At 39.7% G+C, this 72,089-nt stretch overlaps 4 protein-coding genes across 4 annotated transcripts; 2 read left to right on the top strand and 2 right to left on the bottom strand.

Moving 5' to 3' along the window:
* Window positions 1-22,163: 22,163 nt before the first annotated feature.
* Window positions 22,164-38,725, bottom strand: LOC137278605 (U3 small nucleolar ribonucleoprotein protein MPP10-like). Its single transcript, XM_067811072.1, has 12 exons — window positions 38,623-38,725; window positions 34,689-34,922; window positions 33,313-33,772; window positions 32,458-32,561; window positions 31,716-31,839; window positions 30,699-30,840; window positions 27,513-27,580; window positions 26,003-26,146; window positions 25,795-25,905; window positions 24,977-25,084; window positions 23,954-24,184; window positions 22,164-22,335 (listed from the first exon to the last, which is right to left on the bottom strand). Exons 1-12 carry the CDS (start codon window positions 38,700-38,702, stop codon window positions 22,192-22,194), a joined length of 1,950 nt encoding a protein of 649 aa, XP_067667173.1. The 5' UTR covers window positions 38,703-38,725; the 3' UTR covers window positions 22,164-22,191.
* Window positions 38,726-39,226: 501 nt separating this feature from the next.
* LOC137278604 (uncharacterized) lies at window positions 39,227-49,559 on the top strand. Its single transcript, XM_067811071.1, has 3 exons — window positions 39,227-39,383; window positions 44,333-44,835; window positions 45,466-49,559. The coding sequence occupies exons 2-3, from the start codon at window positions 44,358-44,360 to the stop codon at window positions 45,975-45,977; spliced, it is 990 nt and encodes a 329-aa protein (XP_067667172.1). The 5' UTR covers window positions 39,227-39,383; window positions 44,333-44,357; the 3' UTR covers window positions 45,978-49,559.
* Window positions 49,560-53,362: 3,803 nt separating this feature from the next.
* On the top strand, window positions 53,363-58,208 carry LOC137277148 (uncharacterized). Its single transcript, XM_067808818.1, has 3 exons — window positions 53,363-53,713; window positions 56,597-56,647; window positions 57,100-58,208. Exons 1-3 carry the CDS (start codon window positions 53,701-53,703, stop codon window positions 57,630-57,632), a joined length of 597 nt encoding a protein of 198 aa, XP_067664919.1. The 5' UTR covers window positions 53,363-53,700; the 3' UTR covers window positions 57,633-58,208.
* Window positions 58,209-60,180: 1,972 nt separating this feature from the next.
* LOC137279090 (neuronal acetylcholine receptor subunit alpha-9-like) lies at window positions 60,181-65,141 on the bottom strand. The gene is made up of 7 exons (XM_067811566.1): window positions 65,102-65,141; window positions 63,698-63,837; window positions 63,262-63,306; window positions 62,661-62,770; window positions 61,759-62,294; window positions 61,112-61,326; window positions 60,181-60,748 (listed from the first exon to the last, which is right to left on the bottom strand). The coding sequence occupies exons 1-7, from the start codon at window positions 65,139-65,141 to the stop codon at window positions 60,467-60,469; spliced, it is 1,368 nt and encodes a 455-aa protein (XP_067667667.1). The 3' UTR covers window positions 60,181-60,466.
* Between the last annotated feature and the right edge of the window lie 6,948 nt (window positions 65,142-72,089).

Genomic DNA, 72,089 nt, shown 5'->3' with positions numbered 1-72,089 from the left:
AAGAAGAACTCGGCAATTACATGTACACTACAACATGACAGTTACAGGTTTTTGTCATTAGTTGACCCATCGTGACTACACGACATTATAGATATACACGAAGTTGCTTTCTGTGCCAGAAATTCCGAAGTCAAAAACGCATATATTATTGTAACAAAATAAGATAATACGTCTACACAGCAGACAAACGGCTTGACCTGGTGCGCCTCTTTCGTGGGAGACAACGGTCTGCCCCAAGTACACAACGTCATATATGTACGAGTACTACGTATGTGTGATACAAAGCCAGCTAACGGGGGAATACTTTGTGGAAGAAGAAAGAGGAGAAAAATACAAACAGTGACAGGTGTGGATGACCTGAGCGTTGTTCGCTGTCATTCCTCCATGCTTTCACACCTGTCTGTAGAATGTCCAGTTTGGAAATACTCGGTTGTATCATTGCTTCAATCGTAAATATACTCTTTAGTACTGAAACATGGCTACATGCAAATGATGTACTTCTAAATGTGTCGAGGTGACACCTAATGGCTATAAACTCCATTACATTCCTGGACCATGGGGTTATGATGGTGTTTTCATGCTATAATTGTTAACGTAATGTCAACCGACAGCCCAGGTTCTGAACCACTGGACAGCTGTCTGAAGGCCTTCTCTTTAACAGAAAGAGACACATGTATTCGTCAGTCAAAGGTAACAACTTGTCAACTGGATCCGCTTCCTTCAGACTTCCTTACTTCCTTGTCAACAAAAGCATCACGTGATTGTCAACACTTGCGGAAATATGGACCCGTCTTAAGTGTACTTTTCATGTCTAAAATACTGGAGGAGGTAGTAATACCACAGAGACAGCCTTGAACTCTGTGATGAACAATCTCTTGTGTGCGGTTGATGAAAGTAAATTTGCAATGTTGGTGCTACTTGATGTTACGGTTAAAAAATTGCCGGGACAAAAGGTATAAGATATCCCATCAGAACCAGCAAAATATAACACTGAGAAGTCAAACATTTTCGGTATTTTGTACTGAGCAAAACAAAGGCGAGATCGTGAATATTCTCGCACAGTACGGCCATCACCATTAACTTAGAACCTTTCTCGTAGTCTCCCGGAAGTAGGCAAAACTAATCAAAACACATACTCAAAGGGAGGCAACTCTGAAGCGCTACCTTAAAGCCTGCTGGCAAAGTACGAAAAGCACTGAACATTTACGATACGAAATGTGACCCATAATAACCATCACTCAAAACTCCAAACATTGTGACCCAATGATAATAATCACTTAATCAATAATACAATTTACAGATAATACACTCGCGTAGCATTGATCTGTCAGTTGCGTTTGACACGTCAGTCCGTGATATTGTAGTGCGTCGTCTCAAATTTGATTATGGATGTGACAGTATGGTACATAAATGGTGTATCACCAATCTTTACGCCAGGTCCCAGTCGGTAGTCATAGGAAGTTTGCAGTCTCTCATAGTGCAGTGCTTTCAAATGTCAAGAAGGCTCCCTATGAAGAGTTAAGTAGAGATCTAAGAGACTTTGGTTATGATAGATCTATTGCACACTGCAAAATAAATATGCATACTCCTAAGAGATCTCAGAGATAATGCAAGACAGCTATGGAAACCAGTGGAAAGCGAAGACATTTGCATCGATATAATGATGAACTGAACAGAAATATTGGCTCTCGTCCCATGACATCACCCCTGAAAGTTGTGTGTCCAGAGACAACAAGTTGTTGACGACAGCTTCTCTGAAAATGAAGTTGAGATCAAACACTAAGCCCAAACAAAGTCAGCTGGTTAAGAGGGGTTACGACGTGAGATATGGAGACTACAAGAAGAGACCCCGAAAATCATGGCTGGAGATAGCTTTGTCGTCTGTGATGGACAGTTTAACACTTGAGATTTACCCTTTATACATACATATAGCGTCGAGCCGTGTAAAGAAAAAAGAATGAAGAGAAGCTCTTGTCTTTAGAACAGCGCAAGCTTGATGTCAAAATGAAAAAATGGAAATGGGGAAAATCAGGTTAGTGTCAGTCGAGCATCTTAAGACAGAGGAGCGTGATCATGTCTCGTGTTGGAACAACCCCCAGTGTGGATCCAGATCCAGGGATATCACAGAGTCGCCAGCGGCAATGCTCCTACAGCCCCCCAGTCAGTGACGTCACCAACCAGAAAGCTGTTGAAACCGTTTATAGCCTGTTACATTCCGAAATGGATGATCTATGTTCCTGTACAAGTTCACACCTGCATGTCATCTGGCGGTTCCAACTGTTTCAGCATGTAGGTGTACTTGCTTTCTGGAGTGACATTTAGTTAATTATTGTTTTCAAGGTATCTTTAATGAGAAATCACTTATCGTTAAACTATTTATGTTCTATAAAATGTTCTTTTTAGATTGCCACAACGTACTCTACAACCAGAGTAAAACTGTCACATTTCGTTTGAAAGTTATTCTGTTTATTCCACAATGTAAGTGTTTGTGAATTCACTTGATTTTCAATTGAAAGATTGTCAAACTACAAAGCTTTATTCATTTCTGCAATCAAATGAATCAAACATAAAATGAATATAAGTCAAAGAAAGAGACTTCAATAACATACAGCACAACATTAAGCCATCAAGGAGATCAATGAGAAACTCAATGGTCTGTAGTTGCAAGGTAGTTACAAATAAAATCTCCTATCGCCTTGGTTCTGTTGTCCGACATGTCACTATTGTCGTGATCTCCAAAAGCCATACTATTATCATCAGCAGGGCACCGCTATTCCCCGGAAACCGTTTCTGTCTTAACTAACAAACATTGTACAAGACAATGCAGACTACAATAACTGCTGGGGCATCACCATCCAATCGTGTTTGTAAACGACACCATCTTCCTTTCAAACGTCCAAATGCACGCTCAGTCATCACCCTGGCTCTGCTCAGACGATAGTTACAGTTCGTTTGGGACTGCGCCGGGTTCCCTCTGTCTGGGTAAGCCTTCATGAGCTAGACTTTCAAAAGATATGCGGTGTCCCCAATACCACCGCAAACGCGGTGTTAGTGTGGAGAGTCTTGCTCCATTGAGGAAACAGGCGTCCTGAAACTCCCTTTTGAAACAAATCAGAATTTGCAAACTTCTGGCGTCGCACACCCGCCCTGGTCATCCAGAGCAATTGTCTGTAAGAATGCAACGATGGCCACATACCACTTGCAGTATGAGGGAATACAATCCTTTCCATGATCATGATGTGGTGCTATTATCGAGATGTCAGAACCATCGACGGCTCCTCCTCAATTTTTGAATCCGCACCTATCCTTGTAACCCTGAATTACATTTTTTTAATTATCTCCATTTGGAAATTTCATGTATACAGGCGACAAGTGTTACTGCATTGCAAACATTGGATTGATTTTCCCAAGACCTGCTCCCGCCTGATTCTTGATCTCAGTAGGTTCACAGACTACATGCTGTTGCCAAGATAAGGAGCCAGCTGCTCATAGATGAATTTGGAAGTTTCATCTTTCATTGCAAAATTGTCAACCCATTGTTTGTTATGAAAGGAATTCAAAACAATGTTCTGACACCAGTACCTGCTTCTGTCACATCTATACAGGGATCTCTCCCGACTTAGCCCAGCTGTTAATGCAGTGGATAAGATGTAGGGGAAATACCTAAACTGGCTTCTACGTTGACAAAGGACTGCTTCCACCCTGCTATATAGTAGTAAATCGAGAGAAACCGCTAAGGAAATAAACTCATATGTATTTGTGCTTGTGTATGCAAATCTTGTGAATATGAACAGGGGCTAAGGTTAGGGAAACCACTCAGATCGGTTGATTTCGGAAAAAACAATTTTCTTCTGAAAGCATACGATTCGGGTGATTTCTTAATTCAAACTATTGCAAAGTACTTACACCTTAAGGACACAACACAAAATTTAGTAACAGGAAAGTGTATACTGAACAGCAGAAAATAACCGGAAGTATAGGAAATGAAATCTCAGAAAAGTAAGCGTTCATGTTTATGTCTTATATATAAATACTTGGCAGAGTTTCGTTTTACTGTTCAGTATATATGGCAGTATCAAGCAGTATCAGTTACACACGCAGTGGTGAAAGCAGTATAGTCAGTGATAATGATATCCTCCTCGCAGTATCACTCGTCAACCTTCCAAAGTAGGCTGGATATTCAGGGTGAACATATTATCTTCACACCGGCTTGATGTAATGTGACATCAAACGCGTGCGTATGCTCACTATCATAGTCTGAATACCTAGGCCAAACTGGATCGCTTTATAGTTGTTCGGGAAGATTCCAGATAAAATTTGGTTCCAAAATGGTTACTGCTTACATTAATCAGGAATATATCCAAGTGCTGGTGTAACTTCTACTAAATCATTAGCCAACTGTAATGCTGCTTAACATTGTTTAACAATGACTACGCTGCATAACACTTGTTCTCATGTTTCCTTTATCGTTTATGCTTTTCACTTATGGAAAGTTCTTGGGTTATACCGTTTTAGCTTTACAAGAGCATGCTTTATATGTTTCAAATAAGACACAGCGACAGGAAACCTCTAACATTCTCGGCGTAGGGTTGGTGACTGCATGATACGACTGCTTGTTGATCTAAACATGACCCAACAAATACGATGTCACATATTCCCATTGATATAACCAGACCTCCGGGTAAGATTGTACCGCCTTTCATTTTTAATACTGAGCAGGAGCTTCAACAGCTAAAAAGCACATTGTGGAAGAACACATCAAACATATACGCTGCATATATAATACCTGCATGACTCAGTGATTTGCAACAGAAGCAGCATCAAGTGGCCTATTTCTGCTTCTGGTTTAGAACCCTTGGTGCCACACATGACGAGAGTGGAACTATACATACTCCGCCAGAGTATGCTACTTCTAACTGTGTAGTGTGGCATATCCATACCGTCACTATCGTCAACAAACAAATTATGCCTAATACGCTCGATCAGGCTGTTCGAGAATTCTATTGTACCAGTGTTCATTGAAGTTTCCAGCATTTCCAGTGTTAAGAGCCCTTGCCTTCCCACCTGAAACGCTGACATTCGATTTGTCATAGCCGTTTGATGTCTTTGTCATATAGACCCAAGCGCATGGAGCTACACAATTACTACCCTCGGATTGTTCTCTTCGGAGCAGATCACTGAATGCTGAAGACAGTTTAGCGAAACAGTTCATTACTCGGAAGTCTTGGGCTAACGCAAGTGTTCAGGAATTATAAACTCTCCACAAAATTACACATTGGCTTTAGCGGTATTGGTTTAAAGAAAATCAAAGCTCGTCATTCATACTGAGTTTTCTTGCCAGGTTTAGGTTGTTTGCTCAGCGAATCTTCACAACGTGTCAATATAGTCTTGTCATGTACTACAAAGTGAAGATTGTGCCCTCTATTAATAGGAACTTTGTTTTTATTACTGACGTGTGTTTATCGATAGCAATGACCATCGTCCCCAACAGGTCCGTGAATGAACACGGACTGTTACAATAGACACTATTAAGATTTGTCACAAAAAGAATACGAGTTACGGATTGTAACATATAATTCAGAATACGTGCTAAGGTATTGTTAAAAACGGAGTACATATTTAGGCATTACCAGATATAGAACACCAAACTAGGGCATTATCAGATATAGAATACCAAACTAAGGCATTATCAGAAATAGAATACGTGTTGAGGCATTATCAGATATAGAATACGTGTTATGGCATTATCAGATATAGAACACAAGGTAACTGATTACCCCTAAACTAATATTGTATTGTTCACGCAGAGTAGGTCAGGGTTCTGTCCTCACCTGACCCACTCTCACCAACAGGCGTTCAGACTTGTACATGCTGTTACCCTGCCTGGTGGGCAGCATTACGGACAAAACAATGAGTAGACTATGTCAGAATGAGGTATCCATGTTAAACTGCAGCATGGCAGATAAGTAGGCTAGATATATAGAATTCGAAAAGAAACGCCAATATTGTAATTCATTCAAATCATATGAAATAAATTTTAAATCAAGGGTAAGTGGCCATTTGTGTCCGATGTGCGTTCTGATGCTACCGAAGTGGCTAATGGGGGCCATTCTCGACACTGACATGCTATTTCCAATGACACCTAAGTATCGTGACCCAAATAAATACAACACCTCTTGTTACGAATAAAAGTTTCAAGGTTGTTTTCGTTGCATGTTTTCATAGGCAATCTTCAAACTCCTTTTTGACCACTGTATCACCATCTGCACATCACCGATGGTCATGCTGTTGATCACAGGATTGTCTGGTCCAGACTCGATTATTTACAGACCGCCACCATATAGCTGGAATATTGCTGAGTGCGGCAAAAAATATAAACTCACTGTACAAATGAGTGTCTCAGAGGTCACAGTGTGGGACACAGAGTGCAGTGACTAATTAAAAATGAACAGGTTAGTTTTTTACGTGTTATATGCCGTATATTGGCTTATTCTGAAGAGTTCGATCATCAACACTTTTAACGACTCCCAGTAAATGCTCTGTGTTGGACCATGGATGGACGGAAAACACATGCATGGTGTCGATGAAAATAAAGGAATCAAGCTATCATGTCGCCTAAGATATTGTTTTTGTGCCAAAGCTCATATACCTGTTTCCAAAATTCACCTTTATACACACATTTCAGTACAAAATCACACGATATTCGATGCAGCGGTCATTCAGATTGCTTTCACATCAAAACCCGTTTAGTTTTCTTGACACTCATTTCTGTATCGTCCAACATAAACATCCCCATAATAATTAGCTCTAACCTCTTTTGAAAGTACGTCTTACACCTAGGATGAAATATTCGACGTCAGTGATACCTCCTTATCCCAGACAGATGTAACACAGTTCCCTAGTCTTATTGGTGAACGGTATACACGAACCGTCTGGCTAAGCAACCCCTGTCAGCCTAATAAACACTCCATAAGGAATTCATTTAATCTAAGTTATGGTGAAACGGATTTGAATAGGTTTCCAGTCTGCCTTTCCCTGTTTATGTCACACAACTGTGGCAATATCATTGACTCAGATCAGGTTCCTATAGAATGATGTATGGAACAATCACAACATCTCCCGTGTAATCAGACATTACAAATACAGCAAGGTAGTGAAAATAAGTCGGAAGTTATTATCTTCGTTCTGTTCAATATCAGTGTTGTAAAACGAGACCAAATGAATTTTTTTAAGCAGCACAATATCTGAGTGCAATTTCTATTGCAATCGATTTCTACTTGAAACTCATGCACCTGTGAGTTATGTTGTGGACGGGCTGTGCTGTGCATGGGCTGTGTTGAGTATGGGTTGTGCTGTGCATGGATTGTGCTATGTATGGGCTGTGTTGTGCATGGGCTGTGATGTGCATGGCCTGTGATGTGCATGGGCTGTGATGTGCATGAGGTGTGCTGTGCATGGGTTGTGATGTGCATGGGTTATGCTGTGCATGGACTGTGTTGTGCTTGGGCTGTGCCGTGCAAGTTCTGGCTTTCAGCAGTTCACGGACACAAGTGCTGTTTCATTTCATAACGAAAACGACAGTTGCGATACCAGAACTGCCATGCATCGTCGCTTTCCGAAGTCTAAATTTAACTTGCAATTTAGACGTTATTTACTAATAGCGACTCAGCCTATAGAACCAATTGCACAAACAGAAATTACCTAAAAGTTGACATTAAAACTTCACAAGCAAGCACCAGAATCGGAGTGCAACAGTTTATTCATTTCTACCTCCAACACTTTCAGAGTCCAGTAGTTATAACTTAATGAATAGTAGCAAAATACAAATACAAAACTGCAAAACATCTGTTTATGCAAACGCCTTTCTTCTTGGTACTTTAAACTAGTGGAATTCCTTGCGTGAAAGCTATGCTAATATGCCAACTCTCTAGTTTTAAAACAACAATAACCAGACCCAAAGCAACTAATGATATTGTTTTTTTATCTCAATTTCGGAGACAGATTTTGTCAAATCATCCAGAGTCGCTTACGCCTTGTGTGTAGTGACCTCAACCTGGATAAACTTAACAGATTTTTAACCACTGATGATTCATGTTCCCGTTTACACCACTCTGGGGATGTTCTTCATCATTTTTTGTATGTGGAAATTGTAATTCCATAAGAACTGATCAATTTTACTACCTCAAAGGCTTCGCTATTAAATCTGTTCTTTCTGGAGATAAAACTCTCGGATGGGGCACATTAACTAGGTTGTTCAAATCTGTTCATTGTTTTATAACAAAAACTAAACGATTCCAATGATACCCTGTGAGAATCTTCTCATCTCAAATCGTTAAGCCTAAGTAACTAACATTAATTACATTGTGCAACGCTGACACACTCCTGTTTCTGTGCACTTTCCTTCACTGTATTGTATTGTATTGTATATGACTTTTTTATACCGGAGAAGCATTCACATAAGCGTATATGCTTGTTTGCCAATCCGGATTTCTCGACGTTGGCGAACTGTTTTGGGGTTAATACGACAAAGTCCTGGAATGGTCCGGGCAGTCATCACTGCAGTCTGAAAATTGTGACGAAGATGGGTCACCCTTATCCATCTGTCCTGTCTTGGCGTTGTTACACGTGAACATCCAGAACGTGGCCGATCGATGACGTCATTTGTGTTCTGGCTAGCTATTCTCGAAACGTTCGTAGCTCTCCGAACTTCTTAAGCCCATTCTTAACACATTGGCTACTATCAAATTTAAGAATTCTTAGGGCTACGAATGTTCCGAGAATAAGAGCCCTCGGAGCGCCTCACCAGTGCAGAAATGGTGTTCCGGTAGCAGTGGAAATGTGCAGCCACTGGTCGTTGAGACATTCCCTCACAGACGATCCCAATGGTCTCATGATGTTGTACAGACGTTAGGTATGGCATGCTGTGCGTCTCAATAGCCGTTTATTTTTTTGAAAGATCGCAAGGGCAGAGGTTGCGCTTTCCAAAGTGACAGTATTGTGTGGCATACATTTGCTCTGTTTCTTTTTCCCGGAATGCACGTCTCAAGGAAGAAATCTCTGACGTCAAGAAACATGGCACAAGCATGCATGTCGGATACATGTCACAAATCTCCTTATGTGTCTACAGAGGTTTGATACATTTAGATTTTAAATGTTCGTATGCAAAGTTTCTTTATGTGCCTAGCATATAATGATACATAAGGTCGGTTATCAAGTCAGTCACGATGGCTGACCAACAAGTGAACATCAAGTTCATTCCCAGTGGTCTTGATTTTCCAGAACTATAGGTTCACAATTACGAGAAGAAGAGGTACATCCATGCCACGGTTAACATCAAAGATAACTTTGTGACGTCCTTCAGAGATCTGCGTAACCATCCAACAGTGGAGAACAAGATTGCAGTAGACGCAATCCTAGTCAGCCTCACAGATCTTGTCCATCAAAACTCCAAATCAATTCCATTGCTTTAACAGGTAGAGTTGGCAGGTAAATTTAGGAAGTAATTTAGTATTCGACTACTCTCCGAAGCATATGTTCTGTAGTGTGATGGAACATTCGACAAATGCCCAGCGTTATACCATCCATGCATTCTTACAAAATAAGTTGTGTCCATTAGTGTATGGGCTGCTGCCAAATAAGAAGCAAACAACACATGAAGGTGTCATTGCTATGAGAAGAGTGTTGCAGCCTCTAAGAGCATTGTTTTAAATCCAACGTCTGTGTTTACTGAGTCAGCTGCTCAAGACGCCATTGTTAGGACTTTCCTAGATGTTATTTTGAAAGGTTGTTATTTCCATTTCAGCCAGAAAGTTTGGAGAAAAGTAAATATAAACTGGGCTTAACAACCGATCATAAGCACAATCTAGACGTCTCTCGTCTTGTAAAACGCACAGTTGCCTTGCTTCTTCTGACAGTTGACAGTGTGAATGATGTGTGGTGATAGTCCCTAGAAGATCATCCCCCTACACATAATGTTGAACGATTCACTGACTATGTAACCTCATACTGGGTGGAAGGTGACCATGAAAGCACCATGTGGAACCACTTTACCACTGAGAGTCCCCGGACCACAGATCATTTAAAAGGGTGGCACAGGAAACTGTCAAACATAGTGGAGAATCACCCCAACATCTTTAAAATTCTTGCTTACTTTCTAAAGAGAGGGCAATCCTGTGTTGAGGCATCGTGTATGTAGCTTAAGGGCGGTGCCAAACCTCCACGCAAGAAGATTAAATTGAATGCACGATTGTGTAATCTTAAACAGCTGGCAACTGTTTGGGGCTGGCAACATGAATGTTTATGCATGTTTTGAAGCTGTTTCCCATTTTGCTCGGTACTGAATTGTGCAATTTTGTCATGTAGTGATGATGACAGTGGCTGTGAAACATATAAGATGTAAATTTGGAATGACAGTAATGTTGTATTATCTTTGTATTATCTGATAGAATATGTATTTTTGTACATATTTGTTGAAACCTGTTATTTGTTAAGCATTGAACAAGCGAAAAAATTGATAATTGTTTGTATTTGTATTTGTCACACCTTGTGGGTATCATAGTTATGGGGGGACCTTATTTGACGGGGTGCAAAAGGAGGGGACCTTATTTCACGGAGAGACATCTATTGTCTAGCGGATTATTCCGCTTCAGTGTTTGCCCACATAGAACAATAGGTGGTGTGTAAACGAGAAGAGCCCGATTTGTCACGTTAACAGGCACGATTCCCGTTTTATGACGGTTTGTATATTTTTGTATCTATGTCACTAGACAAGCATAATCGAGGCTTCTTTTCATCTTAACAAAATATGGTTCTACCTCTAGTGACAGAGCACAGTTGATATTTCGCAAGTATTTTTTTTAGTTTTATTTTCTATTTTATATCAACAGATGTATAATATTACATGATACACCATATTTTTGGAAATGGATGACATGAATAAATATCTAAGCAGACTCCATGTAGTCACCATGTATGTCTTGATATATAGTTTAAGACTAACAAGCTGCCTACCTGTATACAGCAGCAGAAGAAGGAAACAGGTAATCAGCAGCACCATGGCGTGAAATGGTCTGGTAGGTCTTGCCGGCTGGTCTGTGTCAACAAGTAACTGTGAGATGGTCTATCATGTCCTGCCTGCTGGACTGTCTCATGAAGTAACTGTAAGCGTCTGCAACTTCTTCAGTTTGGGCCACACTCAGGTCATGTTTAGTGTTACCTCAGTAAATCTGTTTAGAGACACATACTTCACACAAATATTCACATGCTACAGTTTAAATTACAAGTTCTGTGAAGCTTTGGTTTACCAATTCAAGTGTCCTAAACACTTCAGACTTCTTGACAGGTGTCCTTGTGTGCAGATCTCTTCATATGTCCACCCCAAGTATATATCTTCTCCATGTAATTAATGCGACTTCATTACTCATCAGATACACAACATGTCTGTTTCAAGTCCGTTATGTAGACTTTAGCCGTGTTGCTAGTTTCAATAACGTCGGGCTCTGTTGCAATGTAGTATTGATCGTTGCATCTCGGGTGTTCGCTGTGGCGAGGCTTCACTAGCATCCGGGAACAGGCACGTAGAAAACATTCCCGATCTGATGGGGAAAATTCAAGAAACATTCTCGTTTTCCTATAATTCTTATTCACAATCAATATGTAAGTGAACGTTCTTATAGCAAAGGCGCCCGACTTTGTAGTTGCATTGTAGCTATGATGCACATGATGCAACGTCATCTTTTCTTGCAGAGGAACGTGGCTAGATCGTGTAGTCATGTCTGTTGATTATAATTCCACTAAATAAGAATGAAAAGTTGACACGTCTCCTAATTAAGGAGATAAACATGCAATAAGCATATCAACGAATGGTATCATGAAAACCGGAATCATCGTGTGGTGCACATGACGCGTGCCGGATGTTTCAAACACTTTCTGGATTAAGGAAAGATTACTTCTAATCATATGTTTACATAAATGGTAAAACTGAGACATATTTACATATCATGTTGACTTTGTTGGACAACCTTTTTGAATTTGTGAGTTAATGACCAAATGAATGCTTAATAAAGTTTGATAATGTGTTGCTGGGAAGACATTGCTAATTGGCGACTCTTTTGACACAGCAGTTCGCAGTGTGTTTTAAATGCTACTTTCATTTACACAAGTCAGTTGTGTAGTCTAAGAAATAGGCTATTCATGCTGAACGTTTACAAAACATTCCATTGCTTATAATCCACACAACGGATCTTGCGTTTCGAGAAAATGCCTCATGGTTGTGGATACTTGATTGTCACACACACGCACACACGCACGTACACACGTACGCACGCACACACACAATGGTAGCGCCACAATAGCTTTTTGTGATCTGGGTGCCAGTATAGCAGGTACAACTGTAACGTCACAACAGCTTTGTGAAGTGGGGCCCAGTATAGGAGGTACGACAAATGTAGCGCCACAACAGCTTTGTGAAGTGGGGCCCAGTATAGGAGGTACGACAACTGTAACGCCACAATAGCTTTGTGAAGTGGGACCAAGTATAGGAGGTACGACAAATGTAGCGCCACAACAGCTTTGTGAAGTGGGACCCAGTATAGGAGGTACGACAACTGTAACGCCACAATAGCTTTGTGAAGTGGGGCCCAGTATAGGAGGTACGACAACTGTTGCGCCACAATAGCTTTGTGAAGTGGGACCAAGTATAGGAGGTACGACAACTGTAACGCCACAATAGCTTTGTGAAGTGGGACCAAGTATAGGAGGTACGACAAATGTAGCGCCACAATAGCTTTGTGAAGTGGGGCCCAGTATAGGAGGTACGACAAATGTAGCGCCACAATAGCTTTGTGAAGTGGGACCAAGTATAGGAGGTACGACAAACGTAGCGCCACAACAGCTTTGTGAAGTGGGGCCCAGTATAGGAGGTACGACAACTGTTGCGCCACAATAGCTTTGTGAAGTGGGACCAAGTATAGGAGGTACGACAAATGTAGCGCCACAACAGCTTTGTGAAGTGGGACCAAGTATAGGAGGTACGACAACTGTAACGCCACAATAGCTTTGTGAAGTGGGACCAAGTATAGGAGGTACGACAACTGTAACGCCACAACAGCTTTGTGAAGTGGGACCAAGTATAGGAGGTACGACAACTGTAACGCCACAATAGCTTTGTGAAGTGGGGCCCAGTATAGGAGGTACGACAAACGTAGCGCCACAACAGCTTTGTGAAGTGGGACCCAGTATAGGAGGTACGACAAATGTAGCGCCGCGATAGCTTCGTGAAGTGGGGCCAAGTATAGGAGGTACGACAAATGTAGCGCCGCGATAGCTTCGTGAAGTGGGGCCAAGTATAGGAGGTACGACAACTGTAGCGCCACAATAGCTTTGTGGAGGGTGGCCCAGTATAGGCGGTACGACAACTGTAACGCCACAATAGCTTTGTGAAGTGGGGCCAAGTATAGGAGGTACGACAACTGTAGCGCCACAATAGCTTTGTGGAGGGTGGCCCAGTATAGGAGGTACGACAACTGTAACGCCACAATAGCTTTGTGGAGGGTGGCCCAGTATAGGAGGTACGACAACTGTAACGCCACAATAGCTTTGTGGAGGGTGGCCCAGTATAGGAGGTACGACAACTGTAACGCCACAATAGCTTTGTGGAGGGTGGCCGGGCTTGTAGATATATCTGATATATATACTTCTAGATATTTCTTCTAGTAATGAAGACTTACAGCAAAGAATGGATAATGAATATGGATTATGTACAACAAACACAAACATTCGAAATGGAGTCACGGATAGTGAGAGGGATAATGGCATAGTGCAGAGCAGGTAATCAGATGGATAGACGTTGTACCTGTGTTGGAAATCAACTCGGCTACCCGACGCAACGAGAGAACGATCTAATCCATGTTGCACCTCACAGCCCAGCGAGACAAAGACGGATAAAGAAGGGCAGAGATGACAAGCAGACGTAAATGTAGAGAAAAGGGGACATAGTATCACTTCATAATGTCTTTTCATGAGATTCATCATGCAATCTTCCCATGCACAGTACAGTGGTCGGATATGTCGACACATGGCTGTCACAAAGTTGACGGGTGTTAAAGAGAACTATTCTTTCTCTTCAGGAAATCACAAGTCATTGTTTTCTGTGGCAGCTAGGAGTGTGCACGTAAAGTCCATGTCTGATTTATTGAGCAGATACACACTAACTCCTGGCTTGATATATTGGCTAATTCTGTCCAGAGATTATCACGGAGTGTCATTGTGAATTGACAGACAGTTACTGCATGTACAATCACATTGTTGAAGAACAGTCCACACTTACGGCACAGGACATCTTATGTCGCACTCATCACAGAGGCACACAGTAGAACATGGGCCCGTGCACTGCCTGTAATATGGGGGTACAGTTTACACAGCTTTTCCATTCTTGGGTAAATCTGAGTGAACATGTCGAGGTCTCTTTCGTTTGATACTCGATCAGCCCACATGCTGGATTGCACGGAATGGGAAGTTTTTGCTGTCAGCGCCCGCCATGGCGGGTGAAACGGGAAAATGTTCGTGTCCAAGCATTTCTCAATGTAAGTGGACAGCACTGACAGAGACGGGGATGTCTTAACTGCTGTGCCACTGTTTCAACGCAGTCCCTGCTATCGCAAGAAGGCAGGGATTCGAACTGTCACCGGGTTTTTCATGTCTCTTGATCAGTTAATATTAGTGCATCAGACACGTGCTTAGTTCCTGATTCAGCAGTGCGTGTGGTTCAGTAGTATCCGAGGAGTGGCATGGCACTGTAACCAATCTCGTATCGTTTGGATTCAGATTACACAGTTATAAAGACATGTCAATTTCCTCCCTAACCACCCGTCGACTTTCTGTGTTATTTGTGAACACGCATATTTGACAGCTTAGGGGATGAGGGTTGTTTATGTTCTATATGAGCACACATTTTATAGCTTAGGGAAGCCTGTTCTTTATGCACATACATATGTTATAGGTTAGGTTATGGGAGGGTGGGGGGGGGGGCTGTGTTTCTTACACTTGCATAGCTGAACCATATCTCAAATTCTAATTCTTGACGCTTTGCAGGAAGAGCTTGAAGTTGTCATCGACCTCGCAAAGCATCGTAAATTGAATGATCATAGGTGTGATGCCCAGTGCGTACTCAGATTGTAGTGGACACGGCGGGGCATGATTCCAGTGCAGTTTGTCTACAGGAGACACGAACAATAAACATCACTTACAAGTTACTGAATGTCCAACCACTCTTACAGTCATCTTCGCAATGTACTTAACTCCTATATATTTTCATCTACATCGATGTCTTATTCTTCACTGTAAAATGATTGGCCTTTGTCTACACTCTAATGGAATCTTAATTTTCATTTCCGAGTAATATTATACTAACAGACAATTTGTACGATTAATATCCAAAAAGAATACTGCGCGAACAGCGTATAGGTTATCAGTCGATATTCCCTATGAAATATCCGTCCTTTCACGACCATCGATTTGTCATGGACACGTGATGCTGTGCCGCAGAGTGGGGTTTACTCAAAGATCATATTGTGTTTTGATCATGGTCAAATACGAGCTGTTACTGCTAAAACAGCACGACCACCAGTGACTCTTTATGACGATCATGTCCGACGCTACTACTGCTACGAATAATCATTACGACTGCAACAATCACCACTTCCTACTATTGTACTTCTACTATTAACAGTCCTCAAGTCACTGCATGTAGAAGGAGGTGACAACTGAATCGGGTGGATAAAGAAGATCTGAAGCAGTCACTGCATGTAGAAAGAGGTGAGAAGTGAATCGGGAGCCGAAAGTAGGTCTCATGCAGTCACTGCATGCAGAAGGAGGTGACAACTGAATCGGGTGGCCAGAATCGTGACTATATCATTTGTTTCTGAAACCAGAGTTCGTAACCTCAGAGCGCATATCAGCTGCCACCACTTCTTAGTATAGATTTCATATTTTGTTATTCAAAACCATTCCACCTTAATGTATGTAAGTGTAGCGTCATTCACACAACGCTTTTGGGTTAACAATGAACGACAGTGGTTTGTCTTTACCGCGACCACTGTGGGCTGCATTTTTTCCACTATTACACAACTTGCTCAACGTCAACAGCAAATCGGAGTCGCTATCCGGGTCACTCATGTAAGGAACCGAACTCAAGTAGCAACAGTAAGAGCAGCATTAGTTCATGGGTCAAGGTTGGCAGTGTCCAGCGATACGATTAGGCGTCTTCGGACTGCTGGAATCCACTGCCGACGGTCATATGTAAGACCAATTGACAATTTAACACGTCAACAACGCCAGCGACGTTTGCAGCCCGCACACAGTTGGGCTGTCGATGGATTACCTCGCTCAGAACAACATAAACGTGCTTCCATGGCCGTCTCTTTCCCCGGATATGGCTCCCACTGGACATTCTGGGACGACAATGGACGTATGATTGCTGCATGTAGGCAGCCACTCACACTTGAACAGTTTGAACAGGGACTAGTATTTCGTGGAAACACTTGCCTCGAGCATTCTTTCAGGCTCTAATGAACTCGGTGAGGCGACTTTGCAGGGCCTGTGTGCAAGTTCTTGAAAGGTGGCCATACGCGCTACCACAGAGACTGTCACTTTTCGTGTTAGGGGTATCTCCATTTGACTGTGATCAATTTGAACCTATTGCAATTCAATGTCAACAACTTTCAACTGTTAAATTGATAGTGTTTCCTGTAGAATAAATGATTAGACACAATTCTGGATGTCTTTTTTTAAGAACTTGACAAAACGGCAGAACTGGTTTCTTTACCAAATATTGTGGCATTTTGTGTGTTAGGGATTAAACTAACCTCAAGCTCTCTAATTAGGGGGCTAATCCGTTTTCCGCAAACGGTTGTTGTTTTAATTAATCTCTCATTTGCTGCAGGACTATTGGGAGCAGGACTAATGGGACATGACCAGATTCAAATCTGCACATGTGTTTGTATGTCTAACGAATCTATTAATTCGCAGAGTATTTTCTCAAGCGATCCTTACACACAAAAAAGGTATCGCACCATCCCACACATCTTTTTCTTAGTTTCAATATGCTACCATTAACATTGCAAAGGAACGTATCCAAACACCTATTCAAATTACTATTTGAATAGGTAACCTTCAAGGAATTATAGAAAGGCAAAGCTAAACCAAAACGAACGAAACACTGTAGTATTTTCATTGAGACATACATTGCATATATTTAATAATTGTGTTATGCTAATAACAATGGTCGTATAGCGTATGGCATACAATCCCCAAGAAACACATATGTATCAATAACCGAGCTAAACGTCCATGTCTAGCCAAATCTCCGCCAAGTGCAATAACATCTCTATCCCTCCCTTCGAAAAGTGTGTCCATAAATACTTGTTTAATTATTTCAGAGATAATAATATCATTAGTACAATGCAATCTGGATTTATTCCTGATGATTCTACAGCTTTTCAGTTAATGGATTTGTACAATTTTATTGCAAGTGCTTTGGACAAAGGTAAAGAAGTAAGAGCAGTGTTCTGTGATATAAGTAAAGCATTGGACAAAGTATGACATAGGGGACTTTTAAACAAATTACATACATTTGGAATTAGTGGTAAAGTGATAGAATGGCTAAGTAGTTATCTAAGTAACAGAGTCCAGAAGGTACTTATAAACGGATATAACTCTAAATATATTCCTGTGTTGGCAGGAGTTCCTCAGGGTTCAGTTCTGGGGCTCTGTTATTCTTAACATAATTATATTAATGACCTTGTAGATAATATTGATTGTAACATACGTCTTTTTGCTGATGACACATCTTTGTACGTAATAATAGAAGATGCTGTTTTAGCAGCAAACAGTCTTATTGACGATCTTTCAAACGATCCTTTCTATTCTTGTGGCGCTCCTCGTGAAGATACCCAACACTATCTACTTGTCTGCCCTAATTACACTGTACTAAGAAATGATGCAGAATATTACAAACATGGATACGGCTTGAAGACCATCTTATATGGAAATAGTGAACTATCTTATCTTGATAATCTACCCATCTTAAAATCTGTCTACCTCTTCGTCATTGATTCTCGTAGATTTGATACTAAATGTGGTTGACAATTACTAGCTCTAAGAAATATATTGGGTTTTTTTTTAAAAAAACAACATTAACCATTAACTAGTTCCATGTGCATTTACCTTGTGGTTTGTCATGTGACTATCCTCTATTAGAACTTTGGTTATTTACTTTTGTAAAATGCATTGGAGAGGCATTAACATAAGCTTTTAGCTTGTTTGCCAATCCATTCGTTTTTCACGAATAAATATGTTTAAAACATCCCTCCCTGTGTAAGGAGTTAAACTTGACGTTGAGCTTATTGTATTGCATTCTTGGTTGGGGGCTTGTTCCAATATATGACTAATGTCTACTGGAGTATGTGTCTGTCATAGTATGGGTGATCATCGAAATGTGGAGTAACAACCCTGTCTTTAATCTTTTTTGTGGTGAAAACGTACCGATGACTTCCACCTTAAACAAAAACGTAAATCAAATAAGGCGAAACTAAGATTGCAAATCCTCTTTCTTGCCAACTGTAACTATAAAATCTTGGAATCTTGTTCAACTTAGGATAAAAGTTATTTAAGAAACAACAATAGTTTTAAATCGCTCATATTGGTTTGTATTATATGGGAGTAAGGCAGCAGTAGGAACAGCAAAACAAATGCACCTCCTGTACGTGATGAGCGTTAACTTAGACCAGCCCTCCCTGTGTTCGGTGTTTCATTGGTGTCAGCCCGATCTGTCGACAAATGAAAATTATGATGGTGCTTATCGTCAACAGAGTAAAAACCCGGAGCGTCTACACAGCATGGTCGACAAACCGTGACGGTGTTAACGAGAATATTTGCTTAGTGACTTAGTCAATCATGAGTAATTGAATTTAGTTAACCTTTTTAACAATTCCCATTCTCAATCACCTGATGAAGGAGTAGTAATCATTAACTCCGAAACGTTGTTCGTAAAGAAGTTGATATCCATAAAATCTTCATTCTTATGCATTTCACTTCTAAATGCCCTTCAAAGACTTGATACGACATCAACATGGAGATGATACAGTTACATCTATCAACAGGTACAACCGTTCTATTAGCAAAATTGTGAAAACCAGTAATCATCTAACTTTCCTGTTACGATGCCAAGACAACAACCTCGTTCCCAGAGGATTTCAACTCTCATCTCCTGTCCCTCGCTCACCTGCCATCAACAAGATACTCCACAATGCCAGCACCAGAATAGTCAAGCACCAGATACAGCACCTACGCCGCCACAGGTCCCACCTCCAAAAAGACATTGAAACCAGCAGAAGCCACCTACAAGACACCCTCGAGCCTGACCTCTACCTCAAGACCCAGTCCTTAGCAGAGAAGTCCAAGCAGCACCTCCATGAGAAAGTGAAAACTACCCACATCACCAAGTTCACCCAGTTACAACGCCCTCCAACCTCCATGGTCAGCTACGACGTCGTGGACCTCTTTACCAACATCCCACTAGAAGAAGCTCTGGACATCCTTCGCAGCAAGTTAGCCAACAGGATAGATGACTTGGACACCCACCTCACCATAGACAGCATCATCAACCTCGCCCGCAGCTGTGACACCTCCTACTTCACATATAATGGTAAGATATACAAGCAGATCCACGGTCTCCCCATGGGCTCACCTCTTTCTCCTCTCATTACAGAAATCTTCTTGACCTCCTTCGAGGAAGCAGCCCTCTCCACAGCTCCGTTCCAGTCCCCTCTGTTTGTACCGCAAAGTCGATGACACCTTCACCACCAGCGCCAATGACAACGACCCCAGCAAGCTCCTCAACCACCTCAACGACCAACATCCAAGAATCAAGTTCACCATGGAGACTGAGACCAACCAACACCTGCCCTTCCTTGATGTATCCCTCCACACCACAGACGATGGACTTAGAACCTCAGTATACCGCAAGCCGACGCACACCGACCAGTACATCCACTACAACTCCTAACACCATCCTCAGATCAAGCAAGCTATCATCGCCACCCTTACCAGACGTGCAAAATCCCTCTGCCATCCTGATGCCCTAAACAATGAACTGGACCACCTCAGAAAGACATTCACCACACTAAACGGTTACCCTCCCCAGCTCGTCACAGCCACCATCAACAAGACCCTCAAGGACCGAGAACCCCGCATCAAGCCTTCTCCATCACCCATCAGAGTAACCATATCCTACCTTGGCCCCATCAGTCATCAAATATCACGCCTCATCAAGACCAAAGCCAGCATCGATGTCACCTTCTCCAGTGGCAAGACCATCAAGACCTACCTAAAAGCCAACGGTAAAGGACCCAGCTGTGAACACCCTAACACGAGAGGATGCATCTACCAGATCCCTTGCAACTGTGGCGACCCATACATTGGAGAAACGCTGAGACCAATCAACACCAGAATGAAGGAACACCAGACCTCTGTCAGCAAACTCGACCAGAAATCTGCCATCTCTGAACACATTCTCAAGAACCCTGGACATTCAATCCGATGGGAGGACACTAGGATACTATCTACCAACAACAACAACTGGCACCAAACGAAACTGCAAGAGGCCATCGAGATCCGGAGCTCATATAAAGAAGTTGATATCCATAAAATCTTCATTCTTATGCATTTCACTTCTAAATGCCCTTCAAAGACTTGTCGACAAGTAATTTAGACGGATTGTTCGTTGTTGTCGACAGTCCGGGTATAAACCGTTTCATTCAATAGGGGTCACAATAACCACACAAAGACATGAATATAAATGGCTACAGCGTGGTTATGAATAATGTTGCTGTATTTTGTCTAATGTGTACATTTGCTTTTCCACGTTTATGTTGATTCAATATCCATTTTGACATCAGTTTCACTTTTATGATTTGTCAAACTGTCTTCACAGAAATTAAATTGTTGCACATAAACATCAGAGCAAACTCTGGTAATGATCAACCTAATGTATCAATCTATCATCTGAATTATAATAAATAGCACCACCTATACAGTGTATGAAAGACATGATAAAACAGTTACAGTATTAACACCTTAAAATATAATTATAAACCTACAGCAAATCACAAGCCATCCTATAAAATAAATGCATTATTAGCAATTGGGACAGAAATTAAAGATTTGAAAGTCTATACAAGATTAAAATATTTACTTTGTCTCTGTAATATCTTAACCAGTACTTTTTTTGTACTGACCCCTTCTACGTCAATTACACTAATGACAGACAACCAGTTCAAACTTAAAAAAATATAACAGAAACGCCAAATCAAGCAAACGTTTTATGTTTGTCAATGTATTACCTTGGCCATGACATTTGCTAGTCAAAGAACACAGTGCCCATGTATAACCTGAATCAACTGACCATAACTGCTTGGCCTGGTCAGCAGTGAGATGGTGGACCCATACAACCAATATACACACAAACTTTTACAGTGATCTTCTCTGGCTTGCCTTTTTAGTTAAAAGTCAGACAATTACAAACTGTTTTTGGGTGTAGTTTTCCCATAAAATATCTAAAATCATTAAAAACTGTGAAAGTGATGTTGGTCCAGGAATTTCAGTAAACACAATGTCTCACAACATAAGGTTCTTATAATAAGGATTGAGCAGCATAACACTTGGGGACTATAAACTAACTCACCAAAGGAAGCATTCATGTCAACTTTGTCGGCCTCACTTTGACAGCGCCTTAGTGAAAATCAGGGGCTCCTTTCAGTTTCACGAAACAACCTTTACTAGCGTAAACCTTAACTCCCAGTCTTTAACACTACACTACGGCTTCCTTAGTGACTGAAGATCACCTTAGGGCTTTGTGAAAGGAGGCCCTGTACTGATTCAGATGTCATCTTAACTGGGAACATTGTAGTCCTTGAGATGTTGGCAGGAGAATGCCTGCTTCAATATTGCAGCACAGCATTTATTCTGTGTATTGCATTGTCAGTATTCTGACAGCTTTCATTTGGATTTCAGTTTGTAAGCATTATAAAAATTGTAAATTTCTGGCATGAACCAAATCTCCATTAAAGCAATACCTGTCTTTTCCCTGGAAAAGTGACATCAACACGTTACATTTCTAATGTTTTATTTCCTTATCTACAATTTTAATTTCACTGATGATGTTTTCTTCTTTCCCTTTTTCTTGTCATCCTGTCTGTGTTTGATGTGAGATGTTACCTCATCTTGTAGCTTGTTGAAGAAAGCAGAGGAAGATGTCAGGCTTGTCTTACTTGAATCACTCTGAAAGTTACAAACAACATGCGGTCATTGATCAGCTTCTCATATTAGCTTCATAAAGAGTAGCAACATGTCAGTCAAGAGCAGTTTGCCAAACAATTCAATAAAAGTTATGAAGACTTTGAAGTTATGTATGTTACATTTGATAATCTTAAGAGTGACCCACATGCATGTAATACTCTTGACCTTTGCAACACATAATCTCAAAAATGATGATGAATTATTGGTGCTTTGATTAAGTGATGAAAAACATCACAAACATCACTGCACACAACCCCTTCAACTCACATTTTAGTTTCTAAACTTAGTCGCACAGCGGTCTCTTCCCACGTAATCTTTTAATAAGGGAGTTTAGTTTTATGCCACTTTTTGCAATATTCAAGCAATACCTCATTAGGGGAACACCAGAAATGGGCTTCACACATTTTACCAATGGGGGAAAATGAATCCAGATCTTTGTTGTGACGAGCGACCGCTTTAACCACTAGGCTACACCTCCACCCCTACTTAATCATATAAACCTGAAGTGTGCTTCTCACACTATATTAGGTCATCTCTTGTTTTCCCAGAATAACCACATGTGAGGTTTTTGTTTTGTAGGGACAGGTTTTTCTTTTCGTTAGTAAGACCTCTTCCCAGGTTTTAATTTTCGTTAGTAAAACTTCTTTCCAGGTTTCACTTTCATCTTTTGCTAACTCCATATAAACATCAACATTCAAATGATAGATGTGTGTTTGAAATATCGTTCAAGATTAAGCTTAAAGTGTAAACGTTTCCCCTGGCAAGATTGGAATTGCAACTCTCAGACAGATGCACTACCACATGGCCACAGGGCCGACGAAGAAAGTGGGGTTGAATTATCTATTTACAGTTGCTGTCTTTAAATTGATTTTACGTGCGCTTGAGTTATCGCTATGTGGCTTCATTAACTGATCATCCACATTGTAATTACCCATCACTGATGGTATGTAAGTTAGAGAAAACACTTTTCCTTGGTTTTGGTTAACAATGTAAAACCATCGGGGACAGGAAATCCCTCTGAGGTCCGCCCCTCGGGATTTCCCTCCCCCTTAAGTTTTACATTGCCTACCAAAACCTCAGAGGCGTTTTATCTTATACTTATAAATCTGTATTGAAGAAAACATATTGTTTGTAGCCACCCTACACGACAGAGTCACCTCTCTCAATAGAATGTACTTGCTGCAGCAACATTTTGCATTTGAACATAATACACATAAATAAGGAAACATGAGGAATGATACTTCAGGAGACCATGCAGCATTAACATCTGCAGCTCTGTAAGTTTGCCACAAGATACTGTAAAAACACAAGGCTTTTGAGAATTTCAGACTCCAATAAAATTCATTTCCAATAGAATGTACATGTAGGCCTGCAGCAAGTGATTCATGTCTAATGCCTGATTTCATTGAAAGTAACGTTTCAGATTTTACTATCAATTTATAGTTAGCTAAAACCTTTTTCAGTATCAGAATAGTTGAAATAGTCATTGAATGGACAATTTGAAATTATACCGAAAAATCATGAAGCATGTTCCCTACTGTGTGATACTATGATATGCCACCACATTATAAACAGTCTGTGCATCCTGAACAGCTCTGACCTTCATGACTGTCACGGAGCTGTCAGACTTGCCCATCTTCTCCAGGTCCCGAAGAGCCTTCTCTTTGCTGTATTTGTTCCCTAGCCCTGGGTTCAACTTGGACACCAGCTTCTCCTGCTGTTCTCGCTCCTTCCGACGTGCCCTCTTCCTCTCCTTCTTCGCGCGGTGGTCCCTCTTTTTGTCCTCCGTTGTCCTCTCCGTCTCACCTTTCAGGTCTCGCTTGGCCTTCACCTGTATACAAATTGAAATACTGTAGAACCATGGACCCACCAGTGAGTGAGTGAGTGAGTTTAGTTTTACACGGCACTCAGGAATATTCCAGTCATATGGCGGCTGTAAATAATGGAGTGTGGTCCAGACAACCCAGTGATCAACAGCATAAGCACCGATCTGCCCAAATGGGAACAGATGATGTGTCAACCAAGTCAGCCAGTCTGACCATCCGATCCCGTTAGTCGCCTCTTATGACAAGCATAGTTGCCTTTATGACAAGCATGGGCTGCTGAAGGCCTATTCTACCCCGGATCTGCAGAGGTCCATGGACTTGAACTAATTTGTTTTATTGGTGTGAAAATGAAAAGACAATGTTTTCAAAAAAAAGACTGAAAACAGTGAACCATTCCTGATAAGAATTTATGAAATGACATTCTGATGACATTATGTGCACAGATGCATTTAACACAAGTATCTAGTAACACTGGTATCAAAGTTTAGGTTGATATTTACCTCTAAGCTAGTTTTTGCATTGAATACCCCTAAGTGCACATATATTGTTTAAACGCAGCACTAAGCAATAATCCAGCTATATGGCAGTAATCTGTAAATAATCAAGTCTAGCTGATCAACAACATGAGCATTGATCTACACAAATGGGCAATGATAACATGTGTCAACAAGTCAAGTCTGACAATCCAACCTCTTAAGTTGCCTCTTACAATAAGGATCTGTTTCGGAAGACAAATTGTAACCCAGATCTTTATGGATATGTGAGTATATGTAGTTCTTAAAAAATCACCAATTTACCTTTACTTCCTCTGGCGCCAGCAACTTCTGGTCACTGACACTGACAGGTGCCACCTCCTCCATTGCTATAGTGGGCATGTTGGACACAATCTTCAGTTCTGGCTGTGCCTGCCAAAACAATCACTTTCATCTGATGAGGGAATTCTCTGTCTCATAAAACCAATACATCAGTATGATGACAGTAGGGGTGTGACATGAATGGTGTACAAACCTCAGTATGACAGCAAGGGTGGGACGTGAATAGTGGAAAAACATCAGTGTGATGACAGTAGGGGTAGGACGTTAATAGTGGACAAACATCAGTATTGGAGCAGTAAGGGTGCGATGTGAATAGTAGACAAACATCGGTATGACAGTAAGGGTTGGGTGTGAATAGTGGACAAACATCATGATTGGGGCAGTAGGGGTAGGACGTGAATAGTGGACAAACATCCATATTGGGGCAGTAGGGGTGGGTTGTGAATAGTGGACAAACATCAGTATGATGACAGTGAGGGTGCGATGTACATAGTGGACAAATATCAGTATGAAGACAGTAAGGATAGGACGTTAATAGTGGACAAACATCAGTATTGGGGCAGTAAGGGTGGGATATGAATAGTGGACAAACATAGGTATGACAGCAAGAGTTGGATGTGAATAGTGGACAAACATCAGTTGGATGACAGTAGGGGTGGGACATGAATCGACAACACCTGTTCTAACCTGGAGCATAAACAGGATCTATTTGGCCACCTCTCACAAGAACACCTGTTCTAACCTGGAGCATAAACAGGAAATAATATTACAGTTTTACATGTGAGCAAAAAGATAGTTACCTCTTTTGGTGTGTAATGGAAGTTGGACAGTGCATCCAGCTTGAGGAACAATGATCTCATGGACTTGCGAATTGTTTCATGCTTAGGATCTTCTTCCTCTCTTTCTTCTTTCTGCAACAAAAAAGACATCGCCATCAACAGTACTTAGCCAACCAACACTCCATGGTTACAATATAAAGTATGCTTGTATTCAGTTTAATGAAGTTACCTCCTCCTTTTGCTGCTTGAGGAATTCCTGTTCATACACGTCGCCAAGGCTCTGCTTGCTCTTCTCCTGGTCTAAGACAATCCTCTTCTTGTACTCAAACACATCTCCCTTGGGCTTCACCTTCCTCTCCACATCGTCCCAGGCCTGCAACACAAAAACACCTGCAGCGCACTGAGGAAACAACACTGTCAAAAGCACACAACAATCATCCTCATAGTCACCTATCAAGGCCGCCCATCAACACCTGCACCCATCATGTCCCTCCTTTAAAGGACCCATCAACACCTGCCCCCATCATGTCCCTCCTTTAAAGGACCCATCAACACCTGCACCCATCATGTCCCTCCTTTAAAGAACCCATCATGTCAAACCATCCTAGCACCATCCACAACCGAACCCATCATGTTCCACAATCCTAGCACTATCTATGTCTGACTACCATGTCCCCCTCCCCTCCCTCCTCATCCTAGCACCATCCACACCTGTACCACCATGTCCCCTCCCTCCATCCTAGCACCATCCATACCTGTACCATTATGTTCCCCCATCCTAGCACCATCCATACCTTTAACATTACGTTCCCCCCATCCTAGCATCATCCACACCTGTACCACCATGTCCCCCCCCATCCTAGCACCATCCATACCTGTACCACCATGTCCCCCCCACTATTCTAGCACCATCCACACCTGTACCACCATGCTCCCCCCCATTCTAGCACCATCCATACCTGTACCACCATGTCCCCCCTCCCCCCCGCCCCCATCCTAGCATCATCCATACCTGTACCATTATGTCCCACCATCCTAGCACCATCCATACCTTAAACATTACGTTCCCCCATCCTAGCACCACTTACACCTGTACCATTATGTCCCTCCATCCTAGCACCATCCATACCTGTATCATTATGTCTCCCCCCCCATCCTAGCACCATCCATACCTGTACCACCATGTCCCCCCCCCCCCATCCTAGCACCATCCATACCTGTACCACCATGTCCGCCCCCATCCTAGCACCATCCATACCTGTACCATTATGTCCCACCCCTATCCTAGCACCATCCATACCTGTACCATTATGTCCCTCCATCCTAGCACCATCCATACCTGTACCATTATGTCCCTCCATCCTAGCACCATCCATACCTGTACCATTATGTCCCTCTATCCTAGCACCATCCATACCTGTACCATTATGTCCCTCCATCCTAGCACCATCCATACCTATACCATTATGTCCCCCCCCCCAATCCTAGCACCATCCATACCTGTACCATTATGTACCCCCCATCCTAGCACCATCCACACCTTTACCCATTATGTCCCCCCATCCAAGTACCGTCCACACCTACACCCTCCCACTAATCCATTCCTGTGTATCTGCACAGCTTAACCCATAATGTCCACTCTTAGTATCACATCAAACACTTCCTACAACAATTACTGGCTACCACAAGGTTAGAGTGACCTCGCTGCACTGTCAGTATTTGTTAGAGTTCAGACTGACCTTGTCTTTAATCCTCTGGCGTATGATGTCCTCAATAGATTTGGTTGTCTCCTCTGTCACTACTGGGGCTGTCAGACATAAAATGGTTACATGTACATACACAACAGCCATGCACTGCTAAATCACCTTTATGACAACACTGAATATACAATCTGGAGTGTATTAATAAATCTCGCATTATTATATTGCCTTTTGCACTCGATATCATGATTTGGGTCACAATATTCCAGTGAACAACAACGAATGATTGATTCACAAGAATATCTTTATTGACACAGAGACATCGACAATATATTTATCAACAAGGAAACTACATCCCAGGGCAGAAAGATTAAACACTAATCATTTAACAGAATATGCAGTCTTTGAAGTACTTTCCATTATTTGAATTCACTGGACCGTGTCCAGCAGACCTGCCACCTGGCATCCATGCAAGACTGCATCACGATTCCTGCCCACCTTTTCAATTGCTGTCTGCATCCAGCAAGCATGCACAGGTTTCACGACGCTAATCCACAGATTAACACTTTTGTTGTCTCTTGACTTGAGATTACTTTGTCAGCATACCACTCGGTGAATTGTTCCTTCATTAGCCCTTTCAGTTCTCCATTCTCTGATAGGTACATTGGCTGTAACTCACCAGTGCACCCAGCCCACCACAAAGCGAACTTCAAAATGTTTCTGTTTTATAGTTTGATGGTACGATTCACAATGCAATTTCTGTTTCAATGGCAAGTTCAATTCCCTTTTCACCATCTTTGTATAGGGCAAGAAGAGATTTTCAAGGTACAAAAATGTACTCAAGTATGGTTTCTTCCATACTCGAATGATTGGGTGAATGTGTGATATGCCACGCCTCTGGAAGCTTGAGTGGCTTCACATCTGTCAGTCATTTCCTCGAAGATAACTTGGGGGAGCATCACCATGCTTGACGGTACGTCCTAACGATATTGTAATTTCTCGTTTGTTATCAACTCCAATTACATCTACTTGCTTGTTATGGTCCAGTTTGATACACGGATGATTTTCATGCCAGTTTGATCAAAGTTTATCATGAGGTCAGCTGGGATTGACTTTCACAAACTACTTATTTCTGTAATGAACTCTTCCCATTTTGTTTCATGATCCGAAAGTAGTTTCCTGGAAGCTTTAGTTGCTTTCCTCTTTACAATATTGTATCTGTACAGAAAGGAGTCTGACCAACTTTTGCTTATCTTTATAGGGCCTCCATGTTCTTCCAAAAGCAAAGGATTCTCATTCTTAGCAATGCCCCTGGCAGCAGCTATGGCAATGTTTCTGTTGACAATCCAGCCTTATGAATTTCCAGTAAATGTTTAAAAACAAGCTTATCCAGATCTCCTAAAAGCAGTGGGCAACCTGGACTTTTGTGTGCAATTTCAACAACTTCATCAGATGTATGTTTTGACACTTCAGAAAGGTAAGCTTTCTTCATGACCCAAACTGTATTATCTCCAACGTTAGAATCCAACTCTAAGCTGCTGTGCTTTGAGGTGCATGTTTCCATGTAGAATAGCGTACTTTGCCATTTTTGCTCTGGTTTCTGGAGAATAAGGGTTGTTGTTTCACTTCCTTTTGACGCCACGTCTGGAGATAACATCTTCTGAAGCAGTTGAGGTTATAACAGCATTATTTGCAGCGTCCATATGAGCAGACGTTTCCGGAGTATCCACAGTAGCTGGATCCAGAAGACTGACAGGTCGACACTTAGTGACTTCAGCATAATTGTTTTGTGCAGTATGATGCATGGTACATCTTCCAAATGCTTTTGTATGCTTTTTGAATTTGAAATGTCGCAAACTGAGACCATCCTCTCTACTGTTAATTCGAAGTACTAACAGTCGAAAAGTAAGCTGTCTTTGATCCAAATGCCCACGTGTTAAGTGGACATTAAGATGTTTACACTAGAGATATTAATTATATTTCCGGAATTAGTGAGTATAGTCATTAGTTAGTCAGCAATGACCTGATTTGCCTCCCCACATTAATAAATGCATGCATTTTAGTTTCTAGGTTTGCATTTGCATTCTTTAATACATGGATTATTTTATCGATGTGCAGACTCTGTGTACCCCAAACATCTGACAAATGTTATTTGACACGGCTCCCACAACCTAATGCTATGAGTACACAGTACCACTTACAAAGTTGTCAGATGTAATATATGCTATATTTCTCCATGAAGTACAGATTCTTTTACCTTTTTCATTGTGTCCTGATCAGGTTTCAATAAACATTAATTTCTCATGCATTCTGCACTGTTTCTTGATAACAATTGGAAAGTTCATCTGCCTGTTGAACTAAATCATACAACTACTTACAAATATATAAACATTAGGAGTTTTTTTCCCAATTTCAAGAAAAGAATATCCTCTCTTGTTAGTTGATATTCTAAAAAACAAGGGTCATAACTGATGTGATATTCTAAACGTATGATACTACAACTATAAGAGCACTATCTCAAAATGTTTGGCTGTTATTCTGCTTCCGTTCTTTGAATAGCTGAAATTGAAACATCTAGCCACTCATCCTGCATGTCAACCAGGATTGTTTTCAGATGCCAGCCATGTACAAGCACACATTCAACAGTTACACAGAGTTTGGAAAGGAGTTACAGGACTGTAAGACCTTCATAAACTCTTTTCAAAACAGTGTGTGACATATTTAATACCCTTAAGATCTCTTTATTTAGTCTATCCTTAAAAACCAACATTTCATCTTCAGCAGAACAAGACGACACTGTTTTGCATGACTTTTCTCAGAACAGTCATAAAGGGAGATAACTTGTGATGGCTTATAATGATACAACTGACAAGTGAAATAAAGAAACATTTGATTTTTTTCATATTTATATCGACACATGCAAATAAGAAATCATGGAAACAACCTTATCACTCTGGTCATATTCATATCTGTACAAGCCAACTCTAAGATGTCAAAGCAATCAGCATGGTGGCAGACACATTTCATCTAAGGTCAAGATCATTTGTACAACCAGTGTAATGTGTCATGTGACATACTTGACAAATCTGCCTACATGGTTTTGTGAGCTTTAGCTATTGACCAATCAAAATTTGATAAAATGATCTTAAGGGTTATCTTTGCAATGAAAAGATCTGAAACCTGTCCCAGCAAAAGACTCCCTTAGTGAAGGGAGACAACTCTTACCTGCACGTGTTGTCACATCAAACTGCAAATGCTCTTCAAGCAGACTGTTTTCAGGCCTAGCTGGTCCAGCTACCTCCCCCAACAACTGCCATGTCTTGTCTGCCAGGCTTGCCTTTTCTAGCTGCTCGATTCGTTTCTTCAGCTACCGAACAGGCACAGACTGATGCAGGTAGGCTTTGGTTGAACACATTAAAATTCACAAGTATGGAGATTTGTCAAGGATAACAAAATACATGGATAAACAACTAATGGCTTGCCTGACAAAAGTGTTATTACCTACATCAATATGTTGCTTTCACTGTTCATCCATACATCGTTATTCCTGACGTACAAATTAACTGTTTGACTAATGTTCAAATCCAGCTAATCTATTAATTTACCGAGTGTTAAACATCTATCTGATAAACAGGAACAACCAAAACTACTGGACTAAAAACAGTCAAACATATTTTGCCCTCTTTAATTAACGAGTCCAAATAGTTAGTTCATACTACTACATGTGTTTGCAATACAAAATAACAGGGTGTTCTTTAACCCGTTTTGTCTGAACAAAATCAATCAATACACCCATGCTGGGGATATTAGGCAATGCACACCTTACTTGCTTTCCTTTATACAATGACTAACATCGGTATGTCCATTGTACCTTACTTAATGTTATTCCTAGTACATATCACATGCTCCATTCAGCTTTATAAGAAATGCTGACTTAAAACAAGGCTTGTATTAAACAGATACCTGTCTATAAATGCATCTTCATAAAGAAAAACACTTGTTACCATATCTACACACAGTGGTCTTTTCGCCTCTTATCATTCCATCCACACCACTGAAATGGCCTCTACTGAAATGGCCTGACCGAAATAACTTTGCTCTGAATTTCATTTTCTTAGAAATATATAATGATTCATATATACATGTATGTAAAGAGACGGTTATTACTGGCCATTATTAGGGAGCCCTCGTTACCTAGGGAGCACCATGAGAGCCATGTGATGTAACATTTGGGATATCTACCTTCTCTTGTCTCTTTTCAAAGGTAGACAGAGACTCTGCTTTAATAGAGTCCTTGACTTTGGTACTGGTGGCTTCGTCCTGGTCAGAATCCATTTCCTCAGACATCTTGTCTTCTACCTCTTCACTTTGAAGTCACAAGCAAATGGGTTACAGTCACATACAGAACACAATAGGTACTGAAGAGAATGTTTTTGGACACATCAACATGGTAATAGGTAGACATTTTCGAAACAGGTACTCAAGGTAGAATTATCTCTCCACCAACCAATCACCCCCACCAGGATAGCTGTTACAACAATAGTAAGAGTTAATTACCTCACTTACGTGAATTTTATCATTGTAGTACCTACAAATTTCTACCACAAACAGATGCATGTCCTTAAACACTTTACATGATTTAAGACTTGTGAGGAAAGGTTGTGCTTCAAACATTAACATCATGATCACAGAGTGCCCCATACAGCTTGAAAGTCAAATAGCTGAAGTCTTGTTTGTATGGTTTTAAACTTAATTTTCAACATTAAGCTTGATTAAAACCCCATTCAGCAGTAGTGCAACAATGGTATGGCACTCGGTAAACAACCAAGTCAGCTGTGGGGCTACTAATAAGTCACCCAATCCATTAGAGTACCTTGTACATCACACTATGATTGCTTGGCTACTATACTGGAACTCTCACACAGCAAAATTACAAAAAATGACCTTCAAATGGAATGCAAGAATCTGTAAAACTGTCAGTCACCTTTCTTTCTCTTCATTTACAAATTTCACTTTTTTCTTTGTTGCTTTTTGTTCTGGTTCTTCATCAGGAGGGTCAAAGAAATCTTCGTACTTGAGCTCTCCCCCCTTCAGTGAAGAGAAAACACATAAAATCACCTTCGTATCTACATGTAGTGAGCAACAAAGGATAAACAAATTATCAACAAAATTCATAACACAATTATTTTCATGCTTCTACCATAGACAAAAAAGAAATGATTGAGATAGGTCCTCTGTGGAATGAGGAATCAAACCCACAGCTTTGGCGTGATGTTTTAACAACTAGACTAACACACCGCCTCCCTCCTAACTACCAGTAATAGTTTCCACACATGCTGGTACTTATAGGGAATACCAGCAGAGGAGGTAAACTGGGGTCTCGTGATCCACATAACTGCAACTGCATATGTACATTGCAGCTGATTATTTTGCTGTGGGACTGAAGTTCAACATGGGTACCCCACTCAGACACTCAAAGTGACATAAACCGAGTCCTCCTTCCTCCTACTACCAGGAAGGGGGACAACAAGTAGCATCTTTCAACATATTCTAGTATGATATAACAGAGTATATACACAGCCACAATGTTGGTCATACAAACAGGAGAAAACTGGAATGAAGAACCATGATCCAAAACCCGAAAGAAGCAATGTAGCATAAAACTCACACCATTTGATATCTGCTCTCACAAGTCAAGCCTCAAGTGCAATTTCACATATCTTTAAAAACATTATTGCAACCATACTTCATTGTAAATTATACTTTCCCCCTTGCAGCAAGATTGAACCTGGTTAAGAATGCTTGTGATGGAACGAGCCATTTGTTGTTGAATACTAACCCCTTTCTCCTCGTCTGACGTAGGGATTTCAGCAAACATGTCAATATCATCATCTTCATCTTCTTCATCTTCATCATCATCATCACTCTCATCACCATCATTACCTCCAGATTCCAGTCGACGACGTTTCTCTTCCCTGGCATCCTCCTGAACTAAAAATGCCTCCATTTCAGACAATTTGAAAAATTTGTCATCCACCACACTCTTGTATTTTAATTTCTTTGCCTTCTTCTGTATGTTGTCATCGTCAGTGACCTCCTCCTCCTCATCATCATCCTCATCGTCCATCTCAAGGTCACTTGACCCCACATCAAAGTCATCCTCATCTTCTCCCCCTTCGAGTCGTGACTTGATTCGCAGCAGCTCCTCATCCTCTGCATCGTCACTGCTTGCTTCATGCTCTTCCGTCAACTCAACCGTTAACTCCTTCCCCTTCTTTGCTGAAGGAATGGCCCCACCTCTACAACAAACGAGTCAAAACATCATCGGTATTTTGGTGAGTGGCCAGAAAGTAAGAAAATGGCATTTACATAGTAGCATGCAGTAGTGCCTGTGGCTTCTACCAGTCAGGACTAGTGCTGGTTTTATAGTACTAGCCCAGTGAGGCACTGACACAGTGGTATCATGGATACACCATTTGCATTAAGAATACAAACACCTAGTTGACCCGTCCTTTTTCATGTCCAGCATCAGACAGAGCAAAAATAGGTGTCACTGTATAATATAACTTGATATATCTGAGAGAGAGAGAGAGAGTTTTTACACCGCTTTTAGCATTGTTCCTCCAAGGCAATAAAACACCAGCAAAGGGCTTCACATATAGTACCCATGTGTGGACTTGAACTCGGGTCTTCAGCATGGTGAGCCCACGCTCTAACCACAAGTCTACCCCACTGCCCCTATATTTATGATATATGACAACATGACATCACAAGAATAAATTAAAGTGTGAAAATTATAGATTGTAATGCGAAGCAAACATGAAAGCAATGCTGCAACATCGACTTAACATATAAACATGTAGATGAATGTTGTTCGCCATATCTGCCGTCCTGTCAAACATGTAGCTAGAAACTGAGACTTGGCAAATATAAATAACACACTGCAACACACCTTGCAAAAGACAATAGAACAATATTCAACTAAAAGTATCACTAAGGGATTGTACAGAAGAAATCACTCGTCACATGACATCATCATCAAAAAGCACCATCTAAACGTAATGACATGTACAAATAGTAAACATAATAATACTGCAATGTAATGACAACAATTCCTAATTTAAAGACTAAATACCTTACAAGAGAAAAGGAATGCAGCAAAAGCGAAAGAGCCTTTTCTGCACATCTTCTGTAAAAGAATTCAAAATAACTTACTTAAAACTTATGTTTTTCTTGACAAGAACTTCAGACACTGCAGCAAGCAGCTTCTTCACACTGTGTGTGTTCTGTAATTCTATTTCCTGCCAGATCTGTTCCTCATCAAAGTCTTTCACAATTAGTCGAGGAAGTACTCCCTTGTCAGCAGCAGAGTCAGATTCTTGGGTCTTTGCAAAGTCATACGCAGCTTTGGTGGCAATCTTCAACTTCTGGCATAAAGATGGCTGGGTGCTAGAACGTAAGCAATAATAAAGATGATTTATAATGTGTGCTGCATATACGGTGGCAGCTGTCTAAACCGGCACTTATTGGGACTGAAGAAATAATCCGGTTTAGAAGATGAGCCGGATTGTAGAGCTGATGATAAATGTACAAACCCCTGATGGGACTGAGATTTATGTCTGTGTTGACAACTTGCCGGATTGGACAGATGCTGGATTTGACAGCTTCCACTGTATTACTCTTGACTCAAACAGGAGACTTTCAATAATTATTAGCCATAGAGTCTTTCGAAACATTTCAATAATCATCTTGATTTATCACAGTTGGTACAGACAGACATTATATATTTATTGACTTATTACGCTCACAATATACACGATAGGTATCATGGTTATGTTTGCAGTTCTGTGTTTATGTTATATCTCATGTTAATACTTACTGGTACCTTGATAAGAATAAAATATTGGTACTCTGAATGGTATGAAAGAATCCAACACCTAGCTCAGTAGCAGACTGAACTACTCCAGTGGTCATGCAATGAACCATTAGCTGACATGACATGATACTTCGCATGAGGAAGGTATCATGTAGGGTGTTTAAAATATTTCCAAACAGAAGTAACTATTACTCATCTCCACTGAAAATATATCTTTCTTCTATTATGTAGATCTTTATTCATGAAGAATGTAGGCCTCCAGACCATGTTCATATACTAATATATATATAAAATAATTAATCAACTGGTTATTCTGAAGCAGTTAGCATAACAAATATACATGGCCATTTACCTAATGACATTAACATCCATTGATGCCAGAAGTATGTTACATTTATAATGCATAGGGTCCTGTTCAAATAAACATTTTAATCTTACCACAAGTTCCACAATAAAGGATTCTTTAACACTCTTACATCAGGCATGTAATAACCTAATCAAAGATTTTACAGATGTTGGAACATTTATATGCAAAAATATACAAGGGGCATTTGCCAAGCTCACTCAATACTGGTGTTGATGTCTTTAATCAAGGAAGCACTACACACAAACATATGAACAGATTCAATATTTGATACACTATCCAGCCACCAAACCACAAACCTATACAATAAAATAAGCATAGGCATAATTTTAGCATCAAATATCACAAAAGGAAATTCAAACAGTATTGGATTTATCCATGTAATGTCCTTAACATGTCTACCAGGACATTTCTACCTGAGCAGGTGCACTTTTGGTATACTTATCAAATGATGTTTTGATAACAAGAGTCATCAGATGATGACATATCCGCCCCGGCCCCCACATATTTGAAAGGACAAATCATCTGGCAGTTACTTGATGTTTTCATAGATTAAGTCTGAATCGTTTCCATGGAAGCAATGAAAAATATAAATGCCATATATCTGTAAACAGCCAAAGGCACCACTTCAAGATCTGTCTCATATATCTGCAAAGATCTGTTGAAAGATATGATATGGTTTTCAAGTTGTGCTCTGGAAACGAAGCCTATCCCTCCATTTTGAGACTAAGTCAGAATTGTTTCAATGGAAACCAGGAAAAGATAAAAATGCCAAAACATTGTAAATAGCAAAAGGTATCACTTTGTGGTCTGCTTCAAATATCTGCCAAGTTTTGCAGTAAGATACTGAATAGTTTTTGAGTTCTGTTCCGCAAACAAAGCCCATCCCTCCATTTTGAGACTAAGTTAGAATCATTTCCATGGAAAATGGGAAAATGATAAATCACAAAAATCTGTAAATAGCAAAAGGCACCATGTTAGGGTCTCCCCTACATATCTGCTAAGTTTTGTAAAAAGATATTTAGAAGTTTTTGAGTTGTGCTCCAGAAACAAAGCCCATCCCTCCATTTTGAGACGAAGTCTGAAACGTTTCCATGGAAACCCAGAAAATTATACATCACAAAATCCTGAAAAGAGCAAAAGGCACCACACTGGGGTCTGCCACATATATTTACCAAGTTTTGCTGACAGATATTAGGAACTTTTTGAGACAGTGCTCCAGAAACGAAACACACCTCTCACTTTTGAGACAAAGTCCAAATCGTTTCCATGGTAACCGACACACAAAGAAATCACAAAAACCTGTAAGTAGCAAAAGGCACCACTTTAGCTTACCAACTTTTGCAGAAAAATAAAGAACGGATTTTGAGTTCTGTTCCGGAAACGAAGACCATCCCTCCATTTTGAGACTAAGTCTAAAACATTTCCATTGAAACCGAGAAAATAATATATCACAAAAACCTGTAAGTACCAAAAGGCACCACTTTAGGTTCTGACTCATGTATGTGACAAGTTTTGCAGAAAAATATTGAACGGGTTTGGAGTTCTGTTCCGGAAACGAAGCCCACCCCATCAACAGACTAACACCAAAATGTTCCATGGAAAAATAAAAAAAATAAAAATGCCAAACCTCTGTAAATAGCAAAAGGCACAACTAAAGATTGAGATTATTATATCTATGAAGTTTGGTCTAAACATATTGTACAGTTTCTGAGTTATGCTCCAGAAACAAAATGATCACGGTCGGATGGACGAGGCATCGACTATATCCCCCCCACATTACATGCCGTGGGGAATAAAAATATTATTAAGTAAACATATTTTTCTGGCTACTGACTGTCAAGAGAAAAGCATATTGACTCCAAACCAGGTGTGACCAAAAGTCACACTGACTTGAGAGCACTATGACGTCAAGCCATGATGTCATTCTATTGTTTAGATGTCACCAATGGATCCAATGAGATAGCTCGAGATGATGTGAGTGCGGGATAATGTTCACCCCAGAGGTGTTTTTGTTTGATTTTCGAGTTTGAGGGCATATTAATGTTAATAAAATGGGAGTTATGTCATGGAAATCAGACGGGATGTGTCGGGAGAGGTACGTGTGCATAGTATCGAATGTCACCGAATTCTTAGCATTTATTTCAGCCTGAAATTGGAACGAGTCGATGTCGGAACGACAATCCAATATGGCAGCTGTTCCTCCTTTACTCTATTAATATATATGACGTGCGTGTAGATCTATGGTTAATGTTTAACTTACAGTGCGATATCGGGTTCCTGTGATGTGTAGATAGATAGCAATGAACATTAACATTCTGTGTGCTTTCATAGTAGCATGGTATACAGTAGGAATTGTAGTCAGAACTGTCAAACCCTAAAGGGTAGGGTGCCTCATCAGGACAGTATAGGACATATAGTTATTTATTTTATACATAGTTATACATCGTTATTTCTTCCCAGAAAACGCCCCTGCAAAGAAACTGGAATTGTAAGAGTTTCGCCCGTACGCCATCCTCACCAAAAAACAAAATTACAAAGCGACATCTCACCATAAATATACCTTCAATACACTAAAACTGGTATAAAAAAACAAAACGATCAATGTACCTATTTCAGTGTTTGAATATTACCATATTACACTGGGTTAGGACTCACATTTTCTGTGCAAAAAGAAGGGGTTACGGGTGGAACTCTTTCCGTGGCAATCAGTGAAACGTCGTTCAGTTCACGTGAGATGGAAGTAATAAACACATGTTTGAGAAGCCGACGACACACACGAAATTAGGATACTCTTGTATCTAGCAGACTACAGTCCAAACACGATATGCATTTCAACACAGGTGTATAATTGTAACACTAAAATATAACAACCTCAGTAGGCCTGCTTCTCATTATTGGAAACAAACCTGAGAAATATTTCGGGCTTTTCCAGGAGGGTAGAAAAATCCTTCAAGTTCCGTCGCATGCTACCCATGGTGGCAGCCATATTTGTTTTCAATGGTTATTCGCAAAATTAGGATTCAGTTCAGAACGAAATTGTGTACTTGACTGAGGATACAGCCAGAATTAACAGTTGTAGTCTCTAAAATGATCATATTTCAGTGAAATTAAAATATAAACAATAAAAAGGAAAACAGAGACTTTCTTCCCGAACCTGTCGAAATCTAGACTTACAACAATTACTAGACTTGCGTGGTATTTTTCGATTACATCTCAGTAGTATTCGTTACAGCGTAGGAGTGTATAGTGCGGTGACTAACTTCACCTAACGGTATAATAACGGAAATATAATGCTCCGTCGTCGGACAGTTAATGGAAGACCTAGGGCACTTGCAAATAATAGTGCCCTCAAAGGTAGCATTACCTTTATATTAGACTGGTTCAACTGTAAGAAATTGTATGTAGCGACCAGAACTAAGTGGGATGAGACGTCGTTTAGCTAGCTGAACTAGGATGAGACCAGAAATTTCGTACCGATCACTGATTTTGTAGAGTGCGGGAACAAAAGGCATTGCGCAAAAACGCAACCCCAACGCGGAAGCGGTCGGGAAATCGATTCTGAGTTTTGCCAAGTCGTTCCTGCTTTCGGTTCGAAGCGATGGATATGCCAGCAGTACGACGCTGAAAGTTATCTTACGAAGTTGATGTTGCTGTTGGTACATGGCAGGTAAATAATTTCTACATGTTCAGTACTATTAAAATTCTATCATATATGTCACTTGAAGTTGGATCGTTGGTTTATTGTCTCATACAGCCACTTAGTAAGCCTGTTTGTCACTGTCAGCTGGTCGAGGCCCGCGATCAAATGTTCTCATCAAACCGGGACCAGCAATGAGTTGTGACTATCACTCAGATACCATGTGTCGGCTGTCGGTGAAATTAGTAGTCTCTATGTATTTCCTATGATTTTCAGTTTTGACACTGTTTTACGACGTCTTTCCACATTGAATGACAGTCACTGGACTTGACATTCCGTAGCAGTACAGCCACTTGTAGTCTACAAAATGTCTGTGTATGGATCATCTAGTATACGTTCTAGGAGTATGCACATGACCATGGTCTTATGGTATCTGCATTATCAGCTCATTACTCACTTGCAAAGGCAACTCCATATGTTTATATCATACCAGATGAGTAGTTGGTGCCCTTGACCTACTTGGCTACTGTTATAAAATTCCAGGAATATTGTTTATCATTATGACTTGTGTATATGTATATTACATTTAGGATAACTTTTGATTAAACAGATATAGTTTATCAACCAGCAAAAAGTGTATGTGTATTAGAAATGGGGCTGCTTCTATTGGGCAAGAACCACAAAGGCACTGGGGTGTGAGGTGATGGACTTTTATTACTTTGAATGTAATAAAACAAAACCTTTCAAGCCTGAAACATGGTAAAATGACAATATAAGTCTATCCAATGAATAACTGACACAAAAAACATAATACACAGCACATTACCTTATGAACTTAACCAAATTCTTAATTTAATACACACACACACACACACACACACACACACACACACACACACACACACACACACACACACACACACACACACCTATGTATATATATGTACATTACTAATCATAAATGTTGTTGACTACACATTACCATGACAATGAATAATACCACAGTAATACACATTAATTGATGATACACATGAATTAATTACATTACATGGCATTGGTACTGTAAACATTACACATGTGACAGATATTACATACTATACAGTGATAAGTATAGTTGATACAACAATGATAACATATCAGGTCGGTGTGACCTAAGCTTTTGCATTCACAGTATAGGTGACAGTGCTGGTGTTTACATCAACTGCAGGATTAAAAAACAATGTATGCAGATTTACAACAAACAATTAGAAGAGTAATTGTGAAAAAAAACATCAAACAACCACATCAAACCACACATACATCCATCCACACACACATTCAGTCATGGTAGGGTTGATAATGCTCATAGCAATAATGCTTCGTGTTAACAGGGATATGGAAAGTAAGATTATTGCCAAATATTATGCTCAGATGAAATATCAATTAATAATTATATGTAATACTATGCTCTAGATAATTTATGTAATAAAAACACTCACTGTAGTTTTAGTCAAAACCTAACCTTAAAGGACCACTAAACTCAATTTTTTTGTTCTCTTTTTATCACTGCATATGAAAGACTTCTGGTTAGTCATAAACAGAATGCCATTTTTTTAAATAAAAACTAGTGGTTAATTAAAACCAAGCGCTCAAAAGTTGCTAAAAAAACCTCTGCTTCTCTCTCACCCGCAAATGAAACTGCAGACTGGTTGCGTAACTGTGTTGCCAGAGCCCTACAGTGACGTCATAGAAGGAACGATTTTCAGTGCGTTGTATAGAAAATGTATAGGAAGCTCGTCATTTTGCTGACTTCTCAACATCAGCAAAGACATGCCGAATTGTTGTGTTACCGTCAGTTGCTCCTTGGGGTCGGGTGATGGTGTCACTATGCACAGATTTGCACCGGACCCCGTAGTTTGTGCTTAAGTTGGTTGTTAGTGTGTGCGAAGCGAGCGTTGTGGAAGCCTGTGGTATATACTAAATCGGATGGTTCGGCCCCTACCACGCTTCCAGGATAGAAAATGGAGTTCAAGTTTCATTGAGTTTATAAAATCAAGACTTCTTACTACACATTGCTGACCAAAAGGATTTTGCATGAATATAATGAAACGAGGTTGTGGTCGAAGTGACAATAAAATACATATTTTAGTACCAGTGAAAAGTAATTTCGATTTTGTAAGTCGGTGAAAACAAACTTAAATAGCATTCATCCTCAGATAGGGTGTCGCCATTTTTGAAAATCGTGAAGTCACAGGCCAAAGTCCGTTAGAATTATTGAGATTATGGTTTGTTCTCCTCAAGTTAGAAAATCAAAACTACATTTTCCTAGTAGTTAAATATGCATTTGAATCATGGCCAAAAGGATTTTGCATGACACAACTTTTAACATAAGGACTTCTTCCAAGGAAGCAAGGTGGGGGTCCAAGTGACATTTATATTGCAAGCAATATTACATTGACCTCCACCTCACTTCCAAGAGTGAAATTGTTATGTTATAAGCAATGTCATGCAAGATCCTATTGTCCATCAATAAAATACATGTTTTACTACCAGTAGAAAGTAATTTTGATATTGTAAGTCGGTGAAAACAAGCTTAAATAGCATTCATCCCAAGACAGGGCACCGCCATTTTTGAAAATCGTGAAGTCAAATCCATGTGAATTAATGAGATTATGGTTTGTTTTCATCAAGTTAGAAAATCAAAACTACTGTCTACTGGTACTTAAATATGTATTTGAATCATTACCAAAAGGAGTTTGCATGACACAACCTGTAACATAACCTAAGCAAGGTCGGTGTTGAAGTGAAAATACTGCGCGATAACTTTCTTCACTAGCTAAATTTACTTGGTTTGTATGTAGTTGTCACTCACCAGTATACAGACACTTGTCAATATATGTCTTTATACTTGGTCTCATAATCCTAATTACTTTATAATCATAATTGTATCCATTTTGAAACTTAATAAAAAGAAGCGATCTGCGAATGTATAAATGTATAACAGGAACGTAATTTGTAGACATTTTATAGTTTGCCTATATGAATCATAATTCACACACAGGCCCTAGTGTATGTCGTCTGCATCATCACACTTTACGACGAAAACAATGATTCTGTTGAAAGCTACAACAACTTAATAAAAACAAGAATGCAAATATTAAAATTAAAGTTATAGGAGCAATGTCAGGCTATTACCTTGTTAGAGGAATGTATCCATCAATATCCACAAAAAAACGAGTGAGATTTAATTCATCTGCAGATTTCCCAAGTGATGTGTCTTTTAACAGTCTAATATACGAAAACGTGATGTATCGTTTCAGGTCTTTCACATGGCTGTATAGTTTCATTGGTCACCCAAGATAGCACACATGGCAACTAATTGCATAATGTGCGTCATTCTGTTAAAAAAGTTATTTAGTTAGCCAATAATGAGCAATCAATCAGTGAATTGGCAGTTGATCCTTTGAAAGAAGGGTGTTGTTTTTACATAGACACAGACAAGAGAGTGTGTATTCCGTATAGATTAGTAAATGTACATACATAAACACTGCCTTTTGACAAATCCCCCATTTAAATTCACATAAAACTATTTAGTCAATCAGTGTGTTATCGGTTAATCCTTTGATCGATCCAGGCACAAGAAATGCCAAATGGGGGCCTTTGTCGGGTAATCTATGTGGCGTTACCGCTAATTATACCTGTTGTAAATTCTTTAACTGAGCATCAAGTGAATGATGACAAATAACGTGTAGGTTTATGCAACCTAACACGGATTACAACCTAGCGACACCAAGTGATTTTGACAGAATCGTCTATGAAAACAAGGGTTGTAACTCGAAAACTTGGCAAAGCAGGAGACAGAACTAAATGATAGTAGATTGTGAGAACATATAGCTTTCATTTTTCTCAACAGCTTTCGTGATTACATGTTTGTACAAACCTGTAAACGAAATAGTTTAACCCCTGAAATGTAGGTGAATACTGCACAGACCCTCATTTCTATACCTACAATTACGTCACAGAGACGCGCCGCTCTGATTGGTTGAAATTTTGTTTGCAGCTGAGAATTGTGCACTATTGTGCGAAATGAGTAGTTTTAATGACAGGGTTTCATTGATAATGATGTCAGCAAGTGATTTTGCATTTGAACCCTATTAGAGTATATGTGACCTTTAACCTAACTCACTATACTGGGAGCCATACACAAACTAAAACAACAATATAATAACTCACTGTGATGCGAGCTATAATCTACACTGGTAGCAATAACATAATTCACCGCATAAAACATTTACACATAATAGTTAATGGATACTGAACTTAAACATATTTTAAATATAGCCAATATAATGATGAAGTATCAAATACTCATGACTAGATAGTACACATAAAACAGAGTCCAGATCACCATGATCTTGATCCTCAAGAATATCAAGACCACAACACGTGTGATGACAACCACATGAAATACTGAACAAGGCACAAGATGAAATTAACCTTTAAATACCTGATACCTTGTATGTTTGGCTGAGCAGAGAACAATAGAATCTACACACTAGCCTGAGCAAGGGACATTCTTTAAAAGGGACTGCAGGGAGAAATGCTTGCAGTGCAAATGACGAGTATTGCTGAAGTATGTGAAACAGAACATTATGGACAGTACACAGCAGATTATTACCTGACCGAGCTAGGTAACTGTAGAGAACTGTAGCATGTAGCTGCATGATCCGACTGTTTTGGCAATGCAAGTATTAGCTGTAAATATTTGTATATATTCTAAGTTTAACAGTGTTGTCTCAAGTGTTTCAATTATGAAAGTATTAATAAATATCATAAGAAATCACATATAAGTATGAAAACATGACAAACCAGTTGTAAAGTGAAAAATTTGGAGAGAAAATCATCCAAAGAAACATTTGATAGATACACTGAGAGTCAAAATCATGCTTAAATGTATGAAAAAATTGTACTTTGAAATGATCGCCAGTTTTCACTTACAGATTAAGATGATCTGAGCAACCCAAAATGGATTTCGAAGGATCAAGTGTTGACCCAGAACAAATCGATAGTTGCTTCTATGACGAGAACACCACAAGTCTTACACAGTACAGCATGGAGTACCCCAACCTGCCAACATCAGATCTTGAACCTGATGCCGTCCCATTTTCACCTGAAGTCAGTCTTCCAGCAAATATGTTTGGAGGCGCAGTGCCCCACTTGTCAGGAGAGCCTTTTGAGGGAGCCACAGCACCACCATCAGCAGAACTTCCCACTGAGTCAGTCAGAATGGATCTAAGAGTTACACCAGGATATGGACCTTCCCATCACAGAGATACACATAATCAATCATCTGTAGGTTGGCAGCATGCATCTCAGCAACCTGAAGATCAACATCGGAGAGAAACATATCATCCACTTCCTCAACTAAGTCAGCCGTCCAGAGAGCCGCAGAACTATGCCAATCCAACATCAGTTACATCTGTTCAAGAAGAAACCATGAAAGGTATTTGCTGTTATGAATGACGTGACATAGACTTGTTAAAACAAAAAAAGTTTAGCATCTGCGTTACATTCAGAACATCTCATATTTTTGGAGACTCCACATTTGAATTTGACTTGGAAAAAAATGGATACAGTTTTAAAACCTTAACTGCTTCTCACAAGTGTACTCATAGTATCAATTCTCTCCAAATTTGCCACTACGACTTATTTCATAGCTATGTCAGTAGTATTTTAAAACAAGTTTCACATGTTGGCAAAAAAGGCACAAGAAACAAACATCTCTTGGCTTGCTTGGTTAATGCCAGGAGAAGATTTCCTCTTATGTCTGTTTGCAAACTTGTGAAACTTGTTTTAAAATACCACCGATATAGCTACAAGATTACTCGTAGTAGCAAATTGGAGCAGAATTGATACTTCAAGTATATTTGTGGTGGCAGTCAGTGTGTTAATGATTAAATGCTTCATAGAGCACCACTCACTCTCACAGTAAACTCTCATTTTTCTTTCCAACATTTTCCGTTTTTAGTGAATTTTGTTTAGCATCTCACCCAGGTCGGGAACCTGGACCATGTATTGGTGAAATCCTTTGTTCTGAGGAGATTTGTTATGTACTGTTGTGTTTTATCCACAGTGGACGTGCCTGTGTCCGTGAAGTTTGATGCTGTGATCATCTGCCATGATCAGGATACCCAAGAAGTCAACAAACTCAAAGACCGCTTGAACAGTCTTGTTTTGTTTGACAATAAAATGGCCTGTGTTGCCGTTGAGGATGATGGACCTGACTTGGGGAAAGGAGAAGTCACCTACTTTGAGAGTTGGCTAGAAAACGCACAGATAATGTTTCTGTTTATTACCAAAGTATTTTGTGAAGAAAGCTTCTGTTGCTATAAGCAGAATATTGCTTTATGTGAATCATTCTTATTTTCAGGTAGTAAAAAGGAATTTGTGATACCTATTTTCTTGGACAAAAAGCATAACCTGAAGTACTTAAAACCCTCGATAAGAGCAATAAAGGGGATTGAGTACATTGGTTGCAACTGGACTGAAAGAGTTGCCGAGAGATTCACGAAGAATCTGAACAGTGCTCGACAAAAGAGACAAGAAAATCTAACTGCAAAAATGGCAAATATGACAATTTCTTAGAGACAAGACACAATCATGTACATGATTAAGTACATAATAAGCCATCCTCGATATCTCTAAGCTACACATTCCAATAACTCGGGAGATACTGTGTTGTATTCAGAGCCCAGCTTCAACAGCAATCTGAAGGGAGAATACTTTACAGCACTGTGAAAGGCTCTTTTACTTGTTGCCTTCTAACTATTGTTGAAAAGATTTTGACATTTGAATTTAGTTTGATCTCTGATGCTATTTAACATGGTGTCTGTGGATGAGTAAGTGGCCCCTTTATCAATTTTCTGTGCATCAAGACACTCAATACTGTGTATATGGTAATCATTTGTTGTTCAGAAGTTGGATTGCATAGAGTGCCCTATTACCCTCATTATAAGATGCACTGGAAGACAGTTGAAGCTGATCACAAACTGAAAGCTGAAATTAATCAACATGCTTGTGCCAAGTATACTTAAGCCAAGTTGTGTGTCCATTACCCCCTCCATAGTATACTGTGTCTGGATGGATGTGTTATCACCAGAGAAGAGCCAGAAATCCAGAAATGCATGTATTTGTGTGCGCACACTCATGCATGCACGCACACATGCACACATACACATACATCACTGTTAGTGCAATTGTGTTGGACACATCCTACAACTGATGCCAGACTGCCCCTTAGACTAACAACTAGTCTCTTAAATGAACATATTTTACAGAAAAAAGTTCATAGTAAAGAAAATATAATATGCTGTCACACCAATAGCCATTACTGACGTCCCACACTTCAGTTCATTCTAATTAACAATCAAAGCGGAGGATTGAGTTCAAACTAGACAGTTATGGTTAACACAGTTTTGAGAATTACATTCAGAGTTCACACAAACAAAATCACCAAAAGTGGTACCATTAAGATAGCCCAAAGTAAGTATTGTTTGTGGGCATCTGTGAAAGAGTTGCATTGTCTGTACATGGAATGGATTACCTGGTTGTTAAAGGCCACAGTCACTTGGGTCCAAACTCTACAAAATGCCTGATTGAGTTCAGCCTCAGTTGTTGGTCTTTGTTGGAGGTCATTCAGTCATCTGTAAATCTGGTCCTAAAGGTGTTCTATTGGGCTTATGCCCTGGTTGATGGCAGGCTACTGTAGGCTTTGCATGCCATGATGTCAGGAAGTCCAGTGTTACTCTGGCAATGAGGGCACAAGCACTGTCTTACTGGAAGATGTGATTTCTATTGCATCCAAATGTGGTACAACAAAGGATCTTGTGACTTACAAACAGCCATCATGTCAGTTTTCATCCTGGATCAAGATTCTGGGACACCATGGTGTGAACTAACTATTCCGACTGATTGCACTCCACACTATATGTACCTTGCATATACTTGCTTCATGTCTGTAGGACAGACTGTGTGTCCCTGTTTGGGTGCCATGTTCTGTACTTGTGTTGTCACGAGGTATGCTGTGGGCATGGAACCCAAACTCCTCTTAAATTTGCAGGTGGGCGTCAGTGTTGATGTTCCATTTGCATTGTTTTTGTGAGAAGCTGCCTCCTGAAGTCTAGATTTTGTCAGTTAGGTTGGTCTGCATATTCATTGAACATGTATTAGAATTCACCCTTTTCTACTTAACACTATTTCTTTATGAGAATAACCTTATAAAACTATATTCGTAATGACTTTGTAAAACTATAAAGTAATGACTTCACTTGAAGAGCCCTTTACAGTTTGGATCTCTGTAATGAATATCACATTCTTATTTTGGTCTGTTATTTCATTGATGCTAAGAATGTAAATGCCTTATTCTTTGGGTAAGGTATTTTGTTCAAACTTTATATTCATGTTTTGTATAGTGATAAAACTATGTAAGTTATTGATTGATTGCTTTAGACTTTCTTTGTACGCTTTTTTCAAACCTGTTACCCTATTTGCTACAGGTGGCCAAGCTGAGCACAGCTTCACGATAAAGTGCCAGTTTTCGTATATATACTGTAGGACCCAGTGATGCCATTAGGTTGGCAGAGATCTGTATGCCAGATGTAAACATAACATATTTCTGTAACCATAATATCTGCTAAATACAGAGTCTATTGTATATTTCTCACCACACTGTCAGAGATGCCCAACCAAATGATGTTGTTGTATTTGTTACATAAAAAAACCCACAAAAACACAACTAAGATAGAAGTATAAAGATACAAATTTTGTAAAAAATCTATAGATTAAAATATCAATATGTACCAAACACAATAAATTTGAACCATATTTTGTTTAGTGTCATGTATGTGGATACATAGTACTGATTTAGGTTAGCATACTGATTTAGGTTAGCACAATGTACACTTTGGAAAAGTTAATACTAATTTTGGCCCCCAAATACAAATTTTTATATCATTTTTTTGGCCAAAAATAGTATTTAGGCTTAATTAGGGATTGGCATGTCTGCATGGTAATAATGTGTTATATAAGAATCACTGAAATAGTGATGACACCAGGTGTTATAAAGAATGTAAGCATACCCTGCCTCACCAGCATGACAGTCTACTTGTATTTCTTGTCATGTCACACTTTACAGGCAATCCATACTTTATGTAGGTGTGCTTAGTAATGTGCAGTTAGAGGGTACATAGAATGGGTTTTAGTACCTGGGTACTAGATGAGGTTCAGCTGAGTGTGTGAAATTCACCATCCTTCACCTGACATTTTGTTACCTCATATTTTTTCTCAAATGTTAGCAGGAAATGAAACAAGTGAATGATATTTTTAACTTTACATTTTTCAAATTGCATGTTGTTGATTTCTTTTTATAATCCAGCAAATTTGTGTGTTTCCTTTTAATCTGACACAGAAACTCTGTAACACAGGATGTGGAACTAATATTTCTGTCATGCTCTGTTACTGAGAAATTGTTATCTCCTCCATGTTGATTTTGGCCATACCTGTCATTTTCAGTCATTTGTAAGGTAATGTATAGTACATTGACGTTTGTTTCATTAGATATACATACTGTTTTGTGGATGAATTAAGAGATCTCTTCATGGTTGATACAAGATTTGGATAAATTGAGAGACATCCTGTTGTATAAGAATGAAGATTTTATGGATATCAACTTCTTTATATGAGAACACAACGTTTCGGAGTTAATGCTTACTCCTTCATCCTGTTGTATGTTTCATATCCATTTTATCGTTATGTTAACCCTACTGGCAACCAGTTATTGTAAACATACTTACACTGAGATATATTTAGATTGACACATTACTCAAGGAGTAATATGAAGCTGTTTACTGTATGAATGTAACCTATGTGTTGGGTGGAAAGCCTAAGACTAAGTCAGCTAGGTAAGTGATAAGTGATACTTTGCCTGAAGATCATGAAAACCAAATGCATATTGTCGTTATTGTAAGATCGTAGCAGTTTTTAAATTCATGTTGATATTTTCAATGCTGTAGTATACACTACTAAAATATTGGTGCACAGAGAGACAGAATGTGACTGGAAAGGCAGGGTAGCTTACTGGTGATTGTCACTATGTGTTCTATCATTTTTCTTGGTATAACAAATGTGTTTGTGGAATGTATGGGAAGTTTGAAAGTAAATGTGATGAATGATTTCTTTGTATGTTTCAGTGTATTTTTTTCTGACTTTGATAGTCATTCTTAATCAAGCGGCATAAGCATGGTGTGTGGACCTGTGCAAAGAGCTCAGGTCACAAATGAGTTGAAGTTTAACAAACTGGGGCAAGGTTAGTCCTTTAGTGACTGAATTGCTTGACTCCTGAGGGTTTCTAGGACTTCAGTGCTGTTGCACAAAGGAGCACATGTTTTTTCATGTGGTCTCACCTTGGACCAGTGAATTTCTTCATACTAGTACTGTTTACCCTGCAGAAAATGTGTTTTTGGTGGGCTAGGTGGTGTCTTGCAAACAGCTTGAGTTATCCCTGGTAATGATAATCAACAGCCTGTGTGTTGGCACTGAGCCTGTGTTGTTTATTGTACATGGAAAATGGGCATTATAAAATTACAATTCTTATTATTATCATTAACTAACTGGATTTAAGCAAATTTGTTTTAAATGTTTTTTAATGAACGTGAAAACTTTTAAGGTCCTCTTAGAAACCACAAGTCAAGTAATCTGAAACATTCTTATAAAGTATAGCAACACATATTTTCATTGTTTAAAGACATGCACCTCAAAAGTTACAAAGTCCAGAAAGCTGCTGCTTCATGTATGGAAGGGTGATGTTTGATGTTTTGAAAGTAGGACAGGTTCAGATGTGAAACAGGTGTTAATCTCTAAGACAGCATGACCCAGATGTAGAATGCTACTAAGTTCAGTGCAAAACCAACAAACCAAAGAGACATTATAGACACAAAGAGTTAACTTGATTTTAAAATCGCAGCAAATTACAGCAGAGAAATAGGTGAAATTACACAGTGCCAGTAAGACTATTAACAGTTAATGACATTACAATGCTGCATAACATGTAATAGAGGAAAGCCATCTTTCAACAAAGGTGATCAGGCGTCCTGGATTCGCTCCAGTCCCAGATAATGACATCAGGAGATTCAGTGGTAGGAAACTATGATCTTCCTGGACTCATTGCATGGAATGTTACAATTCTTCCCGAACTACAATTTCTTGCAATGAGGTCTTTTCTCAAGTTATGGCTCTAAAAGCTGGGAAAGCAAAATAACCAGACAGATTAACCAATGAACATCTGTAATACTCAAAAAGGTCATATAACAGGTATTGTTAAATAAGCTGTGTTCTAGATCAATATACTGTTGGTCATATCCTCCCTGAAGAGAAGGTCATGGGGTATGTAAAGCCAGCTCAACTAGCTAAGTGGCTAACACACAAATTATTTGAAAGAGGTAAACTTAAGAGACTAGAGGTCTAATAATATGTCGCATTTCCTCATGCTTTTCAGTTCAGATTCAGAAAAGGTGCTGACACAGCCGTCCTTACTTGAATACAATCTGAGTAAACTTACTCTCAGTATTATTCGTTACACTCCTCTACTGATCTCGATCCATATTTTTCAAGATTCTAGACTTCTTTGGGAGTGGAAATCTGGAGGTCTGTGACAGGTCACAACACTGGTCTTTCAAAGCGGGAGACTATACAGGTAGTAGATTAGATTACAGATGCCATTTTAGAAAGTGGTCAAATGTAACATATGTCATATTTGGGATTTCACTTTCTCGGTACAGTACAGGACTCTTTTTATCAGAGGGTCAGGCGTCATCAAGTATGACTTTCCCATCACTGTTCCCTCATGCCGTTTTGAGATCGTTGCCCTTGACAGTTTCTATATCTTTATAATAGAAAAGCTTGTGACAGCAACTGATTGAGACAGGTTTTGACATGTTAGATTTCAGCAAATCATGACACATATTCTGAATTTTCTTTTATCTTTCCTTGTGTTACATTTACTGTCATGTTTTCACTGTTACTTACACTGTGTGTGTGTGAGAGAGAGAGTCATCAGTGTAAGCAGTGTTTTTTCCAGCTACTTCTGGCTGCTGTCATTTATACAACTGCCCCCATGTTTCATAAATATGGTGTAAAGGATTGGGACGGAGAAACGCATTAGGTGAACATGTGAAAACATCCATTGAAACCTAATGTGTTTTCTGCCGTGAACATGTATTGGAAGAGAGTAACAAGAAAAAAATATAAGGCAACGCTGGAGGCACCTGAGTTTATTAGGAAATTAAGTGAACTATTTCAAGAGCATCACGATAACCGCACCCTTCTATTACAGATGGGTACAAATAGGGTGCTGTCATCTCCAGTATATAACACATCACATCTATGACATGTCTAACCAGGTCTGGAAATGAAATAATAGTGTCGGGCGGAAAAACATGTTCCGGCAGTGAGTCAAGGCGCGTCTGTATGCGAGCGTGGATTCGCACAGTGATTACTGATGTTTTTAAGATAGCATTGCATGTGCGCTCAGCTGTTACTGGACACGCCCGCGAACCGATTTAAGGAAACTACTCCTTCGCTAAGTTCCAGAAAAAGGGCAATGGGTGCTTCTAAAAGGGAATAGATTTTGCAGTTTGAAATTACGCACTTTAAGTAGTGCCAGTGTGCTCCAATACGTGTAAAATTGTTTTGAATTGAACGTGTACCAGAGCCCTTATCCTCGAAACGTTCATAGCCCTAAGAATTCTTAACTTAGCGTAGCCAATGTGTTAAGAATGGGCTTAAGAAGTTCGTAGGGCTACGAACGTTTCGAGAATAGCTAACCAGTTTATTAACGTTTCTGATCAGTAAAAACACAGAATGTGTTTCACTCAGAGATTTACAGAAAACTCTATTTCCGCTTTAACTATGAAGTAAAGATGGACAATTATTTTGGATTATCAACAAGGTCAGGTGGCTCTTAATTTCCAACAGCTATGTTCTTTGGTAATTTGGAATTGCCAAAATACAAAGACTACATTTATAAATAAACTGCTAGGTGCACAGTGCTGGTGTCGACTGATGAAACGGGTTATAGCTAAAACGGCACCACAGCAGAACGGCACCAAAATCGTTTGGTGAAAACGGCACCAAATTGGCGAAAACGGCTACTGATTAACGGGCTAAACGTGAATGTTGTCATCCTCCATGTAAGCTACCTGAAATAGTACATAAAGATATGTATATGATTATTCATGAAAAATGTGAATATGAAACGCATAAAGATTATCAAATGTCAAATGCAACGAATATAGTCCATAACTCACACTGGTCGCAAGACACAGCATGTTGATTTCTTCGGACAGTCTTATCGCATACAACACAGTGGTGAGACATTGTGATGAATGATGTGTATCGGGTACATGTCTGTGCTTTAAATACAGTTTGAATGGTGCGATGTTTTTACTTTCCAATCATTGTCGGCAGAGTAGACACATTTATTATCTAAACATACTACACGCAGCTTGGGTAGGAGAAGCACTTTCCAATCATTGTCGGCAGAGTAGACGCATTTATTATCTAAACATACTACATGCAGCTTGGGTACGAGAAGCACTTTCCAATCATTGTCGGCAGAGTAGACGCATTTATTATCTAAACATGATGCAAGCAGCTTGGTGAGTGTTAGTGTTATATATTGATGGGCATACTTACCTGATATATTCCTAATATATTATTTATTTATATTTATATTTATATCAATCCAAAGTTCACAATCCAATAACGTCTACTTACCTAATATATCTGTTTTTATTTCACAAAGTCTATTTACGAAACACTAAATGTTTATCCAAAGTTCACAATACAATAAAGTCATCATATCAATGTTCATCATTTTTAAAATTGTATATGGTGACGTTTTCGCCATAACATTTGTAGCCGTTTTCGCCAAGGGAAGGTTCCGTTCTGTCCAAACGGTGACGTTTTCGCCCGGTGCCGTTTTGCTGTGGTGACGTTTTAGCCTGCACCCGATGAAACGCAGGCAAGCTGCAGCGCAAATACTAGGAGGAAAATAACCAGTTTTGCTTCGCTTTCAAACTGGAAGACTCTTACTTTTCTCTCTGTTGCGCAGCCCTATTTGCACTGTGTACAGTTTGCCTGTGAATGACTCCACTCACGAACTGCACACCCAGTGGTGACATAGCAGTATACATGTATCAATGCTGGCCGCATGGAACTCTGGGAAAGAGAGTCGCGCATGCGTATATACCGGCGTATATACTGATAGTACGAGGTGAAACTACTTGGTGAACTTTCATAAACATGTAACAATATGAGTGAGCAATGTGAGTAAACGGTTGTTTTAACTTCAAATGAAAACCCAACGTCATCGGTTGCCCTGTTTTCGTCTACTATCGATATCTAGCTTTGTTCGTTTGAAATATTTTAAAACTCCGAAGCCTACTTAACACACTTCCTCATGTGTGTGTGTGTGTGTGTGTGTCAATAATTATTGTAGGTTACCGCTCTTAATGAGCACGTTTCACAAATTCTGCAACAATATATATGTGACGAAAATATAACCCACTGTTAATGTAATGAATGAAATTCATCGACACAGAAGTCGATGGCAATGGCGCACACCCCATTTTCAACAGCCATACGAGTGAAAATATTTTATGTCGCCTCGCTAAAAATATTGTCATAAAAACGTTTTATGTTATACTTATAGATGAACGACCCCTTTAATTACATGTCGTTAGCATTTATATTTTCGTCAATTTGATATTTCGCCTACTTCACATAGGTATATTGTGGTTTGATTAGATTTAGTAGTTATTTTTGAACGCCAGTTATAACTTCAGAGGAAAAAATGATTTTTTCATTATAATGGGTTTTTTTCATTATTGAGTCCTGATCTTTGGTCAATAGATTTTATTCACAGGATGAAACATTTAAATTCCACTTGTTTTCTTAATCTATCATAACATTCATCATTAACTGAGTGTGGAGAACAAAATTGATTACTGCCACTATTGTGTTTAAGGTCAACGAGTATACTATTAAAACATCGGGGTGTGATGATAATGACTAAAGCTCTGTTGATCAGTGTATATTATATTCTGTACAATGAGAAATCCTGTTCAATGTATCTGTAACCAGCGCGACGTGAAATAGTGCAGCAGCATCAGCCTGTATACCTCTGTGTGCATCATGTATGTATATACTTTATGTAGGGAGCCTATATACAGGTAGAGTATCTCTGCTTTATTGTATCTGGATGAAGGTGCCATGTCTGAACCCATATATACTGAATGGTGATGCATTGTATGTCTACTGTTGAAAATATCTTTTCTTCATCAATATATTGCAATGGTGTGCTTATTTCAAGAAGTATAACTGTATGACTGAAATATGTATGTATTTGTTTGAATGAGTATTTATGTTTGTAGTTGTTCTTTTACAAGTGGCTATAGCCGATAACGCTACGGAAATTGAGACGCAACTGATGTCGAGTTATTGATATTGACTTATGCTAAGTTCAAGTAGATCATGCAATCTGTACATATACTGGTCACTCAAGTACTTGCTGGCTGGTTTGAAAATAGGTAGCAAAATCCCTTACCTGGTAGCAGCATTCTTTTATAATTACATTGTAGTCCCTCCCTCTCAGTCCCATTACCGTCTTTGGACATATGGAACTGTATTAGGCCACATGACCCTCTCTACACTTCCCCGTCACGTGTTCACCAGTGGTTTATAGGATCAGAACCTTTAAACGTCTGTGGGTCTACATGTTTGATTTTCATCAAATCTTCAAGAGTATCTGTCTACATCTCAAGTGGAGATCTATCCTTTGAAAATGACGGCTAATTGATGAACGTAAGCGGTTTCACTAAAAATTACCAGGTAGCAAGTTCTTGCTCCTGTGTTTTTTACTTTTCATGTAGCAAAATAAAATTTTAAATAGAAAATGTGCTACCCCAAAGCTTTAATTTGTAGCAAGTCCGTGATTAAGTGAATTTCGTGCTGCACATTCCAAAAACAGTATAAATGGACTTTGCTGAAAATACCCGTGCACAAATGTTGCATGAATACAGATGTGGAACAGCGCAGCCATGCCAGTATCAAAAAGATCATCGCATATATGCCGAGACATTCACAAGCCGAACCTGACAGAACTATTGGTATGGCAGAAATGGGGGCCTCACAACGTCACATTGCAAGAGTTTTCAGTTGTAGCCAAGCAACCATCAGCAGCTTGTTGAGCCGTTGCCAACAGACAGGCCGTCCAAGAACGGGTGGACCAAGGGTTACCATGCCAGCTGAAGGCCGCTACAGCTGGACAATACACTTGCGTCCAAGAAGTGCACTCTTTTGGTAGAGGCGGTGTCATGGTAAGGGGTGGCATTTGTGATCAGCAGAGAACACGACTTGTCATCCTTTATGGAAATGTGACTGTTCAAAGGTACAGAGACGAAGTCTTGAGACTGTGTCATTTGTGCGTCAACAGCCGAGGGATTAGATCTTGCAACAGGACAATGTACGTCCGCATACTGCCATTACTTGTACAGGAATACCTCAACACACGTGTACAGGAAGTTCAACGTATTGCACTGGCCAGCATGATCTCCCGATATGAATCCGATAGAGCATCTCTGGGATCATCTTGAAAGACGGTTGAGACAACCTCCACCAGCAAATCGACAAAGCTCGAAAACGTTCTTTTGGATCTTTGGTACAAAATCCGTGCTTTATCCGGCGATAAGGACATGTCTCCATGAGCAGACTTGTTTTGGCATGTATCGATTGAAAAGGCTTGGACAGTTCCTTAATGTGACGTTAAACACATCTTGTGAATGAGCTGTGACTGGGTAACATTTCATTTTGACCCCACGTCTCTTGTGCTTGATTGCGTGAACAGAATACTATCGATTGGTTACATTAAACAATATTTCTATCATGTATGTCTTGATGTCCTCTTTAAGTTCCACAACATCAGGTGATAGGTTTCTTTTCCCGATAGTTTTTCACTGCACCACGCTAAGCATATGCATTTATTGTACGCGTCACGTAACACTGGATCGTGTTTCAACCTCCTGTACCTGCATATTTAGATTGTCTCTAAATCTCTTTTGGTAATGCAGCTGACTTTCTCTATCACATTCAAGCAATATTTCACCTTGCATGGACAAATCCTACTTAAAAGTGTTTTATATATGTTTTAGATATTGGAAGCCACAACTCACATTTGAAAGACTCTATTGCTATTGGCCAAGGTATGTACCAGCACATATTGTGAATAATGGTGACATAGGTATATCTGTCTGTACAGAAACATCTTTTGTTTGTGTGAAATATAATTTTATGCATGACTTACTTTCGTCCATCTGTATCCTTTAAGTATCCCATCTTTCATGTCCTAAATACCATATACATTTTAACGTAATATGATTGTTCTCTAAAAACGTCGACGTCATTACATTGTACTTGTAACCTGCAAGATTTTGTTATGGGATACTCAATATGATATCATTTCTCTCACGCAGATTTATGGTTGACGTTTTGTTCTTAGTTTAAGGTCACCAGTGATGTAAAATACAAAGACTATTGATACTATGAACATGAACGCATGTCATGCTGTATAAATATAACTTTCATTTGTTTTAAAGTGCCAAGAACCGCATAATTCTGAACTAACGCATTTGGTATCTCCTATCTTTTCCCTCAGCCAACAAAGTCGACATCAAGGTCTTTAGTGCACCTTCCAACCCTGACCCTGACCCTGTGTTCTCGCACGCCACGTTAGTCTACAGCAAGGATGATGTAGAGGAAGTAAAGGGTTTGCAGCTCATCTTGCAGGGTCTTCGGCTGTATAATGGGAACAAGGTTCACGTGGCTTTGGAGGAAGACATTGTAACTGACGGAGTAACTGAAGTCGCGGCATTCGATCAGTGCTTGTTGAAGTCTGAGTTAGTACTCTTATTCATTACCAAGAACTTCATGTCTCGCGAGGACGTGTGGAAGGGTAATGTCGCATTAACGGATTCGCTTGGTGATGGTAAAAAGGTTATTCCCATTTTCACTGAAGATAAAAATAAAGCTACGTACCTAAAAGAATGCTGCACTTTAAGATCTATCCGAGGAATAAAGTACCACCAGTTTAAATGGAGTGAAGACACAAACACTGCTTTTCTCAAGAATTTTAACCACATTGAAAAACACCGCAAAGGACCAGGCAAAGTTCAAGCCCGTGAATCTTAATACCTGTCCGAATATGGCCTTAATATTACGGAGTGCTGATAGCGGAATGTGATGCTTCATGAGGTACCATAAATATTTCGGAACCACATCCTCTCCCTCTATCTTTTTTTCATATTTATGTATTCCTTGTGCTTTTTCAAGTTAAATGTAGTTTAGGTTTCAGTTCCACAGCGCAACATTGATAACAGAATTGTTAAGTGACACTTTGCCGTCCTGATGGCTTAGTGTGGTGAAGTAACCTATACAGACGATATGATCGTTTGCATGGAATACGTTTCAGACTGAGAGAATTATGGTGTTTCAGAGTTACACCTTTCCGAGTACAATGTTAACATATACCTGTAATCAGAAAGTGGAAGCCAGGTATGGGACGTAACTACAGAACCAGGACACTCTTGCGTCCTTATTGCGGAGCGGTGGAGGTGAAGAGACACATTTTCTGATAGTCCCTACGGTGATGACATGAAGTATGAAACATAACTTCACACTGACTGTTTTTTTCAATGCTCACCTCGTGTGAAATAATATATTTTATGAAACATGGTGAAATAAAAAACAAGGCTTTCTTGTGTTTCATTCATTATTATATATTTAAAAGAAGAAAAAACATCATTAAACACTCTTTTGTCTCACGTAGTGCTATGACCAAAGTGTATTTCTAAGAAGCTATTGGTCAACGCCACGTGTGTGATCTTCAGGTACAATGTCTGTCAGGCGAGTAGCAAGCAATTTCTGTCTTGTCAGCCGGATAGGTTGCAAAGCTTTATTGTATTATTGATGGCTTGCCCAACCTTTTAGCATGCACAAGCCAGGGCTTTTTATTTAAATGGTAGCAACGCTCCTGTCTGTGTCAATAAGCTTTGAGCTTGACAGCGGTGTAAGAATTAATATACATCGAAACGTCGCTTTGTGCAGTAAACAAGATGTTGTCATCCACAAAGTTGTAGGCCTAATTATTGACTCACCAGCTTCTAAAATGCCAAATATGTGTCAATGTTTAAACAATGTTTTGCTAGTCCATGTATCGTATTACAACAAACTGTATGTCACTGTACGCGAGGAACACTAAGTTTAGCCTTTCAGTATGATTTCAATGAAGTACATTTTAATATTCTAAAATTGTCACCACGTCTATTCAAGTGTAAAGGATTATTCACTAAACCAGTTATGTTAATCACCCTGAAATGCACAGTTTGCAGATTCATATCCATGGCGATCTAATCATATGATCAGAAGCTCATGGTCAGAGCGGTCTCTATGTTGACAGCATCATATGTTCAGCAGCAGTATGTACATAATACAACGCTACAACGACGATAAACATCACAAACATCAGACACTAGACCTCGGCTGCAGCACATGCTCAACAGCAGTATGTACATAATACAACGCTACAACGACGATAAACATCACAAACATCAGACACTAGACCTCGGCTGCAGCACATGCTCAACAGCAGTATGTACATAATACAACGCTACAACGACGATAAACACTACAAACATCAGACACTAGACCTCAGCGGCAGCACATGCTCAACAGCAGTATGTACATAATACAACGCTACAACGACGATAAACACTACAAACGTCAGACACTAGACCTCAGCGGCAGCACATGCTCAACAGCAGTATGTACATAATACAACGCTACAACGACGATAAACACTACAAACGTCAGACACTAGACCTCAGCGGCAGCACATGCTGAGCAGCAGTATGTACATAATACAACGCTATAACGACGATAAACACTACAAACGTCAGACACTAGACCTCAGCGGCAGCACATGCTGAGCAGCAGTATGTACATAATACAACGCTACAACGACGATAAACACTACAAACGTCAGACACTAGACCTCAGCGGCAGCACATGCTGAGCAGCAGTATGTACATAATACAACGCTATAACGACGATAAACACTACAAACGTCAGACACTAGACCTCAGCGGCAGCACATGTTCAGCAACAGTGTACAGTAAACATAACGAAAATGGAAATACTTTGCTGAGTGTGTCAGTTAGTGATTCTTGTCACAACAGTAATCCTGTATACTCCTGTATTGGGTTTTACTACAGATCTACAAATATTTCCATTTAGTAGTAGTATTTGTATTTGATAGTTTGACAATCCTACTTGACTGTGTACACGCTCCACATCCTTTCTGTAACCAATACAACTTAACCTATATTTTATACTGTACTATACGGGATATGGCGCCCATAGTCTTCAAATTTACAGTGCATGTATCGTTTTCAAGAATTGTTTTAGACTTTTCTACTTATTCATTTTTCTCTTTATATTCACCTGTGCTGTAGATACGTGTATTTGTCTAGCCTCTTTTTGTTATGACTTAAATTGTTATAGGCTTAGCTTGTTAATGTTAACTTTAACTACAGAGTTTTCTATAGAACAGCATTCGGTTATCTTATTCAGTTTTTCTTCCTGAACAGACTTACATACATTTTCAACTTCTCGTTTCCCACTGTTAAGCTTAGTGTATATGTTGTGTAGTAAAAGGTCAAAGAAAACAAAACAATGCATGTGCAAGAAAAACATGTCTTTATGTAACAATACACTATAAGTAGTCACGAACACAGAACAGGTGGCACATTTATACCAGTACATGTGACACACGTTGATACCAGGACAGGTGACACACATTGATACCAGTACATGTGACACACGTTGATGCCAGGACAGGTGACACACACTGATACCAGTACATCTGACACACGTTGATACCAGGACAGGTGATACACATTGATACCAGGACAGGTGACACACTTAGATACCAGGACAGGTGACACACATTAACGCTACCACATGGATCAATGTAAGATAGAGGAAAGTAAAATCCCCAAAGTAGCGGCAACAGTTGATATGAAGAACAGAAGAAGCAGCAATCTGTCCATCACGACTGCCACCTTCCTCCACTCCTCATCAATGACCCCAGCAGCCTGCTGGTCGCTGTAGCGGCTGTTCATCTCCTTCAGAACTGACAGCTGTTCCTCCAGTACCTTTTTCATGGGCAGTAAGTGATGATGGTTCTGTCTCCCAGTATCTTGAGATTCGAAAGTAGACATTTCTTTTTGTTTTATCGTGTTGTGGTCCTGAAACAATGGAAATTATTTAGTTAAATATTAGGACAGAATAGCCGAACACGCTGACGTCCATCTTTAAGACAAGAATATTTCGTATGTCAAACGAGATAATAGTTGTACTGGAAGAGTCATTTTGTGCATTTTAACCGAAGATATATAAAAGTTCTTTCTACACATACGTGGTAGTGTTTTAAAGGTAGCCCGGCAGACCGTATATATCTTTATTCAGAGATCTCAGATATATATGTTTATTTCATTTACTGATGACCATGTTATCTTTCAGGATAAAGGGATAATGGAACAATGACACTTTCGATTAATAGCTATAATGCCTTTCTTGTGTATAACAATGTGAAACCAGTCGCGCCTTACCCCATGGACGTGACTGTATACGTCCGTTATCTTCACTGGGTACACTGTTGGTTCTTTCTTCATACAAAGGACCTCAGAAAGAGTCCCGAGAAACATCTTCCTCATCCAGTGAGGAACTGGAATACCATGCTGACCTCGGAAGTGCACGTTCAGCACAATCACTGTGAGGGCGGTGGAGAGGGCCACGAGCAGCATTGCCACGCAGAAGTAGATACCTGTGGAAGAGATTGGTATTCAGTTGTCCTGAACTAGTAATCATGTGTTCTGGAGCCTAGAGATTAAAGAATTCACTTGCTTTCGAAAACTGATACAAGGCCCACCATGACTGTGCTGGAACATTGCTAAGAGCAGTGAAAATACGTGAATGAGTTACTCGATCACGTGACAGGGTGTTCCTAAAAATCGGTATGTGGATTTAAACTGGCATTTTATACAGACCTATCAACTAATATCAACTGATACTATTAAAGTTGCTTTTAACGAAGGTATCTGATTCAAAATCCTTGCATTTACACAGACCTGCCAACAGAACACATTGGGAGATGGGCCTGTTAAACCACTTATTGGCTAAAGGTAAATGGTCTTCCGTTGTGCATGTCGCACACACAATCCACCTTTTATCAACCGAGAATGAATGGAGTATATACCTAGCCAAGGGAAGTTGTCCGACGTCGGTGGCAACGACTCCGCAACAAGCAGCATGAACACTGACAGCGACAGCAACATTGTGATCTCTAGGGCCACCTTCTCCCCGGCTTCTGGAGGCAGTAGGAAGCCAAGCAAAGCCACTGCAGAGATCAGTATACAGGGGAACAGCAGGTTCACGATATAGAAGAACGGCTTACGTCGCATGGAGATGTAGAAGGTCACGTCGGGATAGGGTTCTGGGCAGCAACTGTAGAACTTCTCGTGCCTCACAGCTGGGACACTGAGCAAGTCCCATTCCGTATTGACCTTGTAGTCAGATATATCCGCTGCTTTATCGCCGATGGTGATGTTGAGCTGGTGGCCGCTGTAGGCCCAGGAACCAAACCGAAGGGCACATGTTTGGCCGTCAAAGGGGAAGTAGGTGACGTCGACAGGACAGAGACTTTTGATGACGGTCGGGAAGTTGTAACTGACAGCGCCGTCTGAGGTGAAGGTGGGCCTGTAGTCCTTCAGTCCAATAAGTTCGTCTCCAGCACTGGGGTGCGGCAAAAAGAATTGTTGTTGCAACAACACATATATCATACATGTATACTGTCAGTTACGAGAGGCTGGGAAACATAGACGTCATCGGTTTGAATAGTTGTTTAATCGTTTGTCATGAAACCCCGCAATCAGCAATATTCTAGCTATATAATGAAGGTATTAAATACCTGACCATGGACCAAGAAATCACGGCATTGTAAACATCGACTCGTGTTACGTTGCTAAGTCAGTGAATCGCGGTGTCTGAGCTGTCTGGGTCACGTGGTCTATGTAGTCCCGTCTTGGTATCCCTATATGGTATCCTAGGGTGTCGCTATGCTACAGCGTTACAGAAAGGAGTAATGTGAATCTCACTCACTTGTCATATAGAGTAATATCCGGAGTCCATACTTTCTTATAGGGAAGGATGAGTTGCGAGATGCCACCGTACTCGGTGGCGTTCCAGGTCATCTGACAGTCATACCAGCTCTACAACAAACATATCCCTATATACACCCATGTGTGACAGCAGTACCCAGTGCACTCGGTGGTAGGGAATAGATGCTCATCAACTAAAGAGTCACTGGGATGGAAATAGAATCTGTTCTGTACAGATGGAGGGGGAAAGTGTCCAGAAGGGCCCAGAAAGTGGAGCAGAAGGCTGTATTCCACCGAACTATCTCACGATCAGTTTTGAGGCTCTTCGCTAAGCAGTTGCTGGAGTGCAAAGGGAGATCACTCTAAGATTTACTACTGTTCAGAAGTATTCCATGTCCCAGATGAACTATTACCATACATACATGTACATATATGTACGGTTCTAAAACCAAATAATTCCATAAAAAACATAAAGATATTCACGTTATCGTTTCGCTCTTCTGCTCAAATTTAAATATGTCCACCGGGGAGCAGGGCATCGGCAATTCAACGACTGACAGAAGATCCCTTATACCGACAAGAGAGAGTGGTGCAGCACTTACCAATCGGACCCAGACGTTGACAGTCAATATCTGGCTGGGTTCATCCTGAAACAGAGCAATATCTGTATTATTATGTCGACTGGAGAATCAGATTAGGGTGGATCACTATGTTATGTTTCACCTGTAAACTGATACCGAGATTGTCCTTATACGGTGTTTTGCATGGCGTAACGGTGCAGGAACTCGTGTTTGAACATTTTGGATTTTTAATTAGAAACGTAATATCTCCCTTGTTCATACTCTCCAGTAAAGGCAAAATTTCAATCTTTCGTGTTTCTTGATATCTTCACGCAGTTTACGTGTTGGTTAAAAACGTCATGCTGACTAATACAACCCCCTCCAAACTACTCTCCCCCCCCCCCCCCCCCCCTCCCCTTCCCAAAACCACCACCCTCTTTACTCTCCCAATGTTTATGCGTGATAACGGTCTACTAACCAGCTCCATGATCTGCCTGACAGCGATGCCAACTTTCACCTCTATAGGAGCGTCCGCTCCACAGATTGGCCGCACGTCTTTTTTGTACTGGGCAAACAGCTTGTCCAGTAGTGCTCGCTGGTGGGCGTCAAGACCGACCACTGCAAGAAATTTTAATCTACATAATCGACGTAATGCAGGAGGACAATTTGTCCTCACTTGAAAATGGCTATCCTATATTTTTTTATCATAACACACACTGACAATAAATACCACAATTATTTTCTGTCCTTTAGACAAGCAGGCCACACGGCACAGGCATTTAGTATGTAAGCATGACGTATGCATGTGTCCTGGTGAAAACTTCTTGTTCTAAATTTCGCTTGGTTTTGAACATGCACGCAAAGGATGTTTCCCACTGGATAGACAAATGGATCTTATGGCATAACAATGAATAATAGGGCGGAGAGCGGGTATCGTGTGTCATATTGGGGACACTGCAAGTGCTCTTCACACCAAGAAACAAGCTATTCGTTACATACAGCCTCATTAGAATATAGTACGTAAACCTTTACACGGTTTCTGAATGTTTCTTGGGCTGAATTCACTTCGAAATCCTTCTTATTACTTCTTAATTATTTTAGTATCAAAATTCATGGTGTAGAAACGAATGTTAACGAACTATTTGTGATTTAGTAACGCTAATCTTGCAATTAAGCATACGTAGATCTTTGTTTGAAGATAAGCAAAAAAGATATTGTCCTGACAGTTAGAGCAATCCACACCTGACGAAAACCGTACAAGAAGACAGAAAGTATCTCATACGCAGATGCAATTCACATTCAGGGTACGTAATGACTCTTCCACAGTCATTTGAGTGTAAGGTTTTGATTACTGAAAACTGGTATTTAAGACAAATTTGCGGAACATTTTGGCGGACAATTTGCACAATTCAAATTCGGTACACTTGTTAGATAAGAGACCTCCAACAAAATACTACTTTGAGGAAACAAAATGTTGTGGCTGATCTTAACACGATTTACAGTTTAACAGCTTTAATAACTTAGACAGGTTTCGACACACCAATGACGAAAAGCAATTTCCAAATATAATGTGAACCACGTGAGCTCGTGCAGGTCAGCACTTGATTTGTTTTATTGCTATCCTCGAGACATATATCCAAGATGAGGCTACGTTGTCTCCACTATTGCTTCACAACCGAATGTACATTGAAACGTCTCATCATAAACAGAACAGGTTGTTATCCATTAAATATCTTGTCTTCGATGATGCTTTTGATTACAGTGTGCAAGCCACCCTTGCATACTAAGGCCCCCTGTACTTTGAAACGTTGTTCGTATACTGTGCTCAACGTCACCTACAACGTGCTGCAGATATAACAATGGACAATAGTGGAACACTTACCAAGTAGTGCCATGAATAGTACCAGTGCCAAGTGAGCCATTCTAGTTCGTGTTTGTTCCTGGTCCGACCCCACCTGATGCCTAGAGACAAGTAATGACCACACAGATTGTGCTACAGCTTTAGGGAAAGCGGTTAGTGTTACTAATCATTACTAGTTCAATTGACTATGAGACTATGACTATCAGCCCCTAATTAACCTCCTTTGTTATTTAAAGTTGTGTATAGGTGTTAATTGGCAGTCTGCAATTGGAGTATTTCAAAATGAGGCGACATGTAAAGGTTGAATACCAAATAAACAACACTTTGAACAAGAGGCATCACCGTGACATACTGACGCCTCAATGACTTTGATATTCACACAACAATAGCTTCTAAAGGTGTGTCAGCAATACCGCTCATTGTCGTACAACAAACTAATGTCGCCTTCCCCGCCGGCTGTGGGAAAGGACTTATGGAACCAATCATGGAGCCATGTCCATGTTGCTCTTTCTGTTAAGTAATCTTTAATTTGATCTTTTAGGAAATAGATAACGTGCTGCCTTAACGAATAGGTATGTAAGACACTTTGCCGTTAACATTGTTGACTCAGAATTATTATTTATGTATAATCAACAGTTTCCAACCTTGGTGACTCATCGGAGACGAGAATAATCCTCCACATAAATATTTTTATTCATATATTTTTTTTAACCTTTTATCCCTGTTTTTCATATAAGGTATTGTACAAATAAAAAGCAACATATAGTACCTTCAATGAATATATATACGTTACATATGTCATATTTGGGATTTCACTTTCTTAGTAAAGTATAAATTCTAGTACTTTGTCGGTTGAGTCCCATCCGGGATTCGAACCCGCACCCTCAGAGTCAGGCACCTAATCGCCAGCACCCTAGCCCGCTCAGCCACCGCGACTTCCACTAAGAAAGTGAAATCCCAAATATGACATATGTTGCATTTGACCACTTTCTAAATGGCCTCGTGTAATCATATATATACGTTGATGGTAGATACTGGGTATAAAAATAATATAAACACAAATATCACATGATGATAATTTAGTTATTCTGTCTTTCTTTAAAAATAAAGAATGAAGACTGAGCATATGTAGGTAAATGATGACTCGAGTTTCTACTCGTCACACATGCCAGTTGGTCAAGGTCACGTAAATGTAGCCTCAGGTCAGCATAATGCTCACACGAGGAAAGGCAATGCACTTTATCCTATCAAGGAACAATGTTTATATATCCTTTAATTTAAAGTTTACAGGAGGCGAAAAACGTCCAAATTGTATCTCTGAAGTTAGATTGCCATATTTCAAAATACTCGCACAGCCGGCACAGGACTACAGTTTAACACATCAACAAAGGGTTGAGTGTCAGGGGATTAACGTCCCTGAAAAAGGGATTAAAGGCAGGCACCTGTCATTATAAATGACACAGACAAAAGACAATAAAACAATAAATACCATCAAACCAATTAACGTACGTAATACTATATCTTTCTCTTTCTCCTCCGCTAGATCTGTGTGGGAATACTTAAAACAATACGGGAAACGCGTGTCGCGTGCGAAATACGTATTAATTACGTATTTAACGAAACCGCTCGTTAAATCTCCAAACCATCACCACCATCATCTTGATGCAGTGGAAGTGATTATTGGTGTTGGACACTACACAGTAGACACCTGTTTAACACTAGACAGCCCTTACTCTTGATGCTGTTGGAACAATGTGTTCATGTGAAAAAATGGAAGATTTTACTGTTTATATATTCACTTTTCTAAAGCTTTGGACACTTTTAAACACCACATTCTCTTGCATACGTCGAAACATGTCGGTGTGTCAGGTAACTATTTCAGCATTATGTCATCCATGTACACCAATCTGTCTGTTACTGTAAAACTATCGAATCAGTATCATCTGTCATCTTGCTTTCTGCAAACATTTTCTTAAAGTGAACAAATCTGCTTCATCAGACATGGTACTCGGCGTCCACTAGATATACACTACATGATGCGTACACAGCTCCCCAAAGGTAGATTGCCGTATCGATCAGTCCTACATGATGTTAATACACTTGATGATTGTGGGAGAATTACATGGGCTAGTAAGGTTAAACATATACTGTTTCAAATATGTTATGGTTATGTTTGGCCTATAGCCACAATGTTGGAGATTCCAGTATTTCCCTATCTATGTTCAAACACAGGTTATGTGATAAATTACAGTAGTCATGGTACTCCTCTGTGTCATCGTCACCTAAATGTTATCTCTACAAAGCCTACAAAATCTTGAAATGTTGAAAAGTACTTATGTTGTGATTTTACCCTTAATCTAAGATCTGCTATCTCCAGATTTAGACGTTCATATTATAAAATTGCCATAGAAACAGGAAAATACACTAATACTGATGGACATCTAAGGCTGTGTAGTCAGTGTAAGATGAATAATGTAAATATTATTGAGGAGGAATAGCATAATTTGCTGGAATGTACACTATATGTTGATATTAGAAACAAATACAACCATATGTCTGATGTTAAATAAAGATTCATACACAAGTAGTCTATGTAATGTTGGAAATTTACTCTGTCATGCAGAGAAGAGGGCCAAGTTAAAATATACTCAGTAACTGAGATCCAATGGTGTCTGCATTCTGGGCCTGAGACCCCTTTGCTGCATTACTATGTTTGTCTGTCTGTCGGTTTGATAGATAGACTGGCTAGTCAGACAGTCGAACCTACTCCTTTGGACACAGTCGAGATGATCCCTTCCGGTAGTTCCTTCAGTGTCCGATATAATGTTAGATTCAGATTTAACAAATACTTTTTTTTCAAATAATGTAATTTATTAATCGTTGTCCCAGTATGAAAAGGAATTGATAATGAAATCTGTATATAATTTCTTGAATGATACCAACCATTTTTCATAAAGGATATGCTGTATTTAGAATGAATTTACTGACTCCTGAAAAGATTTGTCTATTCATTTTCTATATTTCCATAAATGTGTTAATAAACTCATTCATCATACTACAATTATATTTAAGGGGAGCATTTATATAGGCTGACTCAGCCTCTTTGCTGATCAATTTCCTTTTGTATTGATCATTCTTTATTGCATATCATAGACTTTCGGGAAATAAATTACTGTTTAAATCAATTATTGTTTACGAATTGAAGCAGAAATTGGCCGTCTTTGCATATACGTACATTTGCGATACGAGACTAAGACTACAATACCGGCATTCGGCTCAAAATCCTTACTCTGAGATTGAAAGGAACTAATATTTGGACACGCTTTTTTTTGTGTTAATCTTTTCGGGCGTAAATTCGTGTCTTTGCAGTCAACAAACCGACGCATATGTCTGTTGTCAAGTAGACTAATCTAGTGTTTTTTTTGTTTTGTTTTTGTTTGTTTTTGTTTTTTTTGGGGGGTGGTGTTTTTCCTTTTTTGTTATGACCAATTAGACTGTTTGGATGTTCTTTCATGTAATAGAGAGGTGTGTTTTACAGAATTTAGATTGATCTAGAGGAAAACGACTGTTTGAAGTTTTGGAAACCACACTGTATATCACGTGTTCTTTATCACACTATTGCCTAGTTCCTGAATTCAAATGATATTTGAATGGAAGCCACGGAAAGATTGTTGGTCCAGAACATGTGGAAAATCTGTGAGTTGCACGTCCATCTGACCAGAGACCATATAATATAATCTATTATATGGTCTCTGATCTGACGCAGGGGAAAAGCCACTTTAAACGTAGATGTTGCCTCGCTCTGATTGGTTGATAGGGTTTTGCTAAGAATAACGTGATTCTATTGGCTAATCTCATCGGGCTACGACGCCTAAAAATAGCTCGCTGGCGACATGAAAAGTGTATATAGGATTCGAAGGCAAGTAGGAAAATCCTTTGCTAAGAATACACACCTGGTAAAGTCTGCTTTTGAAATAAGGCTTTTTCAAAACACCGATTTTAAGTAAAACAACTGAAAAGGGAATGCTCACTTTGCACATTTTGGAATTGCGCCTGTCCTTTTTGGCTCATGCAGACCACAGGCGCTCGACCCTGATGTATTTATAAATATCACCCATATATAATGTATATCGGTCAAACGTATTTATGCATAATGTACATAGGTCATACTTAGAAATGCGTCAGAGTCGCGCGCCTGTGTCGAAGACCTGATGTCATCTCAGGCACTTGAAACAATCATCTCAATGTATAGGGTAAAGTTCTTGAAAGTTCTTGGATTTACAAATTCACGTATACATGTATTCCTTGTTTCGGAATAGTAGTAAGTTGAAACTATTCGTATGGAAACACGTGTTCACCAAAAATATTAAAGCGAGAGAGTCAAGTTGGATACTTGCTTCAATTAAAACTCTGCACCGGTGACACTGAAATACTAACAGTCCATGTTACTGTATATTGTACCCGCTCTCGCTCGGGAATTAAGAGCCATTAGCCAACATGATTATTAGTGTTTTCACACGCCCTGCTATTACGTGTTTGCTTTCACAAGCCTTGTTGTTAACTTGGCTGTTTCTACAACTCTTGTAAAATATTTTACCAGTTTTCACACACCATCTGTGTTACTATACCCTTGTCGATCAGCATTTGTTTAATGTGGAAAGACAGCTTCTAAGACAATATTATTTATATATATATAATATTGTCTATATGATACATGCCTTTCTTGCAATAGATAATACACACGTTTGTGCTGAGGTTCATTGACTCGATTGACACATGCCATCTTATCCCAATCACGTAGATCGATGTTGTTGATCACAGAATTGTCTTGTCCAGAATCGTTTATTTACAGTCTGCCTCTTTGGAGCTGGAACATTCCTGGTGGCAGTGTTAAAACAACTAACAAGCAGTTTGTGCTATGGGCACGTAGAGTACATGTTGTACCCGTATTTATAAGGACACCTATTTTATAATATGAATCCTTGTGTTAATTAGTTACAGAGAGTCACAGCTCACTACAACAGTTACCAGCAAAACGCAGGAGAACACTCAGTATCATGCCAGCTATGACAAAAGGCGCCGTTGAGCAGGCCTTGTCTGGAAATTAGGCGCTATACAAGTTAATTATTTAAATAATTGCCCCTTCATGTCATAGCCAAGTACAACAATGACGTATTCGAAACACCCTCGTGCCATAGCCAAGTACAACAATGACGTATTTGAGAAAACCCACCCCACCCCCCTTCATGCCATAGCCAAGTACAACAATGACGTATTTGAGATACCCCCCCCCCCCCCCATGCCATAACCAAGTACAACAATGATGTAATTGAGATACTCTCTTTCTCTCACCCACCTCCCCCATTCATACCACAGCCCAGTACTACAGTACTGCAATGACGTATTCGAAACACCCTCATGCCACACTCGGTACAGCAATGACGTATTTGCGACATCAATGTTAGATGTCCTTACATGTTACCGACCTACAGATCCATATGTCTGACATAATGCCGGCACGACGTTACACTACAACTCTCTCACTCACTACAACTCTCTCACTCACTACAACTCTCTCACTCACTACAACTCTCTCACTCACTACAACTGTCTCACTCACTACAACTCTCTCACTCACAAGTCTCACTCACTACAACTCTCTCACTCACTACTCACTCACTACAACTCTCTCACTCACTACAACTCAACTCTCTCACTCACTACAACGACTTAAGACAAAAATTTAGAGCTATTTTTTAAGCTGTTATGTGTGTTGTCAATGTATTTTACTACCGACACAACTCACACATTTTCATTAGATATGCGTTTGTTCTCCTGAAGTACTCCTGTCGCCTTAGGGCGTTTAAACAAACCAAACAATCCAGTGATCAACCAGAGACTATTGACAAAATAAACCTTTTATTGAATTTGTTCACGTCAATTCCGATGATAACTCCTCTCTCTGCGTACCGCCAATTAGCTCCTTACACATAAAGACAAAAAAAGACAAATAAATAAAAAAACAAACCATAAAATACACGTCTTACAATGTTTGGTTTGCAACAATGTAGGGGTTAGTTTTAGTATCTCCCCCATTTTGAGATAGTAGTTCCGAATCGTAAATTTATTGTGATTACCATTAGTGATGAATACACAATGTCATGTGGAAAGGGGTCAACTGTAACACGTGTAATATTTGGGATTACACTGGTCTGTCTCACAGTTCCTGAACCACATTATTCTGCCTACTGCCAAGCCTTGTCTGCAGTGCTAAATGTTTAAATGAAGCAAGTCTAGATTTCCTTAGGTTCTGAATCTCTGGCCTCCCTGGGTCTCCTTATCAATTAATATGGGTTTGTTTGTTACCATCAAATATATACATATTCAGAGACTAAGCCTTAGTCTAGGATTACACTTTCGATCGTAATCAAGTACCGATTCTAGCGCTTTTGTTGGCTTGAGTTCCATCCGGAATTCGAACCCACACCCTCAGAGTCAGGTAGCCAAATGCCAGCACAGAGACAGACGCTTGGTCCACCGCGAGTTCCATAACATTCATTTATTTACATTCAAACAAACAGAAGTACGGAAAATAAAACAAAATTATAATGTTTAAAGACTTTCTAATGGTATTTTCTGTTTATCGGAAGAACGTTTCTTCAGTCCAGTGTTATAGATAATGTTTTCTGTCATAAAACGATGTCAGTTAGTTGTGAGACTGTAAGTGCCTTCGATCCCCAAATTTCATAGTACCGGTTTCATAAGTTCTCGCCTACGCGTGTACAGTTCTTATCTCCCTTTCAGAAAATAATGGTCGATAGGTGTCGTTGTTAAGTGACTGTGCACATGGCTGATAAAGGAGGTGCCTCCTTTCTGTTTAGAATGCGATATTTTACAAAAGTATTTTTCAAGTGTTCATGTAAAACTGCTTGGTGTTCATTTGCTTATTATCATAATATGCACTGAAATAACTAAATATTTAAATATGTTCGCGTTTCGAGGACTATTA

Source organism: Haliotis asinina, chromosome 3 (assembly GCF_037392515.1).
Source record: "Haliotis asinina isolate JCU_RB_2024 chromosome 3, JCU_Hal_asi_v2, whole genome shotgun sequence".
NCBI classification, from domain to species: Eukaryota; Metazoa; Mollusca; class Gastropoda; order Lepetellida; family Haliotidae; genus Haliotis; species Haliotis asinina.
This window is presented reverse-complemented; position numbering and strand designations above follow the sequence as displayed.

Coding starts and splice junctions, on each gene's coding strand:
- LOC137279090 (XM_067811566.1), bottom strand. CDS start 65,141: ATGGCTCACTTGGCACTGGTACTATTCATGGCACTACTTG. Junction 62,295..62,660: donor GATATTACTCTATATGACAA/GTGAGTGAGATT, acceptor GCCGCACCCCAG/TGCTGGAGACGAACTTATTG. Junction 61,327..61,758: donor GGACAACTTCCCTTGGCTAG/GTATATACTCCA, acceptor TCTCTTCCACAG/GTATCTACTTCTGCGTGGCA.
- LOC137277148 (XM_067808818.1), top strand. Junction 56,648..57,099: donor CTCTATTGCTATTGGCCAAG/GTATGTACCAGC, acceptor CTTTTCCCTCAG/CCAACAAAGTCGACATCAAG.
- LOC137278605 (XM_067811072.1), bottom strand. CDS start 38,702: ATGGCTGCCACCATGGGTAGCATGCGACGGAACTTGAAGGATTTTTCT. Junction 26,147..27,512: donor GCCAGAGGATTAAAGACAAG/GTCAGTCTGAAC, acceptor TTTGTGTTGCAG/GCCTGGGACGATGTGGAGAG. Junction 25,085..25,794: donor TCCATTACACACCAAAAGAG/GTAACTATCTTT, acceptor TTGTTTTGGCAG/GCACAGCCAGAACTGAAGAT.
- LOC137278604 (XM_067811071.1), top strand. CDS start 44,358: ATGGATTTCGAAGGATCAAGTGTTGACCCAGAACAAATCGATAGTTGC. Junction 44,836..45,465: donor TCAAGAAGAAACCATGAAAG/GTATTTGCTGTT, acceptor TTTTATCCACAG/TGGACGTGCCTGTGTCCGTG.